The following is a 72,089-nucleotide window of genomic DNA, read 5'->3' as shown; positions in this document are numbered from 1 at the left end:
CAATGTTTGGAAAAATGAGAAGAAAATAGGACCTGCTTTTTGTAACAATAGCCAGAGGGAGGAATTCTTAACCTAATAAGGCAGAGAGGTGGGTATAAAAGAAAGATCTGTGCTTTATAGCCTCAGTGTTGAGGATTCTAAATGCAGAAATTTCTTCCATCAGGATCAATAACTGGTTTGTGACTTAGATAAATCTGAGAGTTATCTGAGATACACAGAGGTTAAGTGACTTGTTCAGGGTAAGCTACTCTCAAAGGTAGAGATCTAAATGCTGGTCATTCCAGCTTTAAGCTCTGCATATTATCCATTATATAATGTTTCCTCTAAAAAGCATTTGAAAAAAAGAAAAGAAACCTAGTTTTGATAAAACAAAAAATTCAAAACTTTTACATGAAAAAAATAAGGGATAAAATGTGAGATTGGAAAAAAAACTTTATGTTAAATGTTTCTGATAAAATCATATATCCAGGATATACATGACCAAGTTCCATTCCCCAATAGACAAATAATCAAATTTTATGAACAAACAGTTCAAAGGAAAAATTATAGCCTATTAACAACCATTTGAAAAATTGCTTCAAATCAATGGAATGAAAATGAAAATAACTCTTGAGATTTCACCTCAGAACCAATATATTGGTGAAAATTACAAAAGATAGAAATAATTATTGTTGGAAGAGTGTAGAAAGACAAGCACAGTCATACATCACTTGTGTAGCTAAGAACAGGTCCAATAATTTTGCATTATTCAAGACAAGTGATTATACTGCTCATCTTTTGATGCAAAAATCCTGCCATTGAACATATACTCTGAGGCCAAAGACAGAAGGAAAGGCCACATCCATACCAAAAATAGGCATAGCAAACCCTTTTGGGGACTAGAAAAGAACTGGAAATAAAGTGAGTGTCCATTAACCAGTAAAATGGCTGAGCAATTTGAATTAGCTAAATTATAATAGAATACCATGTAACCGTAAAAAATGATGACTCTAAAGAATTCAGAAATACATGGGAAGATGAATATAGAATGAAGCATATAGAAGCAAGGAAACTATACACAATAAGTATAATAATGTAAAAGAAAAAAAACACCAAAAAACTGAATAAATCACCTTCATACTTTCTCTCTTCTTATTCTCTGCAAAACCTCAATTTGGCTTCTGACTTTATTACTCTATTGAAACTGTTCTCTCCTAAATTGTCAATGAAGTCTTAATTGCCAAATCTGACAGCCTCTTTATAATCTCCTGTATTTTTCTTTTCCTTCTTTTTTTTTTTTGCTTTGTGGAGGGCAATTGGGGTTAAGTGACTTGCCCAAGGTCACACAGCTAGTAAGTGTTAAGTGTCTGAGGCTGAATCTGAACTGAACTCAGGTCCTCCTGACTCCGTGGCCGGCACTCTATTCTATTCACTGCGCCACCTAGCCGTTCCCTCTTTATAATCTCTATTCTTGTTCTCTATCTCAGTCAACACTGGGGGCAATACTTTCCTTCTAGATTCTGGGTTTGTAAGATATTGCTCTTTCTTGGTTTTCTTCCTATCTATCTGACCACTCCTGAATCACCTTTGCTAGATCATCATTAATGTCATAGCCATTTAATTATAGCTGTACCACCAGGCTCTCTTCTCTTCTTTATACTCTCTCACATGGTGATTTCATCAGTTCCCATGGTTTAATCATTATCTTTGTGCACTTGACTTCTAGATCTATACATCTAGCCTCATCTCACTCTATAGTTCTAGTCCTATATCACAAACTACTTAATGGGCATGTTAGATTGGATGTTCCATTAGGCATCTCAATCTAAACATATCCAAAACAGAACTGATCTTCACCCTCAAAAACAAAACAAAACCTCTTCTGAATTTTCCTGTTTCTGTAAAGGGTGCCACTATACTTCAGTTACCCAAATTTATAACCTTAGTTTCTTCAATTTTGTTCAGCCTAAATATCAATTACTTGACAATTCTTGTCACTTTTATTCCACATCTCTGACATTCCCTTTTCTCCCTCCACACAGTATATATTCTAGTCCAAACCAGTATAACCTCTCACTAGGACTGCTGTAATAGCTTCCTATTTTGTCTCCCTATATCATTTCTCCCTACTCCAATCCATTTTCCATTGTGCCACCAAAATAATTTTCCTAAAATGTAGTTCTAACCATTTCACCACTCTACCCAATACATTTCAGTGGCTCTAGGATCTTATATAAATTTCTATTTAAATCTCTTCACAAGCTGATTCAGTCGCTAGTATCTTTTCTTCACAAAACTACCTTGTATTCATTTTACAGATATTCTATATCTACTTAGATGTGTATATTGTCTCCCCTGAGAGAATGCAAGGCCTTTAAGAGCCAAGACTTGCTTTACTTGTGTTTCTATATTCCTAATGTTTAGCCTTATTCTTCATTTGAGCTGGAAAAGGAAATGGCAAATCACTCCAATATCTTAGTCAAAAAAAACAAACAAACAAACAAACAAAAACCCAAATGGGGTCACGAAGAATTGTACAGGACTGAAACAACTGAATAACAACAACAAAAATAATTAGCATGCTACCTGGTTTATTGCAGGTATTTAAACATACTTGTTGATCAATAATTTTCAATTTTTATCCTGTAACAGAGATTAGGTAATGTACCATTCTTTCTCTGTCATGGAGGACTGTGTGGTTGAATGTTGCATATGCTATTAAAGCAATAGTGTCAAAGAAGATCGCTGTATCCATTTTTTTTTTTTGTTATAAGGGAAGGTTCACTTGGGTGTTTATTGTGGTGTCCTATCAGGTTGGCTGGATATGGACTGTTTTCAAAAGCAGAATTATAGACTGCCAACAACTATGTGGGAAAAAAATGCTCCAAGTTACTAACAATAAAGAGAAATACATATTAGAACACCTCTGCATATTTTATTCCACACCCATGATAATGACAAAGATAATTTTTGTGAGCATCCAGATCTATGATTTCTTCAGTATTAATTTATCTAAGTCATTACCAATCAAATTTGGCAAATCTTCTGTAACTTTTATTAAGGAGTTCTCCAGGGGCACAGAGAGATTAAATGACTAGCTGATAGTCACAAAGTCACTATACATCAGAACTGGGACTTTAACCCAAATCTCCCTAACTCCAAGGCCTCTTGGCAAAGGTGATAAGAGCCATTAATGGAAGGCAAAGATAGGGAAATTAATGCACTACTATTGGAATCACGAACAGTCCAACCATTCCTGAAAACAATTTAGAACCCTGCAAGAAAGGTCATTAAGCTATGCAATACCCTTTGATCCCAGGTATCCCACTAACGAATATATACCTACAAGAAAGCAAAAAGAGAAGAAAGGCTCTATATATAACAAAACTTCAAAGCAGTACCTTCTCTGGTAGCAATTGGAAACAAGCAGGTACCCATTGATTAGGGAATAGCTATTCATAGCTAGTATGTGAATGTAATATATTATTATACTGAAAGAAATGATAAACATAAAGAATTCAGAGAAACATGAGGAAACCTAATGAAACGATGCAAAGTAAAGTAGAACTAGTCATGGTTATGACATGTATGACGAATGCAACCATGTAACAATGTAAATATATACATATATGACTAATGTTAAGAGCACTAAAAGGAAGCAAAACATAAAATGACTATTGACTATTGACTAATCTTGTTCCCAGGTAACAGATACGAAACAAACTTCATCCTTTCAGTAGAATGGCAGTGGACTGCAGATGTAGTTACGGCATTAATTAGTTTTTGCTCAGCTGTTTTTGTTGCAAAGCAGGGCTCAATAAAGGAGCAAAACTAAAAATGACTAATGTAAAAATAAATGGAATAAAACTTATTTTATAAATAATAATTTTGTAGAGATGAGAAAGCAGGAATATATGTTAATAGTTGCTAATATTTGTGATTATTGGAGCTTGGATACATGAATATAGGGTTCTTAGCCACTCTTGTATTTGCACAATAAGAACATTTTCAGACTCAGTATTAAGTACCACAACTTCATTTAGTAAATGATGTGAACTATATTTTTGTTCAGGAAACTCTGATTGTGAACATGCACATCTTGCAAGTCTATGGGTTAAGAAGAGGCCCCAGGAAAGTCAGAACCAAAGGCTGTGTTTCCCCTTCTGGGAACTGAGGGGAATCTGTTCAGTAATAAACAATTCCATCAGGCTAGGGGATGCCTAATCCAACTGATTCTGGTGGTTTCTGAACTCTTTTCCACCTTTACAAACACAGGGCTCTAATATTTCAGCCTCATTACTCTTGCTTTAAGTCACTGAGATTTTGGCATTTAAAATAAAACTTCCTCCCCTTGTAAAAAGAGAAGTACACAGAATCATTCCTGAGACAGAGATATGCAACAGTTCTATTTATTGGCAGATCTCTCCACTCAACTTAGGTGTTAGAACATGAGAATCTACAAAAATTAAAGTTTACAATCACTGTGCATACCTTTTCTAAAATGGTAACATGAGCAGCCATTACATAGCACATCTTTCTTCAAGGCAAGGACTTAAAAGCATTACTTTTATTTATTTATTTATTTGCCTCTCTTCTGTATCTATCTATCTATATCTATTTTTTCTGTTGCTATGAAGATTTTTTTTTAAATCCCTGTTTCTCATAAAACCTTTTTCATGTCTCTCTTGACTATTAATTCAGTTGAATGCACAGTATATTACAGGAATTTTACTTTCCTGCTTTTCTATATAAAAAAAGACAGCTGTCAACAAGGGATAATTTCAGGGTTGCTATGTATCTACTCCCATTAGTTGTTTATGAAAAGGAAAGGAAGACCCTATGGATTGCATCTTGTCAGGTCTTTTTCCCATAAACAGGACAACCTTTTCCTTCTGGTCCTGGTTTCTAAGTTTAAAAAAAAAAATCCCCGAACTCATATACTGTGCTCATATACTTTTATACTCACCTAAGTTACATGGGGGGAAAATTATTCTTAAACACCAAAAAAGAAAGTACTTCTACATATAAAGCAAAATACAAAAAGATTCTCTATGAAATCAAGAATCACTCCACACCCTTGCTTTAAAAAAGAAAATATATATAAATTTTACATGTTACTTTCAAAACTGCCCTGCTTAACTGTGCTTTTCTGAATTTCTGTTCTCTTCTGTGAATTCAGAAAATTCAAATGGCCCCTTGTTTTGCATCATTATTGCTAACCCTCCCTTGTCCTCAATTCTCCATCCCAATTAAAAACCTAAAGAAACAAAAAAAAAAATTCTAACAAATAAGCAAAATCAAGCAAAATGAATCCACAGAGTAGCCACATTCAAAAAAATGTATGTCTTTTTCCTGCAATTTGTGTCTATCAACCCTCTGTCAAAAGTTGGGTAGTATGCTTCATCAAAGATCCTGTAGAAATGGTTGGTTATTGCAATGATTAAAATTCTTCAAACTTTCATATTTTAGTTTTTAGCTACTATTTTTCAAGAGTGGGAGAAGACAGCTCTCCTATCCACCACTGTCCAACAATCACTGGTCTGTCAGCCCTGAGAAAGAGGAACCATTTTTTGAAGAACTTTAAGAAATCATTTAGAGGCCGTAGTCAAATTGATGACAAAAAGAGATTGAGTGTCACTTTTTGGTGCTTAAATGGTTATGTGGCACTGATACCTTTTTTTTTAGGAGGTGGCTGGGTATTTGCAAGATTCAACAGTGATTTCCCTAGAAGATTATCAGGTTTTTCTTAATTACTTTTATCATTCAGTTTTTTTAATCCTCATTTTGTATGTATAAGATGGATAAATGACATATAGTTGCTTCTAAATGACAGCAGAACTGAGGTATTTACCCTGAGGCAACACAATAAAATATTACACATTGTTTAGTTTTATATTTCCTCTCCTAATCAATATCATTTCTTCACCAATTTAGAACCATTCTTGATTCTTCCATCTCTTACCTCCCTTATCAAATTGCAATTTTGTTAGTTTTTCCTCCCTAGCATCTCTCACACTGGTTTCATTCTCTGCAATAAGACCACCACCCTACTTCAGGCTCTCATCATCTCTCTCCTGGACTACCGCAATATTCTTCTTCTTGTTATTCCTGCTTGTAGTCTCTCTCCTCTCCAATTTATCTTCTGCACAAGTTGGCAAAACTGTCTACCTAAATAATTGCTAACCCTTATAGAATGTTTTAAGGCTTACAAAGCACTTTACACATATTATTTAATCCTTACAACAACCCTGAGGTGGGTACTATTATTTATCCCCATTTAACAGATGAGAAAACTGAAACTGAGACATTAAATGACTTGCTTATTAGGATCACACAGCTGGTGTCTGAGGCGTGATTTGAATTGAGGCCTTCTAGACTCCAAATCTAGTTACTTTACATACTATGCTACCTAGATATCACCACAGCCCAGGTCTGACTCTAACATTACTCTGCTAAAGAAGTTTCCATGGCTCCCTAATGTCTCCAAGCCAAAAATCAGATCTCTTACTCTAGCATTTAAAACCCGTAACTAGCTGGCTTCAAACTATTTTCAAGCCTTATTTCCCATTACTCCCCATGGTACCCAACTGGTACATCTGTAAATTTGCAGTCTTCCCTTCTCTCCACCCCCACCTCCTCCCCTTTGTTTGCAATGTGTACCCTCCTCACTAAACATCTTATAAAATGTTTCCTTCAAGGCTTAGTTCAGGCTCCACCTACCCCTTAAAAGATTTTTCTGATCTTCCTAATTTTTAATGCTCTGTTATATTTACATATCTGTGTATGTGTTGTAATCCCCAATAGAATGTAAGATCCTCAAATCAGCAATTATCTCATTTTTGTCTTTGTTTTCTCCATCATCTAGCTCAGTGCCTTGATTTTTAAAAAAATTGGTCCAGACCTGAGATTTCATTAATATAGGAAATTTCTGTTGAGGAAACTATCTCTACCAGTGGAGACTGGCAACTAGTCTACACCTTAGAGAGCTGCTAGGAAACTGAGGTCATATTTGTCTGGGGTAAGACTTGAACCTAGATTTTCTCTGAGGCCAGTCTTCTATCTACTATAGCAGTGGTGTCAAACTCAAACAGAAATGGAGGTCACTCAACTGTACATAAGGATTCCTCTGAGTTGCATATTGACTTAGAAAACCACATATTAACATTGTCTATGTTCTTGTATTTTTATTTATTTTGTTAAATATTTTCCGATTACATTTTAATTTGGTTTGGGCAACATTTATGAGGGTTGTGGTTTGCAGCCCAGTGTTTGACACCTCTGCAATACAGCACCTTGCCTTAACACAGTAAATGCTTAACTTTTTTAAAAGCTGAATTGAGAAGGTATACAGCCTGATAATGCCAGCCCAGGATCAATGCAACAAGTACAATGTCTGTAAAGAATGGAATTCTGTGAATTTTGAGGGTGGCCTGCGTATTGGGGAGAATTATTTTTGAGGTAATAGGATCACTACCTGTTATACTTGTTTATTTTCCCTTGATAGGGGGAAAGAGGAAAAAAAGATCTGGTCAAATGGTTATGTTGTAATATCAGTGAACATCAAAAACCTATCATTCAATCAACAAATTTCCTCTTTGGCTGAAAGTAAGCCTGAGATGGTTAAACAAAACAAAACCAGAATGAGGGGAATTCAGTACACTGGGTGACCAAATCCTCAAATCAGATGGAGGTGGTCTGGGAGAAGTCACACTAACATTGGTAGTTCCAGAATTGCTAGGAAGTCATTGAAAGTCCTGAACTTCAAGACTAGAACTGAGAGAAGTTAAGTGTGGTGAAAGAGCGGAATTTATGCTATTGAGGTGGCAAAGAAGCTGTGGTTTCATGATTTTTCTATGGGGATTTTCTGAGGTGAACAGATACTTATGGCAGAGAAGTCAGAGGAAGAGATTTTGTTAGACACTGATAGCAACATTGGCTATACAGTGCTTAGAGAACCTCAAAGTTCCATTGAGCTTTTAGCCATACCTTAAGCACATAAGACAAATTTGGGGTGTCCCTGAAACCAGGTGGCAGTTTTCATAAGAGTAAGGAGACCCTGCCCACTTGGAGCTGGAAGGGGAAGGAAAAGAGAACTACATTTTCCCCTGAAGTTCTCCAAAGAGGAATTAGTGTACTCAAGTAGGATTCTTCCTCAAGATGAGGGTATAAACTATGCTCAGAAATGAAACTGACCAAGCTTCCAAAAGGTTAGGGGTTAGTCATAAACCAAGGAGGTCTGAGGGAATCTTGCCTGTAATGTCCACTTATGGGGAAGAAATGGTAACTGAAGAGTTGCCTAGATACGGCAGTGAAACAGCTGGTTTCTAAACCCTGTTACCCTGCCTACCCTCCTTCTTCTCCCCCATTCCCCCCACCTAAGCCTATTGCCAAGAGTAGGTGGAGAAGCCCAGTATAATATGGACATGATGATCTAGATACATCCAAAGCCAGAAACCAAGATGCTGAGGCGGTCACAGCCCTGGTGGTCCTTGAGAATAGGTCCCTTAGAGATGGACAACCTACATGTTTCCCTAGTAGGAAGACTATGATTCTTGTTATATGCGTAGAAACAAGTCCTAAAAATAATGCAAAGTCCCAGAAAAGACATGACTGCCTCTATTGTTAGTCCACTAAAGGATGAGCAACTGCCATTTTTTTCTCCAGACCCAGAATTCTGGAAGAGGAAAATACATAAAGCTAAAAGTGTTACAATTAGAATTTTAAAAGAATTTTTTCCTTCCTAGTAGGAAGGTGAAAATAAATAGTCCACAGTAGTAAACTACTATTAAGATGGTAGTAAATGGCTACTAGATATGTCAAGAAATTCTCACAGGTGCCCTGTTAATGTTCTATCTAGCTCCAGTGATGACTCTACCTATCCTTACAGAGAAATTGAGGTACAACAGGGAAATGGAAGAAAGCTTGAACAATTCCTTAAAATGTTATTATATAGCTTTTAGAAGAGTGTGCCTAGACAATTAACTTTTAACTAATGTACAAGGTGGGGATGGAAGGAAGGCAGTATTTTCTTTTAGGTGTTCAATGTCTGATCACCTAGCAGCAACAATAGTGGTGTCTAATTGAAAGCAAAGAGGAAACCTATCACTAATTGTTGGGAAAAATTTTTTCTATCCAACATTTTCACCTTATTTTTCAATCTAAAAGACTCATATCTGAACAAAAGATTTTATTTGTGAGGATTACAAGTTCTAGAAGTGGTTCTGGAGAATCATAATCTTGGGAGTCAGTTAATGTAATGAACAGGGTTGTTTTGTGAACTTTGAGGGATCCTTTACAATGCCCAAATAGCAGACAACAAATACAATCCACATGGGTCCCATCCTCTGCAGCAACTCTCACCATATAGTTACCTGAACCAAAATGAAAGAGTCAAACTGTTAGTACCAACTATTGTTCAGTTGGTCAAATTGTCCTTTTCCACAACATTTAGCAAGTGTCCAACTGATGTGTTGTAAGGCAACTGCAGTATGGTAGCAGCAGCCAGTAGATATTCTTTGTATGTGTTGGGTCCTCTACTAGCTGTTATCCCACCTTAGGAAATTTCAGAAGCTTGACCACTCCAGTGGGAGGTGTGGGGTGCTGGGGTTTTTAACAGGAACAGTCAATTTGTCATTTCCCTGTTTCTATCTAGTTGTAAAATTGGAAGTACAGCAAAGCCCAGTTTCAGTTATAATTTTAAAATTCTCATTTTGGGGGTTACAGAATCAAGTATTTCAAGTACATGTCAAGAGAAAGAAATATTAACAGCTTCGACCCCTAATATCATTCAAATGGAAGTCTCTGTGGAACTTCCAATGTCACCCTCTCCCCCATACTCCCTCAGGAAGCACCCTGGAATCCTTCATGGTCCACCCTAAAAAATGGGCTTACCATAAAAATAAAAAAACCAAACACATTACTAACATTAAATTGAAAGTAAGGTTCAGATCATATAGATTTCCACCATCCAGTCTGGTTACCCCATGCCTCAGGGACTATGGAGTGAATAACTACTCCCTTGACTTCCAGTGGCGCCCCCTTAAAAAAGTAAAAACACATGACAACATACTACCTGATATCAACTGAATATTCCAAAGCCATTGATACAGCAACTTTTCATCAGAAACATAAGGTGACCCAGCCCTCTGCAGATGTGAGGGCCATTGGTTCATTTCTAACTCAGTAACATCCAAATATGTCCTAGATACAGTTAGGAGGGAGGGGTCTGAAAGAGGTGAGAAAGGAGGGTAAGTAACCAGAGAGCTGATTTATGGAAGGACCAGAGTTAGAGAAATAGGTCGTATGCACAGTGGAAGAAATCAAAGGCCAGGTTGTTAAGCACAATCCAGAAGGGCCAGAGGTAAAGGATGTGTATAAAGGTCTGTGTATCAAGGTAAGGAAGTCAGCAACAAGTTAACAGTCCAAGGGAGCAGACAATTAACAGTCCAAGGCCAAAGCAAGGGTCAGAAAAACTGAATAACGGCCAAAGGAAGAGCCTGAGGTCAAGCAAAGAATTCTCATAGTTTTTCAGTCTTAACGAGGCGGGCACCCCCCTGATCTTCTGGATCAGCTGGTCCCTGCTCACCTCCACTACCACCTGATTGGGAAGTTGCTGTTTCTGGACGACCAGGGACAGTATGTTCTATTTCCCATCTGTTCGCTGTCCTCCTTCCAATTCTCTCTGCAAATTCTCTTTGGAAACTATATCTTGGCTGGTTTTCATGCCAACCTCTCTGATGACCAACTGTTCTCTCTTCAACTGCTTTTTGCTGTCTAGTCTGGCGATATTGTTCATAATCTTCAGTCATCTTCTTCCGTAATGTTTTGCAAATGGCCTTGTATTCCGGGCCCTTATCACCCCTAGCTGCCATGTCTCTCCTCTTAGCAAGGAGATTGAGTGTTTCTTGGCTAAGGCGATTTCTGGGCTCTTTCGGTCTCTTCATTGTGATGATTTTTTTACATCGGTTAATCTTTTGTAGTAAATGCTGTTCATATTCAGAATCATAGTCTCTATTTCTGTTCATTTCCCAGTTTTGGGATTCCACAGTGTGTTGAAACAGTTCTTCTTCAAGCTGTTGTAATCGCACACAGTGCCTTCTTTTCATCTTCATCCTTTCTTCTAATTTGGTGTTTAATTTAACCTTTGCCCGAACCAGTCGATGATATGACTGCATGCAAACAACTGATTCAGAAATGACTGCCACATCTGTAACCAGCTGCTTCTTATCTGTTAAAATATAGTCAACTTCTTCTTTTACAACTTCATCTGGTGACCATGTCCAGCGCCTTCCTACTCTCTTCATGAAAAAAGTGTTCATGATATAGAGGTGTGAAGCTTCTGCATATTCTACAAGTCTTTGGCCTCTTTCATCTCTTGATCCAGAACCATATCTTCCAACACACTCTTCCCCTTCCTCTCCTGTGCCTACTTTTGCATTGAAGTCACCAAGTATCAAAGTATATGCTGATTCAATTTGGAGGATTTTATCAAGATCCTCATAAAATTTATTTACTTCTTCTTCCTCTGCTATGGATCTTGGTGCATAAGCAGCAATGATTTTCATGGTGGCATCTCGGCTGACCCTCATTGTAAGCACTGCGAGACGAGACGACCAAGTATACCACGAAATTATATTCCTTGTTGCCTTTGGGCCGACCATGAAACCCACCCCACCAACTCCTTCATTCCCCTCTCCAAGGAGAACCTGCCAACCATCCTTCCATTCAGATGAAACTTCTTTTTCACGTCTAGTTTCATTTATAGCAAGTATATCAATGTGTATGTTTTTTAGTTCCTCGAGCAGCGTGTCTACTAACTCATCAGTGGACAAGGAACCCACGTTGAAAGTCCCAATGGCTAAATCTATGTTTATATAGGGTCTCTTGGCCCCCTGGGGGCCTTTCTGCGCCTTTCCGCTTCCGCCTCGACCCCCGTCACTGCAGGAGGGGCCGTCATAAGGAGGGGGGCCATTTTGTATTTCTGCCCGTTTCATAGTTTTCCGCGGCCAAAAAAAAAAAAAAAGAGGGGGAGCACCCAGCAGGCTGACCTTCTGGTGACGAGCCTCTCCGCGCTCGGCTAGACTGGGCCTCCGACGGCAGACATACAGCGTTCAGACGCGTTCAGCAAGAAAGGAATACAAAAATATATCTTAATAATTATAATAGACGTCTAACTAACGCCCGAGGGGATGGGAAAGGCATAGGGAACACCATAAGACCAGGGGCTCAACCGTCGCCGGAAACTGCGAGTCGGGAAGATACACTACTGCGCAGGTGCATAAGCACTGGGAACGAGTCCCGCCCTCAGCTCGCACGCGCACTCGCGCCATGACGCAAGCGTGGGGAATGTGAGCCCGGGATGGCTGGAGCTCGGAGATCTCCACCTCCTTCAGTGTGTTTAGTTTCCGGGAGCCGGGGCCTGGGGGCCGGCCGTCGGGCGCGCCGCTGGCGTCATCACTGCGCGCTGCCACGTCTCCTCAGCTCAGTGGCAACCGGGACTGGTCACTGCTCACTGGACTGGAGCTGGGGTCTGGCCGCCGGTCGTTCAGAGACTGACTGGCCACCCCTTTTCGAATCTCTGTGAGGAGACGAGGGACAGCAGGCCTGGAGCGACGCGGTCGGGGCGGGGGAGGGAACCTGTCCGCCCGCCCCAGGGACAGCCCGTGAAACTACCACCGCCTTTTTGGGGAACCCGCCCCGCCGTCCAGGCCTCCATGCGTAAGTCCCGGGGCCGCTGGCCTGTCTCCGGGTCTGGCCGCCGGTCTCGTCTTCCTCCTGTTCTCTTCCCCTCTTACTCGTCAGGAAGAGGCATCGGCACAGCCTCCCTCCAGGCCCCTTTCCCTTCTCCTTTGTCCCTCTCTTCTGTCTCCTGCAGCTCAGAACCAGAAAATCCCCTTTATGAATGAGGGGACCCGAGTCCTTTAAACTCCTTCCTTCGCCTCATGTTTGTTAGTCCAACCAGACTAATGAGGCAGCCGACACGGGAGTTAGTTAAAAAGTCCGTTGTGACGTTTTGGAAACCTGAGTTTCTCAGATGCTTTGTGATGATTCTGGGGCACTAAAAACTGTGGCATGTGAAACTTGGCTTGCTAACCCTATCCGAGGGCCCATGGTGCAGTCAGTTTGATGGGAAACTTCATGTCTTTTCGTTGTGAATCTTCCCCTTTTTCCGGCAGACTTTTTAAGGGTTCAGTTTCATGCGATTTTGCAAGGTCTGTGTTGGGAAGGGCTTCAGTGACCATTGGGGGCCACAGTGGAAATCTAGTACCAGTATCCATACCAGGAAAAAAGACGGCCCCCCCCAACATACTGGACGAGGGATCATCCATCTTGTGCTTGCAGATCTCCAAGGAGAGGGAATTTAGTGTCTCCAGTTACACCTTATTCCACTTTTAAATACCTTTGATTATTAGGAAGTTTTTCTTCTTTACCTAGTAAGATTTTATTTTCAGTACTTTAACACCTTCATTTTGTACAGAAGCTATCTATCTAGCTCTTTTGGGGCTTTGGAACTCTTTGGCAGTCTGGTGAAGCCTGTGAGATTACTTGGAATAATGTTTTTACATAAGTAAATACATACATAAAACATACATACATATTACTTACATAAATTACATAAAATACGTAGGATTGCAAAAGAAAACTAATTATATAGAAATACAATTATCAAAATATTTTTTAAAAATTCATGGATCCTATATTAAGAAACCCCTACTACAGGGCATGAATAATTTCTCCTAAATTTGAATGTTAAGAAAGGTTCCCTAGAAGAGAATCACTAGGTCTGTATTGAAAGGGATTTTGGTGACCATTGAGGCCAACCCATACTTAGCAAAAAGTTCATCTATAATACACTGGACAAAGGTACATGCATCATTAAAAGGATTTTATATTTCTGTAACATCTAATTTTTGAAAGTACTTTCTCATCTAGTATATCATCTGATTCTCATGACAATCCTCTGTGAAAGGTCAAGTAAATAGAGCATAGGATTCTTATTTTCACAGAGAAAACTGAGTTACACTTAAGTGATTTTCCTGAAGTCTTATATCTGGTTAGTAGTGGAATGAGACTAGAATTTTTAATTCCTCATTCCAGACTGTTTCCAGTATATCACAAGGCCCCTTCATTATTTCAGTTGTTTGAAAATTAAAATGATATGGTTATTGTAGTATATCTTGTCATGTCAAATTGGATGTTGTATTTATGTTCTATCTAGCATTAAACACCTACTGTGTGCCAGGCACTATGCTGTGATATAATACAAAAGTGAAAACAGCCCTTGTCCTAAAGGAGTGTACATTCTCTCAGAGTAGATATATGGATGTAAATTTGGACAAAATGTATACAAATTAAATAAAAGGAAATTTTGAGAGAAGGCACTGGTAGGGGGTGAGGGGTGGGAGGGTGGAAATCAAGAGAAGCTTCATGTAGAAAGTGACCTTCAAGCTGAGTTTTGAGGGTAGGAAGCAGAGGTGAAAGAGTGTATTCCAGGCACGGATCTTGGCCTCTTTAAAAGCACAGAGCAGAAAGGTAGGAATGTTCTGTTTGAGGAACATCAAGATAACCACTTTTGTTGGACAAAAGAATGCTTGAAGGAGAGTAATGTACATGAGGTTGGACACAGATAGTGAAGGTCTTTACATGCCAAACAGAGGGTTTAGGTTTGATCCTAGAGGTAATAAATAGGAAGCTACTGAAGTTTATTGAGCAGAGAGATAACATGGTCATTAGACCTTTGCTTTAGGAAAAAATTCCTTTGGCAGTTGTGTGTAGCAGTGATGTCAAATTCAAATAAAAATGAGGGCCATTCACTTGTACATAAAGATTCCTGTGGCTACATTTTGACTTAGTTTTAAAATGTAATATATATTTTTAAATTTTGTTAAATATTTCCTAGTTACATTTTAATCTGGTATGGCAGCACTTGGGAATGTTATGGAAGTAGTGTTGTGGACTGCACACCTGGCATGTTTGATACCTCTGGCATGGAGGATGGGATGGAGAGGAGAGAGATTTGAGGCAGGGAGACTAACTTGGAAGTTATTGAAGTGTCCAGGTGAAAGTTGATAAAGGCCTGAACCAGTGGTGATCAGGTTAATAGAGAAAAGGGGATGATTGAAAGAGATATTGTAGATATAGAATTAACTAGACTTAGTAATTGATTGGATATTTAGGGTGAAGAAGTTTGAGGAGTTGAGAATGCCTCTGAAATTGCATTCCTGAATGACTGAAAGGTTGATGTGCCATTGACAAAAACTGGGAAATTGGGAATAGGAACAAGTGGGTTTTAGGGGTGATGAGTTGTACTTTGGACTGTTGAATTTGAGATGCCTGGGAGACATCCATTTTCAGATGTTCAGTTGGAGAGAGTCTAGGGCTGGAGATACGTATATGGATGGGTATCTCCATAAAGATGATAATTAAACTCTTGGGAGGAGATGAGGTCACAAAGAGAGAACCTGTAAAGAAAAAAGAGAACCTGTGACAAAGTCTTGAGGTATACCCACAGTATTGATGATCTAGGAAATCGAGGAGTAATAATAGTTTGGAGTAAAACAAAGGGAGTAGTATCACACAGAAAAAAAAGACCCCAGAAAAGAGTATCCACAAGAAGGTGGTTGTCCATGTCAAATGTTGCAGAGGGGTCAGAAGAATGAGGATTGAGAAAAGGCTATCAGATTTGGTAGTTAATAGATCATAGATAGCTTTTGAGAGAGCGGTTTCAATTTGAGTGATGAGGTCAGAAACCAGATTACATAGGGTCCAGAATTTAAGTGACAGGATTGAAATTGGAGGCCTTAAGAGTAGATAGTTTTTTTCTGGTGTTTTGGCCCTGAAAGGAAGAGAGATACAAGAATAACTTTAGGGGATGGTAGGGTCAAATGTGAATTTTAGAGATTTTTTTTTTTTAAATAGGTGTATGTTCTTTAAAGAACGGAGGGGGACCTGAGTGTGTTTGTAGAGAGCAGAGAAGGATCCAGTAGATAAAGAGAGTTTGAAATTTAGATAGAGGGGATGATTATGATTGCAATCTCCTGGTTTAAATTGGAGGTTTTGGGAATTAAGGATACTTGTAGGATTAGTCTTAGTGAACTTTTTCTATGTACTTTTCATCCAAATACCACAACCAAAGTATTTTCATTTAACTTTGTAAAACATTTGTAAATTAGAAATAAACAATATTAATCATTTTACATTGAATAAAATGAGGCACAAAGATTTATTTAAGGTTTTTTAGAGAGCAGATTAGAACTTTGATATTCTGACTACTCTGAGGTCAAAAGGATAAAGATTGTTAATCCTTTCATTAGAAAAGTGATTCTTAAACTTTTTGGTCTCAGGACCCCTTTACACATTTAGAAATCATTGAGAACACTGTCCCCAAGAGCTCTTGTTTATGTGGGTATTGATATTTACTATATTCGAAATTAAAATGTGTTCGTATTACTATAAAAACAGTTTTGACCTTAGGGACCCTGAGAACTGCTATATTAGACTAACATAGCTAAAGAATACTGCAAATATTTGACTAACTTGTCTTTTTGTTTACTTTTACTTCTTTCTTTGTTGGGTTATTCCCAAGTAGTAAACTTGTATTTAAATATTTCTCCAGAGGTGGAACAGATTGGAAACTATTGACTGGGTCACAGCTACAGGTGGCACTGGAAACATTCTGGTTCCTGGACATGCCCGGTGGAAGGAGGGGCCCTAGTCGGCAACAGCTAAGCCGTTCAGCTTTACCTTCTCTACAGACTTTGGTTGGAGGAGGTTGTGGCAATGGAACAGGTCTAAGAAACAGGTAGGGGCAGAATGATGCTACTTTTTAATGTGATAGTATCAGAAGTCATCAGGCTGCAAAGAGGTATACCTCTTCAAAAATTATTCCTGAATCCCACTAAGTACTGTTTGAAAACTTGTGAATATTTTTAGAATGCCCTGAGTATAGCAAGATTGTAGCAGGGGAATGCCATAGTTAGAGATTAGGGGATATAGTACTGTATGTTTCTTGGTTAAAAAGAGTGTCCTACAATTCCAAAAGTCTCATAATGGAAAATACTATCTACATCCAGAGAAGAATCTATGGAGTCTGAATGCAGATCAAAGCAGAGTATTTTCTCTCTTTTTTTTCTTTCTTGTGGTTTTTCCCTTTTGTTCTGATTCTTCTCTCACAATGGACTAATGTGGAAGCATGTTTAATTTTAATATGATTATACATGTAGAGCTTATATTGCATGCCATCTTGTGGAGGGGGGAAATTTAGAACTCAAAGTCTTATAAAAGTGAATGTTGAAAACTAAGAATAAATAAAAGGGAAAAAAGTGTCCTAGTATCTAGGTGGTCCTTCTAGCTTTTTGACTATTTCATTGTAAGTTTGCATCTTCATTAGAAGGTGGAAAATTTAGGGGGGTAGGGATATTTTGCAAGGAATTGGAAAATGAAGTGATAGGTATTGACAGAAAGGAAGTTAAAAGTAATGACTAGCATGAGGTTCTGGGATTATAGGCTTCATTGCATTACATTGAAGTAAGAATTGCCCAAATTCTCCTTTACTTAGCAGTAAGTGAGTTTGAAATATTTTGTTTTAATGTTTGTATTCTAAAAGAATAAATGGTTTAATTTGTATTTGTAGGCTTAATTTATCCCTCCTCTTCATGGTTCTCAGTAGCATGATGATTAAGAATTAAGTATATTTTTAGCCACCTCATGAAGAGACTTGGGTGTATAGCAGTGGGTAGGGATTCTGTTCTAGCTTCTTTTTTCTGAGCTGTCATTTTTGTCACCTGAGCAGAGTTGCTACTTGCTTTGATTTAAACCAGCATTCTAATTCTAAAGCTTGAGTACCAATACTGTCATAACTCTTTTACTTTTATATTATATAAACCTTATACTTAAGTCAAACTAGTCTTTTTTATTATCTCCTAAGAATTCCCGAAACTTGTTTCATCCAAATTTTTTTTTTATATAACCTGAAATGTATTATTCTCTACTCTGTCCTTCTAAAAATTCTACATATTCTTCAGGAACCAGCTGAAATCCCAATATCCTTTTGTGAAGCCTTCCTTTGCCACTCCAGACAAAGATATCTCTCCCTCTGCCTTGTGAATTCTATTGATTTTGTATAAAACTGTTACTTAACTCCTTTATTAATTTTATTATATGTTCATATCTTATCTGTGTACTTAAAGTTTAAACTCCTAGTAGGCAAGTATTTTAATAGACTCTTACATTATTTTCTTAATATCTGCTATAATTTCTAAACACTTTTTATAAAAAAAAACAAAACCTTGAAAACCAACAAAATAAGAGCTGTTTTTAAACAATTTGAAGCTATAGATAAAGCTTTTGACTTTGCCCTAGGAAAACCCTGGATGGATATTATTTACTCTTTTGAATCATGTAGTACATAGTAAAAAATATGTTCTAGATATAAGCAGGGCATAAATCCATTTGTCCAGTCTGTTATGACTGTCTTTTTCAGAGAAAGGGCGTGTGGGATGTGTGTCTTAGAGCATTTGAGGGGATTTTATAATGAAAGTGGTAATCTTGTGGTTTGGGGATTTGTGTGTGGGGAAATTGTTATTAGTTAGTCTCCTCCTTTCTCTTCTCTCTTCTCCTTGCATATACTTAGTTTATTTTGTAATTAGATTCCTGACCCATGCCATATGCCCTCTAATTATTATCCTATCTCTTTTAATTTCCTTTACTTTTTTTTTTCTATCTCACTTCTTACTACATTTACCTATCTCAGTGCTGCTGCTTTAGCTGATCCCTCAGGATTATTATCCTTTTACGCCGAGGGAGTGTGAGGAGTTGAGAATGCCTATGAGGTAACATACCTTAATAACTAGAAGGTAGATGGTGCCATTGACAAAAACAATGAAGTTGGAATAGGAGGGGGTTTTAGGGAATAATGAGTTCTGCTTTGAACTGTTGAATTTGTGATACCTGTAAGACATTAATTTCCAAATGTTCTGTAAACAATTAGTTTACTAAACCAATTTCCTGGACCTTTTCGTCTATCATTTCCTTCTGTCTCTTTCAGGGCCAGCTATAGTGTTTTTGATCCTGTCCATTAGGAAAAAAAAAAACTGGGTTCTAGTTTCTGTGTATCACTAAAGTACAGAAAATTAGGGCAGCTAGGTGGCGCAGTGAATAGACCACCAGCTCTGGAGTCAGGAGGACCTGAGTTCAAATCTGGCAAGAGAGACAATTAACATTTACTAGCTGTGTGACGTTGGGCAAGTCACTTAATCCCAATTGCCCTGCATTCCCCCCTCCAAAAAAGACCAAAAAAAATAAAGTATAGAAAATTGTCATGTATGAATTCAGTAGCATTCTGTGTTTTGGAAAATTTAATGTTGCATGGTGAGTCTGAAATTGATCCCTCTTCTTTAGAGAAATCTTTCTGAAAATAGCATCCTTACATGACCAAAGCTTTTTCCCATATTCTACAAACAATCTTCAAGTCTTTGAAAATACTTCATGTTGTATAAACAACAGGAAACTTTGTTCTCCATATCTGTGTTCACATTCATAAAACCGGTTGGTTACTAACCAATGCTTAGCATAGATATCTGACTATAAGAAACAAGCAGGAGAAGCAGAATATTAGTCATAGAAATATTTGGTTATTTGCTCTTCCTGGGCAGCTAAAAATAGTATCAGTAATCATAGTCATAGACTTAGATCTAGTGTAGCCCTTGATTTTATAGACAAGAAAAACAGACCTCACTGGGATGTGAATCAAGTTGTACAAAGTCTTTTGGGGAGTAGGTAGAAGAACTTCTTGCTATTTCTATAACAGGGGAGTATTTTCAGAGACTTAAAAGTTTATTCATAGGACATGGGGAAAAGCCATGATTGTATGAAGAAAGTATCTTCCAAGAGGCTTTTACAGAAAAGGCATCAGTTTTAGAATCAACCATCCTTGACTAAAATTTTTAAACTAGAATGCTGTCACATCGTACATGACAGCTTACTGTATCACTAGAGTCAGAGCTTAGCTTTTTCCTCACAGTAGGGTCCTGCTCCAGGGGTTTTCCTCACTCCCCCACAGGACACAAATTAGCACTTACAAAGCAGCTCCATTTTTTTTTTTTTTTTGGTAATTTTGCATCTCAGTCCAAGGTCTCCTTGCTTAGGTAGTTTTCTGAAATAGAAAGTCTGTTTTCCACTTAAGCTTTGAGATAAGGGGCTCCAGTCTATTGTGTATTAGATCATTAGGGTGAAAAATAGAGATATTTGGTACTCTTTGGACATTCTCATATTCAGTATCTCATTCTTGTTCTTCAGGTGTTAATCAGGTATAAACTTGTCTTTTTAGGGGCTAAAGATGATAGATCTTAAAAGGATGAAGGTGGAACAGGAAACACTGCCTGTTTGAGTCACCAGTGACCCACTTATAAAAGAAGATGAGAATGCTACACTCTTTTTGGATTGATGTACTTACAGGAATCATTCTGTTTTGATTGTCTTAGGGTGTCAGTGTAGACCCAAAAATAAATAGGGATCCTGATTACTTTCAAAAATGATATAGATTTTTTTTTGCAATAGGAAGCTAGTATCCAATTTGAGAGATATGACAAGATAACTATTTAGATTACAGTTAATGAATACAGGCATAAATGTTAAAACTGTGAATCTTTCATATATATGCTCTCCAGGACCTCTAGTTTCTTTATTAACATATCATATTATAATCCACAAAGCATGCAGTAATTATGTGATTCCAGCATAATACTCCTATCTTAGAGGTATTAGGTTACCCAGGTTACAACTGCAAAACAACAAAGGAAAATGTACAGCACAAAAGAAATGGCTTGAACCACAGGAAAGAAAATGACAAGGACTGTATTAGAATAGGGCCACACTGTAATAGGAGGTGTAGATATGTTGTCTACATACTACTGTTTATACTCAGTGCTTTGATTTTGGGGCTGTTTGTGAGAGAGGATGGGAAGCAGGGATTGAAAATGATTTTGTAAGAGATATGATCAAAAGAAATTCTGTCATGCTGGGAGATAGGAACCCCTTTCTTGAACCTAGTTCACCCAAAGTGATTAGATACTGAAGCAGTTGCTTGGGTGGGGGGGGAAGCCTCTGTCAGGGAAAAGAGCCTTAGTGTTTGATTCCTCAATATTTTTGAAATTGATGAACTTTAGCACAGCAGATTTCTTTTGATTTGTAATAGTGAGCAGACTGTCCCCTACCTCTCTTCTGTGTAGAGTGTGTCCTTGGCAGGAATACTCCAAATGGTGGTAGCAGCTGAAGATTAGAGATTTGTACCTCTTACATCCATGCCCTTATGCTCTGTCAAGGAATAGCGGCATTAGAATATGATTGCTACCCAGTAGTTAGTCTGTTGTGACTTCTGTAACTCCCTACTCCCTCACCCTCCCACCCTACTCCAGCTACCATATATATTATTAAATACACCCTTTATTTTCAAAGACAGGTGAAGGTAGAGATTTATACTTGGGAAAAGGTACTGGGCTACAGTGGGGAACTGTAGATAAATGACTAGGGGTCCATGTACTAAATTAACGACACAAGTATATTGGTAGCTACTTCAATCACTAAAATAATGCTTGCATCACAACCAAAGATATGTATTTGGAAGTTGTCTAGGAAATTTATACTTAACATTAATATTTGATTTTCATGCTTAATAAGTTATTGGTGTGTTAGATCATTCTAAGAGTAAAAGAATCAGGGAAGATCAGGTGGCTTGCTAAGGAAGTGGGTCAGAGAAGAGTGAAGAAGAGAAAATGGAAGTAGAATGAATAACAGAACACCAAGAAAGTAGGACAAAGTAGTAGACTAAATACAAGAATGTAAAAACATTGAATGAGAGGAGTTAAGAGAGCAGAGACAACTGAACCTGTGAACATTCACTTGAACCAGGTAGGTGGGCTGCTGGCTTGCGCACACACACACACACACGCGCGCGCGCACACGCACACACACACACATTCTGTGTATAGGGTAAAATAGATCATTTTAATACTCTGTCTCTACAAACTATGATACTCTTTTAAGTCCTTTAGCCTTTTTTATTGTCATTTAAATCTAATAAGGTCTTGAATTAATTATATTTATCCGTTTCAGGAATGGTAGTGCTGTTGGCCTTTCGGTCCCTCCTATCACAGCCTTAATCACTCCCGAGCCTGTTCGTCATTGCCAGATTCCAGACTTGCCTGTTGACGGGAGCCTGCTCTTTGAATTTCTCTTCTTCATCTACCTTCTAGTAGCTCTATTCATTCAGTATATCAACATCTACAAAACTGTGTGGTGGTATCCCTACAATCATCCTGCTTCTTGTACTTCCCTGGTGAGTCTTTATTGACCTTCAAGTTCAAATTCCTTGAGATCTTACTAGGTTCTTATATGGGTGTAAAAATTATGTGCTGCAAAAATATCTTTTCATTAAAATTTGCATTACTTGAAAGAATTGAATGACTTATAATCAAGTTGCTATTCCAAGAATTTTTTCTATTCATGTTTTGAAGGAATGAAAATACCTGGAAATATGTAAATTTATTATTATTCTGAATTCTGTAGCATGAATGCTTAGTTCCTACACCATCACAAGTATTTTTAGATAAAAATTATATTGTCTCAAAAGGTAGCATGGCGTTATGGATAGATAACGAGACTGTGAGTCAAGATGATCTGCATTCAAGTCCTGCCTCTGACACATACTAGCTGTGTGGCCTTTGCCAAGTCATTTAACTTCAGTTCTTTCAGACAGCTTTGGAAGTCTATCAATTTTAGAACAGTTGCTAGTCTTCATTATTATAGAGAGTTTCCTCTCTGAAATGTCCCTATACTGATGAAATCACAGGTCCAGAGTTTAAAAAAAAAAACCACCTCCTTAACCCCAAAAGTTTGTGGTAATTTAAATTATACTATATCAGACCTTTCAGCACAAAGAATTGGTGTGATAGTGTTTAGGTTCTTACTAGGATCATCCAGTGTTTCAGAAACTTTAATTACCAACCAATAAAAAATATTCAAGCTTCAGTTTTGGGAGTTGTTGAATTTGACTCTTCTGAGTATCATATTAAATTTAATAGAAACATAAGGGCTCTGTGTTTCTTAAATGGAGCAGGCTTCCAACTCAGTGTTACCTAGCCAGTTTGTCATGAATTTTGGTGCATTCAAAAGTTGGCTTTGTTGTGTAACACTTTACTGGATTTCTTCCCGACTCTCTGCTAATTGTTGACTAAGGGAGTGGAAGATGATGATAATCCTTGTGGAGAGAAAAATAAGAATATCTAGAAGATGGGTGCTTGTGTAAGGTACTAAGGCAAAGCAATGAGCATTTTTCTTATTAGTGCTTACTGTGTGCCAGGCACTGTGCTGAGCGTGGGTACTGCAGAAAACAAGCATTGAGGTACAGTGATAAATATTTTTAAAAACAAGTTCATGGTCTTGAGGTTAAGAACTCCTGCCATTGATTAATATGCTATTTTCAGGAAAGTTTGGATTAGTCTGTTTCACAATTAATATGTCCCACAATTAGTTAACTTATTGTAATTTTTGCTTCATGTGTTAGCTCTTCAACTAGATAAGATTGTAATTTTCTTACAGCCTGGGACTATGCCATATATTTTATATATTCATATATTCCATATTCTTTATAGCAGTAGTATCAAACTCAAATAGAAATGGAGACCACTTATCTACATAAGGATGCCTGTGGGCCATATTTAGACTTAAGTTTTAAAATTGTTGTATTATCTGTCTTTTCTTTTTTGTTGTTGTTGTTAAACATTTCCCAGTTACATTTTAATCTGGCTCAGGTTGCACTTGGGAGTGTTGTAGGGTATGTGTTTGACATTTCTGATTTACAGTACCCAGCAGAGGTGAGTGTGTAATAAGTACTCAGTAGTTACTTGTTGGTTGATTGAAATTTTCTTTGTCCTTATGATAACTCCCTTAAAAACTTTGCCGCCTTTGAGTTTTAAGACTCAGGAGGGAACTTTTCTACACAAACCATTGTGACTAGAATTTTTATTTTTAAATGTATGGTGACTAACTGCTGAATCTTCACTATTATCTTTGGCATGAATGTAATACAGTCCTGAAACCTCAAAGAAACCCACAGATACTGTCTTGAGATTCTTTTCTTGACATTGTACATCCTGAGCTTTTCTGTGATTTGGGAAATTGTCTTAAAATCACATATAGTATTTTTAAAACTCTGAGATTCCATCTCATCCTTTGCAAATTTGCAAAGATGACAAAAAAGGGCAGTATTCAATTGATGGGGTGGGGAGCTATACGAAAACAAGACTGGAGGGAGGACTGTGTCAGTGAAGCTGTGAACTGGACCAAACCTTCTGGATATCAGTTTGAAATTATTCAAGAAAACTGACAAAATCATCCATGCCATTTGACCCAGCAGTCCCACCCACAAGAAAATAGACTGAATGTGCTATAGTAATATTCTTTATGGAAGCAAAGAATTGGAAATGAAATGAGTGCCCATCATTGAAACAGTGGTATATAAATGTATTGGAATATTATTGTGCAGTAAGAAATAATGACTATGAAGATTCAGAGAAACATGGGAAGATTTGTATGATCTGTAAAATAAGAACAAAATAAGCAGAACCACAAGAACAATATATGCAGTGACTTCGGGGAGGTAAATGAAAAAAATCACCAACACAAGGCCGGACCTTGGGTAACTGGGGAAGCTAGTGAAGGGCCTAGCACATACATCATAAGACTTGTCTCCCCCTTCATTGCAGAGATCCAGGAGACTAGTGGGGCAGGATGTTGTAGACATTTTCAGAACTAGTCACTGTTTTTGATTAATTGATTTTCTTCGTCACAAGGGAAGGCTCAGTAATCTCAAGGGTAGGGGAAATGAGGGTCTCTGAAATGATTGTGATATAAAGACAAAAAAAATTTTTTTAAATTATATCTGCTGTGTCAGTTGATACTTATTTTGTTCCAGCTCTTATCACTGATGTTGATGGCAGGCAAGGCAGTGTGGTATACTCAAAAGAACAGTGGACTGAGTCAGGAGACCTATCTGTATCCTTGGGCAAATAACTTCACTGGCTCTGTGCCTCCATTTCTTTATGTCTAAAATGTCTTGGATCATGTGTATGATCCTATCCTATCCAGCTCTAAATGTCTATGGTCAAAATGCTTTCCCATTTTGTGAGTAAAAGCACTTAAGATTTTGTGAGTTTAATTAACATAATTCAATCCAGGGAGTGCCAGAGCTAGGTATAATATTTAAATCTTCTGACTGGAGTCGAGTAATCTATGCCCTAATGTTAGAATAAGGAGAGCTATGCCCTAAATACCAGAGGTATCAAACTCATAGCCCTCAAAGAGCCTGGAACTAGGTTGAAATGCAGTTAGAAAATATTTCACAAAATAAATAAGAATACATTACAATATAATGTTAATTCATGTTTTTCTAAGTCAGTATGAAGCCTGTAAGGATCTCTTTTTGACACCATTGTTCTAAACTGAACTTTTTATCATTTTTTTAATGACATGTCTAATTTATATTTAGTTCTTTGGTCAGTCAATAATTATTCATGAATTGTGGTTAATGTTTATATAGCACTTTAAGGTTTGCAAAATGTTTTATTCCCATAAACTCTGTATGGGGTATAGTGCCAAGTAGTATTCCATCTACAGACTGGGAGAGCTGAGACTTAGAGAGCTGAAGAACTTTGTTCAGGGCTATGCAGTTATTGTCATAGCTGGTTTTAAGCCATGTTTCTTGGTTCAAATACCACTACAGCACAGTATACTATACTTTAATTTTTACTATACTAATACTATAATTTTTATCCCTGACTGTAATGGTGCCCCTATAGAAAGTATAATTTTTGGATGACTTGAAGATCCTTCAGCTATTAGTGCAAATTTCTGTTCTCTGGAAACCAACATGTTCATAGTGGTTTTCAACTAAATGCAGTTTGTTTCTTTCTGATGCAAATGTTTGTCCTCTATAGAATTTTCATCTCATTGATTACCATCTGGCTGCATTCATCACAGTGATGCTAGCAAGGAGGCTTGTCTGGGCTCTCATCTCAGAGGTAATGGCTAATTTGCTATATTCTTTCTCTTGGAGGGCTCAATTTGAAGATCTTAAGGTTACTTGAAATGTCCAGATATAACTTATCTTTACCAAGATAAGACTTGTCATTACTCTTTTAAAAATGATTTTCTTGTTGCATGTTGCATAAAGGAAAAGTATTCTCTCCAAACATGTTAGAATAAGGAGAGCTTAGTTTCCTTACTTTTTCTTGCACTGTATTGGCTAATAGTTAATAGAAAGTTTCCTAAATCCCCTAATTATGAAGTTATAACTCATTTTGGAATGACATTGAGTTGGAATTGTTTATAGACTAAAAATTCCTTTGAAGTCTATTTGGAGAGTTTGATTAAAGAAATTTGCATTTTTTTAAAAGATTGACTTAATATTAAAATCATTTATCAACTTCAAACTTCGCATATAATTAGTCCTAAGGATTATAATCTCTATACATTTAAGTCTTTTAAAAAAAGTCATCCTCTAGGGATAAGTTTTTATTGTCTTTCAGAATGTATTGTCATTAGCTTGTTAGATTCTTACACCCTAGTCTGTTTGCCAGTCTTATAGCAGCCAGACCTGGGAATTCTTGACCTGAGAATTCTGCCTTAGTCCAATGAAGAATGCTCAACAGAACAAAAAGAACAGCTTGATCAGAGGACTCAGCCCTGAAAAATGATTCAGATCCTTGGTGTTAGCCCCAGTTTTTAGCTTTGTTTTAACAGGCAAGAATTAACTGAATATTTCAGGTAGTGTGTATTTTTCACATTTAAAAGATACTCTTTGGAGTCTTTTATTTTCTTCTCAGCTTTCTATATAAAGAGGAAAAATATTTTTCTTTCTAGATGCATTGAAAATTTATCCAGATTCTTCCCTTGGTAGGAGTTCAAGGGTATCACAGCTCCAGAAATTTGGATGTTTATAAAATGCTTTATATACGCATTTGCTAAACTGGTTGTGGAATTGTGTTGTCTAACCACCTTGGTTACTAAAGAGCTCAGAGTTAATGGATTTTCATTTAGAGTCAGAGTAATTAGTCTCAGCATTATAGAAAGTCTAAGAAAAATGATAGTCCTTGACATTTGTAGAGAGCCATTCTAACTTCAGAATCCTTGGAACAAGAAAATGGGCAAGTCATTCGATTTATTCTTTCATCTGGAAGACCCTGGAATAAATTATGTTTTAGAAGAGTGACTCTTTGCCTCTGCCCTGGCTTATGATCCTAAGCTGAGTTAGCTTTATGTGATTCATGTAAGAAGCTTGTGGAGAAAAGCACTGAATAACTACAAATGTTAATTTCTGTATTTACCTTGGAAAGAAAGTAAATAAATGCTTTTAGTTGATCTTTTAGTGACTGAAACATCTTGCACATGGGACTTGGGGGTACTTGTTATAAGAACATCCCTGTGCCATGGTATTCAACTTCACAATCTGTCTGGCAAGTGTGAACTCAACAGTGAAGATTTCTTTTTAGAACCCAGCTTAATAATTATCATATCCTAAAAGTAATTTAAGCCATCTGAAAGACAGGCTTTACCTCCTTAAGAAGCTTGGACTACTTCCTATATGGAAAGGAAATGAGATGGCCCAAGAAATCTTTTCATTGAGAGTTTAACCAAAGAAAAGCAAGTGGATTTATTCATACAGTTGCTGTTATTGACTGTGGCTTTTGCCCTACCATACATATTTCATATTGAAATGAAGACAGATGATGCATTGGAAAATATGGCTACTCTAAAAACTTTGGAAAATTGCTTTAGAAATGGAAAAATGTAAGAAGCCATGTTTATAAACACAGATGTGTATTATAATGGAAAAATACTGAACTCACAACCAAAACATATGGGTTTTAAGCACCAGCCCTTTCATTTATTAGGCGTGGTACTCTGGATATCGCACTTAACCTGTCTATGTCTGAAGTTTTCTCATCTGCAAAATGGAAATGTTAATGCTTGTAACATACCTGTTTCAGAGTAAGAGAATGTGTCTTATAAAAGTAATAGATAAAAGTGAGCAATTTTTATTAACAGTAATGATACTTGTAGATTGGCTTTTACATCTTTTTATGGGAAAATTTGCATAGCTAAAGTTAACCTAGCTGAAAGTTTTTGTGTTTGACTAACACAGAATGAAATGATAGTGGATGTCAGTAAGCATGATACCCAATGGGAATGTTTTCAATGAAGAGAAATTGTTTTATTCATCATTATCATTTTATTGCATCTTTATTCCTTCTTGCCTCATGCCAATTTCTGGGATGTTTGTTGCAACTTCAGAACTTTTGGTTTGCAGTTTCAGCATTTATTCAGCTGTTATTTTCCTTAGATACTTTTCCTGCCCTTGAAGATATGTTGCCACAGGTGGCAGTGATATTTCAGTGAACCAGATGCAAGGCAGATGTTTGCCTGTGGTCCAGATTATAACCATGTATTATTCATTACTTATTTATAAAAATGATGTAATTATTACATCAGTGGAACTTAAGTAAAATTATTTAATAAAGTAGATCATTCTCAAAGAGCAAACTTGTTTTGAAAAGTTAAGTCTGGATTCATTTAGGTCACCTTCCTCCCTGATCCTTCCTTAACTACCACCAGTCACAGATTGAGATAATCCTGGTTTTATCCCCAGACTTTTATTTTAATGTTGCTTTCTTACTCATCCTGAATCCTCTCTTAGAGTCAAACCCAAGTATGTTTTTTCAGGACTTACACCATTTTGACCTTAAAAGCCCTTTTGTTTTTCTGTACTGTTCACTCTGGATACTTCTGAGAAATTCATTCTTGTAGCTGCTTCCATTCACAGCCTGCAACTAAAGTAATTACCTGTGGACTTCAGTTCCATTCTCTCTCTGAGCTCCTCTTTCTTCACTTTTGTTTTGCAGAAGTAGCAAAAAGGCATCAATACACTAAGCACAGAAAGCCTAGATAACTTTCCACTTATGAGTAAAATATCCACTTGTCCTTCCCATTAGCTTCTTTTTCTTTTTTTTTTTTTTGGAGCGGGGAAGGCAGGGCAATTGGGGTTAAATGACTTGCCCATGGTCACATGGATAGTAAGTGTCACATGTCTGAGGCCAGATTTGAACTCAGGTCCTCCTGACTGCAGGCCGATGCTCTATTCACTGCACCACCTAGCCACCCCCTCATTAGCTTTTGAGGTGGTATATTCTCCAATTTAAAATTGACCTACACTAGCTCTTAGCAACTCCTATGAGCATTTTAGCAACCTGAAACTTTTACAAATTGCCCCAATATGAGAGTTCTTCAGAAATCTTTCTTAAAAGAACCTTTATCTTTGACACAGAACATCACCCTTTTTTCCCTTTAATTTCTTTAAAAAAAATTTTTTTTTAACTTTTTGGAAGGCAGTTGGGGTTAAGTGACTTGCCCAAGGTCCCATGGCTAGTTTTTGTGTTAAGTGTCTGAGGCCGAATTTGAACTCAGGACCTCCTGACTCCAGGGCCGGTGCTCTTTTTATTGTGCCACCTAGCCGCCCCTATAATCTTTTTTTTTTTTTTTTTTGCTTTTTGGAGGGGCAGTTGGGGTTAAAGTGACTTGCCCAAGGGTCACATGGCTAGGTTTGTGTTAAGTGTCTGAAGCCGGATTTTAATTCATGTCCTCCTGATTCCAGGGCCGGTGCTCTTATTCAGTGCTCCACCTAGCCACCCCTCCTTTAATTTCTTTAAAAAATTGTTAGTTGAGAGAGTACCAAAAACTTCATGTGCAAATTTTTAGTAGATGTTAATGCTAGTTTGCCTGCCTCTTGTTTCCTCTTTGTTTATTATCTATGTAACAGGGAGGATCTCTGCCCTGAGGAAGACCAGTCCTCTTTAAGGAGGTGCTGGAGCTAATAAAACCACCAACTCAGAGGCCATGCAGAGGTGAGTCCCATCCATTGGGCCCTGTTCTGCCACCTCCAAGCCCACCTTCTTCCTGCCAGGACTAAAATTCACTGGGCTGCTACCTCACTAATTAATAACAGCCAGCCCTGGGGACCTTGGAAATGGGGCTGAGTGGGTCCAATGGCTGAGGCTCCTCCTCCAGGGTTTTGGCTGAGTTGGTAAATAAGGCTGCATTGGAATGGGTATCGTCAAGGGGGCAGTATAAGACTGTACCTATTCGAAACAACTGAGCTTTATGCATCATTCTAGGCTTAAGTATTACATTATGATTTTATCATTATTGCTACTTAACATTTATTAAACTTCGGCCACATGAAGGATACTTAAAGGGAAGAACCCTGACCTCAAGACTTTACCCTAAAGAAATTTATATAAGAAAAGTACACACACTAGCATTTACTCACTCTGGGGCCAGGGGATAATGTTTGTTTCCAATGGCTTAATATGCAATCCACATCTCTAGATATTTCTTCTCCTTCCTCTTCCTTGCCCTAAGCTACTCAAGACCTGACTGGAGAGATTGGGAACACCTCTTGTGTTTCCTTTTTCTCTTTACATGTGCTTCTGATCTTCTTGTCATTTATGGGAGCAGACCACTGTCTCAGAAGTTATTATAGAGTCAATTTTCTCCTCTTCCATTCCCCTCAAGTAAATTCCTTGCTTACTTTTTTCCTCTCAAGCCTGTTTTGAAGAGGAATTTGGGAGCTACATAGTTCCAGGTTCAACAAATGTTTTCTCATTGCCTTAATTTAGCCATTAAGAATACTGGATTTAAGAAAAAAGGTTAGATTCCTATATCTGATTGTATATTCCCCTGTTTGCAAAACTTAAAAATCTAAACATATTTGTTTGTTTCCTTTTCGTTAGTTTAGAATCCTATTTTTAAAAAAAGAACCCATAATTGGTTGAAGCTTTAATGAGTTTTCTTTTTTTTTCTTTTGCTTGGAACATTGTTAAGCCCAGGTATCCTCCTCACTTTAACCATATTTGTTTTGGGCAAGATACCTTCTATTGTGTTCTCTACTTTATGAAATTTTATATCTGATGCTTCTAAATTTCCAGGCCTCTAAGGTGGGCGCAGCATCTGTGATTCACTACGTATTGCTCATAACAGCCCGTTTGGTGCTGCTTACCTTGTGTGGATGGGTGCTTTGTTGGACTCTGGTCAATCTCTTCCGAAGTCATTCAGTCCTCAATCTTCTTTTCCTTGGCTACCCGTGAGTAACACAGTCTTAACGTTTTATTATCAACCCTTGATGAAATAACATAGGGAGGAGTAAGGAAAGGGTAGAACTTAAATACTTAAAAAGAAAAAGCAACAGTTTGGAAAATAGAAAAGAAACGATATAATGTGCAAGTGACAGTAGAGGTCTTTTGATGAGTTCTGTTTGTCAGGTGCGAGCTGTTGGCTCCTCTTAGGAGGACAAGTACGAGGCTGTTAATGTGTAGAAGGAAGAATTGGTTTATAATTCTTTTTTAATCAGTTACTTGCTTAATAAAAATATTCTTCTTGACTTATGTAAAATAATCTAATGTCAGGATGTGTTGATTATTGATGTTGCTCCTTTATTAAATCATACAACTACAGTATAATTTTGATACTTCACTAGAAAGGACTTCAAGTGTCAGCAATAAAATATAGGCAGAAAGTTACACTTTTTTAAAATTAAATTTATTTTTTTGTTGTTTTTTGGAGAGGGGAGGGCAGAGCAGTTGGATTTAAGTGACTTGCCCAGCACCACAGGGCTAGTGTTAAGTGTCTGAGGTCAGATTTGAACTCAGGTCCTCCTGACTCCAGGGCCAGTGCTGTATTCACTGTACCACCTAGCTGCCCCTGAAAATGATACTTTTCAGTAACGGACTTCTTTGTATGGTTAGAATCATAGCCCTTTAGAGTAGGAAGGGCTCTTAGAAGTATGTAGTCTAATCCTCCTCATTATACATTTCAGGATACTGAGGCTTAGAGAGATCAAGTATATTCTACTGTATACATTAAATCATTTTGACTGTTTCTCCTTCAGAGGAGGAAGGGCAGGTTAGCTCTGGATAGTAGCATAAATTTTTTAATGGACACCCAGTTCAGAACAAAAGCTTAATCAGAAATTATCCTCTGGGTACCGTGTTTCCCCGATAATAAGACACTGTCTTATTATTATTATTATTATTTTTTTTGGAAAGAAAAACACCAGAGGGCTTATTTTCAGGGGAGGGCTTATGTTGTCCTGCCTCAGCTCTCCTCCGCAGCACTGCTCTCAATGGCGCCAGCAAGCAAATCACTGCAGAAGAACAGGATGACGCGCTCACTGCTGCAGCTCTGAATGGATGCAGCTCGGAGCGGGCGTGCATTTCACCTGGGGGGGGGACGGTGCATACAGAGGGTACCATAATGTAGCGTGTAGCGCAGGGGATCACCTTCACTACAGTAGCAATCTCAATAGGGCTTATTCTCGGGGGAGGGCTTATTTTAGAGGAATCTTACACAGTAAGGGGAGGGCTTATTTTCGGGATAGGTCTTATTATCGGGGAAACACGGTATAAGGGATGATTTTCTATTTGGTGTCAATGATAGAATTAAAACTTCATTTTCAATTGGAAATTGGTAAGGGTAGCTAAGTGGCACAGTAGATAGAGTGCCAGGCTTCAAGTCAAGAAGACCCATCTTCCTGAGTTCAAAAATGCCTCAGACTTACTGGATGTTTAACCCTGGGCAAGTTACTTAACCCTGTTTGCCTCAGTTCCTCATCTGTAAAATGAGCTGGAGAAGGAAATGACAAACCCCTCCAGTAGCTTTGCAAAGAAAACCCCAAATGGGGTCGTGAAGAGTTGAACCTGACTGAAATGACTTAACAACAAGAACAATAAAGCTTAGTGTGATAATTTTTTTCCTTAAATAAGGATGTTTGATTTTGTGCCTATGTATTTCATGGCCAAAATTTATCTTCATATTTCCAGTTTAATTTTGCAGCTATATCAGAAAAGTGATGATTTGATTATTTTATTTTCTAAAGCCCATTTGGATAAAAGCTTGATGTTTTTAGAATGTGAATGAGATTTTATTCAATTGGGTAAATCAAAAATTATTTCTAGGATATTTTTGCCATGTACTATTAAGAAAAATCAGTGATAAAAATTATTGAAATCATATTATTTAATTAAAACAACAAATATTCCAGATATTTTTCTTCAACATGTAGTTATTAAGATAAAAATAAGGATATATTTTGAGTACAAATCTACATTATGCTTTATTCCTTTAAATATCAATTCACCAAACATAATCTATAAAAATAAACTATTTCAATTGGACCAATAAGAGAAACATAAAGTATACAGCTAATTTCCTCTTCCTCTTTATTCATAGACTAGAAAAGAAAGAGGAGCTTTCCTGCTTTTTCAATTCCCAAATGATTTCTCAATTTAGGATGAATTAGAGTGAAAGAAGAAAACATTCTTTCTACACCTGCAGAAGATATTGCTGCTAAAAGCTGGATTATCACTTCAGTAGTCTTTGAATCCAGGTGCTTAAGTGACTTCCAGTGTGATTTTATTTGAAATCTCATCAATACACATATTTCTGTAATGCTTTACCCCTGAGCCTAAAATTGATTATTGTTGGTATTACAGGGGGATGATTGCTTGCTGTGTCTATATGCCCATGTCATAACCTCTTTTTCATTGACATTCAAGGATTGTGAGAATATTGACAAGCAAAAAAAAAATGGGCTAGTGGCATTTCATGGATTGTTGACCGATTTTTAAAAAAGATTATAGAAGTATGTTTATTATATTTGATAAATTGAAAGTATAATCTTTATTATAAAGTCTTTGTCTTTAAAAATATCTTAAAACTTTCCACTACATAGACTTTATTAAAGATAGCATTTTAAGAAAACTTCTAGGAATCAGATTTACATTTTTAAAAAAATTAGGGCTTTTTATGTTCTTTGAATTTTGATCTACTTTGCACCAGGAGTATGGCTTCCATAGGAAGCTCATTTTTATGAAATGCCTGGGCAAAGAAAGGAGAAACGAAGTGAAAGTTAAAGAGGATTTGCTTTCCTCCATGCACATGAAATTGCCTTTCATGATGCAACATAAGGCATTAAATTCACTGGAGTAGTCATCTTTTAACAGCTACCTCTTATCCACAGTAGTACAATTAACCTTAGCAAATGGAATAAATTTTTGAGAAGTTTTAATACCATAATTATATTAATGACATTTCAGTTTAGATTGCCACATTTTAATTATAAAAATTTACTTTGGATACTAAGCTATAATTTGTTTGCTGCCTAAATTCATAATCACCAGGTCAACATGTGCTTTTAAGGGTTTCTCAGGGTATTTGTTAGATTGAATTATAAAGTTCAAAAAACTATGTTCCCAGCACTGTTCTAGATGGTAGAGAATGCAGAAGTATGAAGATATAGATCTTGTCTTTGAGGAGTTAAAAGTTTTGTTGGGGAAATGATACCCCTGAAAAAAACTAGATAAGAAGTAAATATATATATATATATATATATATATATATATGAGCAAGTATGAAGCAAGTATGATCAATAGTTCCAAAGAGTATAGTAACTTCTCTCAAGTTGGGTTGTTTGCAGCCAGCACATTAAAACAGGGAGAAATAGGGTATTCACTTATAGTTTTGGAAGGCAGACCCTAATTGAACTTTTGGTGTAGAATATGTTGTGCTTGCAGGAAAGAAGCAAGTAGAACTTGCTGTGGTGTGTAGTACAGCTTTGGGGATTGGATGTTTCCTGGTGTCTTTTGCTGTCTGTCTGCAGGTGTGTGTTCTCTGTCATGAGTGGTCCCCATATTCTTATGTGCCAGTCACTAAAGTAATTGGTGGTCAAGGTCACACTATTCAACTTCCTAAAGACTTAGACCTGGAAAATACCAAAGTGACTTGGCTTTGATGAATGTGTTGCAAATATTGAAGGCTGTTTCTTTAATAGCACCTTAGAAATGAATTCTTCTTGGGGCATCATCATTGTCAGACATCAGACCTTGTCAGGTATATAGACTAACTACTATGGCAAATCAGAGAAAAGAAAGATCCATCATGGGCCGGGGAGTAAGCCGAATCTCAAAAGAAGTTCAACATTTGGATTGATGGAGAGGAATAGGCAGAGTATCCCAAATGAGGGAAAGGACAATGTTGAATGGTAATGGACAATAAGGAAATCATCCTGACCATGGCAGAAAATGGTATAAAGTGATAGGAGACAAGATTAAACAGGTGAAAAGGACCCTGGATGTGATAGGTATAGGTAGTTGGGGTATAGAGGGCAATAGAGAATCAGTGTAGATTTGTAGATATTTTATGTGTAAAATGGGTACCAGAAGAGTGGAGTGAGGAAAGTAGTTTGGTATATAATGCTGGGGAAAGGTGATGAGAATCTAGATCATAATAGTGGTAGTGGGAATGGAGAACTACACATCTGAGAGACTTTACAAAGAAAAATCTTTCATAACTTGATAATGGGATGTAGGGAAAGGAAGAAAGAAATGGAAATGACTTACAGATTTGAAACTAGTGGATCTGGAAGAATGAGAAAATAGAAGTGGGTAATTGGTTTCTGGGAAGATAAGGTATTCAGTTTTAAGAATGTTGGATCAGAGGTGATTGTGATAGCCAGTCAGGATGACCTATAAACAGCTGAATGTGTGGGAAAAAGATGAAGTATCAAAACTTAGATTTGGGAGTCCTCAATCAGAATTGAAGAATGATGCCCTAAGAGCGAAAGAGCTCTTAAGGAAGTAAATGGAAGAAAGATGAAAAAGTAGAACACTAAGGACTGAGCATTGATATGTGCCTATAGTGAACAGAAGAGAGGAAGGAGCCATCAGAAATTATAGAGAAGCAGTTAGAGTTAGTCAAATATAACATTAGAGAAGCCAAAGGAAGAGAATTTAAGAAGAAAAAGTTAATCATGTGCGGCTTAGAAGTTAAGGCAGACAAAGACTGAGAAAAAATCATTATTTTTAGGTGGAAAGTCATTGGTAAATTTCATTGGGTCCACTGGGTGGTAGCCAGAGTTTAAAGTACTGAAGATATGGGGGCAGCAAGTATGGGACATTTATTGAAGAGGTTTGGCTAGGAACGAAAGAAAAACAGAATGATAGGAGGTGAGGGCATCGAGGTCAAGTGAAGGTTTTGTTTTTGGTTGTCTTTGTTTTGTTTTTAAGATAGGGGATACCTGTGCATGATTGGCAGAAAGTAAAAAACCAGTGCAAGGGCTGGGATACGGAAGAAGAGTCAGCTTTGGAGAGAAGGAACAATAGCTCTTGCTCTGAGGTATCAAGAGAGACTAAGAGGGTAGAAGTAGAGACAGATATTTTGAAGCAAAAAGTGGGTAAATATTACAGTATTCCTTTTCTGCAGTGCCTCATTTACTTTCATCTCAACATATTTCTGTTTCTGCATCTGTTCTCTCTTCCATCCTTTTAGTGTCAGAGGAAAAAGGAGGAAAAAGTCTCCCTTTTCTCTGAAGGTAACATGCTATAGTTTCCACTCCCTCCCCAAATCCTAAGAGACTTTCTTTCATATTCATTTTCCCCCCAGAATTTTCCATCGCTTTCTTCCTTTAAGCTCCTATCCTTTTGCCTTCAAATTATTATGAGCTACATTTATCTTAAAAAACCTAAAACCAACATCCCCTCTTGACCTTGCTACTCTTTCTTGAATGAGTAATCTTTTTCTTCTTCTTTTCCTTTACATTATTGTTTATGTTTCTGCTACTGCTGAAACTTATTTATGCAACGTCACTAATAGTCTTGACACCAAATCCAGAGACCCTTTCAGTTCTTGTTCTCCTTGAACTGTTTGTAGTATTTGCTACTGGTCACCAGTACTTGTAGAAACTCACCTACTTCTGTTTCCATGATACTGTACTTCTCTGATTCTCTTCCCCATTTCTTCTGTCTGCTTTATTGCCTCTCCTTTCTCTTTTTATTCCATTAACTAGAAAGTTTTCTAAGGTTCAGGTCTTAGCTTCTTTCTGCACTTCTTCCTCTGTACTCCACCAAAGTATATACATCTGCTCCAATTCATCTTTCCCTCTCCATTCTGACAGTCCCTATTCATGACTTAAGTCCTCACCATTTCACATCTGTTATACCTTCCTATCACTATTTCTCCCTTTCCTCTGTCCTGTATACTAAATAAATGTGTGTGTACATACATACATATATATATATATATACTTGTACACACATATATATCTCCATGAAAATGTCTTTAATATTGATTTATATGCAATATAGGTCCATATAAAACTGTCATATAGATTCTATATATTTTCAAAAAAATCATTCAAGTCAGAAACCTCTAATGAAATGAATTTTCTTGAATTGCCCTTATTTTTGTGCTGTAGCAGTGTTTGTTGATGTGAAATAATGATCATGTTTCATTTTAGTACCTAGGTCACCCAGGTTGTAACCTAATAAGCACACAGAGAAACACTTTGATTTTCTCATGCTACTAGAGAGTGAGTCAGTTAGTAGTGTGCTGTTGAGAATTTATGTACTTTCCTAAGCCACCTTACCAACAGAGAGGGCCTTAGGCATGGTGGAAATCTTGGGTTGTGTTCACTCTTTCCAATGGCGACTCATTCACAAGGGTTTTATTGGCGTGGTTGCAAGATCTTGTCTTGGGCATGTATCTGTGACCATGACTACTCATCTTCATTTTCACCTTGTTTCGCAGGTTTGGTGTTTATGTGCCCCTCTGCTGTTTCCATCAAGATAGTAGAGCACATCTTCTCCCAACGGACTATAACTATGTGGTTCAGCACCAGGTGGTGGAGGAAAGTTCCTCCACTATGGGTGGTTTGGCTAAATCCAAAGACTTCATCTCCTTGTTGCGAGAATCTCTGAAAGAACAATTTAATAATGCCACACCCATCCCCACTCACAGCTGTCCCTTGTCACCAGACCTCATCCGTAATGAGGTAGAATGTTTAAAAGCAGATTTCAACCACAGGATCAAGGAAGTCCTCTTCAATTCCCTCTTCAGTGCCTACTACGTTGCATTTCTGCCACTCTGTTTTGTGAAGGTAGTGGTTGTCTTGTTTTTGTGTATTTTCTAGATTTGTGTGTGCATTACACTCGGTATTTCTTGTTTAATTCCCCTTTTCTCTGTCTCCCCTTTGGCAGCCTGGATGGTGGAGTGCGGCTGCATCTGGAGTGCACTAGTACCGCTCCTGGTTGGTCGATAGGTATTTCCATATATGTGCTGCACCTGTGGGTGCCCCCTTCCTTGTTCATTAATTTCTCTGTGCCCCTGGAGAGAATAAAATCTATCCTGATAGCAGCATCGGTGTGTAGTAACTTCAGTCCAGGGTTTTACTGCAGCTCAAATGATTGCTCTTGGTCTTACTTTTTACATCAGGACTTACTTTGAGTTTAATCTAACCTTTATCCAATTGTCAACTCGCTCCACTGAAAAGGAAAATGGTGCTGGAAATACCTTGGGCAGTGTAGCTGCCTGCGTATTTTGGGACAGTTTAGTGCCTACCACTCATCCTGAAGCGGTTCTACAGCCAGAGTGAATTCATTCACAGGAAACACTCAGATGGAGTGCTTCTAGGAAGCAAGCACAATTTAAATGTAATTGTATCTCCCTAGTCCTAACCCAAACCACCAAAGAGTCAGGTTGAAGGATTTTGGAAGACTGTGTTCTTGAATTTTCTGCGCCGACAGCAGGGCAGCCAATGCATGATTTTTTCCAAGTGTGCAACATGTCTACAGGGCGTATATATACGTACCCAAGCCTGTCTCCTTTGTTCAGAAATGGATCATTTATCTTTCTTCTGATCTCTTCCAGAGTACCCAGTACTATGACATGCGCTGGTCATGTGAGCACCTCATTATGGTGTGGATTAATGCCTTTGTCATGCTCACCACACAGCTGCTACCATCTAAATACTGTGATTTGCTGCATAAATCAGCTGCTCACCTGGGCAAATGGCAGAAACTCGAACATGGGTCCTACAGCAATGCTCCACAACACATGTGAGTAGAATTGAGGAAGATACCACATACCACCTTTCTGCAAGCTGTCAATTACATTTATTTATTTATTTATTTATTTGCTTTGTGTACCATTCATATTCATAACTCCATACATTTAATTTTTCACTATTGTCCACATGGATGCTCATCTTATCACCTTAAACTGAACACAAGCAAAGATATTAACTCTTCATTCTACTTCAAACCCCCTCACTTCTTCCCTTTCAACTGCCTAGTTACTCTAGATAATGTTGTAACTTGCTTTCCAAGTTATTTTTCTTCTCCCAAATTCGGATGATTATCATACTTCTTTATTTCTTTCCATGGGGATCAAAGATTGATTCTGTACCTTCATTGCCATAGACCAATGTTTGATAGCTCTGAACTTAATTAACTAGTTATCACATCCAGGAAACTGTAATTTCTATTTTTGTGACCAGCCTTTTCTCCTTTGCTAATGAGGACATTGATTGGATATCTGCTTTCCCTGTTCCTTATTCTTTTTCACTTCCTTTTTTCCCAAATTCTAGTGACTCGACTGGCTTCCAACTCAGATTCAAACCATTTGTTGACTTCAGAGCCCTCTTTAAGTGTTCCATTGCTTTTACATCTTCTCATCTCCTGCTCTTCTGCACAATGTTTAGTCTTCTTGGAGCCAAGTTCTCTTTATTCCCTTTGAATACTCCCTTGCCTTCCATTATACCTTAAGACTGGACCATTCTACTGTATTCTTCTCCTTCAAAACATTACACAGATCCCATCATGTGTAGAAATCCTTTCCTGATTTAGTGGGACAGATTCAGGTAACCTTTACCCCCACCCAAAGTTCTCCCTTCAATTATCTGCCTTGATGTCTGATACAGATTAGCACAGGCCCTCAAGCCCAGGACCTGAAAGAAATTGGGCCAGGCTGAAAAGAAACCTGACTATGGGCAAAGGACAAATTTCAATAAAAATTGAAAATACAACCCACAGCACTAGTACTGTACTTCTGCAGGCTACTACTGATGGCACATGGCCATGAGGTGTATCATCACTATGATGCTGGTAAGTGTGAGTAGAGCCAATGGAAAATTTTCTGGAATGGGAAAATGTTAGGTTGTCAGTAGACTTTTTATTCCATAAACATATCCAAAAAGCTTACCTCACTCCTGACCTAGGTACCTAAGAATGTACCTGCTTATAAAATAAAAGGTGAGTTAATTTATATAATCAAAGCATACTCTGCAATTTTCAAACTTTACCCTACAAAACCAAATAGCTAATGGGAAACAGACTCATTCTTACTCAAATAAATTAATAAAAAACCAAAATCAAAGAACTTTAATAAAAATGAAAAAGTCTCTTTATCCTGCTGCATCATCTACAGCATGTTTTAGATGTTTGATATATGTATACCAATGATAGGGGAGGATATTATAATTTGTATGGTATGTCTGTCCACAAAAGTTATATACAAGCCCTGGCTCTGTACTTTCTTTCACAGTTGCTCTTGCTAGAATTTTCTTCTCTTGTAATTAGGTTCCTTTTAGTACCTTCAAAGAGATCTCATTCACTTGGGATTCAGGTGACAGCCCAGCCACTTGTATTAAAATTCTTAACCCACCAGTGTATCAAATATTTATCTTTGCTCAGTCTCCTAAACCATTTAATTGAATCTTCTAATCCCAAGAGTTATCAGTATCACTTTGCATCCTATTTCTTATTATGCTAAAGTTTAGTATAATAAACAATTTCTATTCTTTTCAACTTGACAAAGGGATTCTGTATTTCCAGAACCCAGGCAGATGGAGCCTTGAACACTTCTCTTTGTGAACACTTGTCACTTGCTACAGAAATGTAGCTATCCCTGCCAAAGAATATTAAACCTCTTGTTGTCTATGTGTTAATGGTAAATTTTTCCTCTCTAGATGGTCAGAAAGTACAATATGGCCTCAAGGTGTGCTGGTACGACATAGTCGCTGTTTGTATAGAGCTGTGGGGCCTTACAATGTAGCAGTGCCTTCAGATGTCTCCCATGCTCGTTTTTATGCAAGTATTTCTTATTCATTCTGCAACCTAAATTGGGGGTGGGTTGTATATGAGTATATGAGATGATATTGTATTAATTTGATTCTAATTCCGAACACTTGTTCCATAGAGGTATAAAGCAGATGTTTTCCAATTAAAATTTTAGCAAAACTGAGGAATTGTTTAGTTTTTTTAATTGTATTAGAATTTGTTGTATCTAATACTCTTAAGAACAAATGGGCCATTCCTAGGGTTTGGAGATCTTTTTCTTTCTCAGATTTTTGTTGTTGTTGCATAGAAGAAAGAACAATAATATTTGGGGAAAAGATTTTGATCTGTATATCCTTAAATATTAGCAACTCAAGTTTAAGTTATTAATTTACTGAGTAGTTATAACACAACAACTCAGCAAAGTCTGCAAAAGGTAGGGACATGATGTTAGGTTAGCCCACTTGAAAATCAAGAACTTGTCAGGGAACTGTGGACCAGATTATCCTTTCTTCTAGAAAGCAAAGGGGAGTTACAGTTGGGTAAGTCACTCAGCCCTCCTTCTACCCTTCCCTGAACCAAGTTCCCAGTTATATTGCATTTCACATCCCAGCCTGAGAAATTCTGATTCTTGGAGACAAATGGATTGCAAGAAGAAACATTCTGAGGTGAGAGTAAGGAACATTCTTAGTAGAATTGCCCTTGGTGAGGGTATATGTTCTGGATATTCTTTGCACAAAGTATGTATTTGATAAACATTTGTATAGATCAATGAAATGAAGACCATAGGAGGGGTGGATGATGTGAAAGGTACATCAGGGAGTTCAGAGGGAGGATTTATGTGAGAGCTGTTACCTTGCAAGGATGCTTCATTCCTTTCTGTGCTGGGAGTAGGGGTTTATCAAAAGCTCTTGTCTTAGAGCATTCCAGCTAGAGATTACAAGCCTGGCCTCAGAAAAAGGCTTTCATAGCTGTTATGATTTAGCCCTGAATAGATCATTCTAAATAAGTAAGATGAGGGCAATATTCTACAGCTAAATAAAGCAGATTATTTCCAAATAGAAAGTGTGATTTGTTTTAGCATACTTAGGGAAGTGTTTCCTGACTTGGGGACTGAAGGCCATTAATGGGTTAATAACAAAGGTTAAAATGGTGACTCTCGCTGTCCTCTTGAAAACTGCAATAAGCACATGTTTTTCTAAGATGTTCAAGTAGCAGAGTACTGAACATGCATTTTTGGACACTTTGTTCAGGAAAATCTTGATGACTTAGAGGGAGCTGGGAAATTACTACATCAATAATTCTCTGGGGTTGGCTCATTAAATTGTAGTGGTGTTTAGGTGCTAAGGCTCTATTATTTTTTAAGACAGCCTGCTTAATAGAATTAAATTTTTTTTCTCATATATATTTCCTTGGTTTGGTGTACAACCCCTGACAGTTTAAGGTCTTTCTCTTACCACTGGCTCCTGAGCTTCTTCTGTAAATCCATGTAATAGAAGGCAATGTGGAGTGACAGTTCATTTGAATTATGTCTTATCTTTCTAGCAAGAGGCTTCTGGCAGCTGATTGCCTTCAAAGGCTGCCTTTGAGGAATTAGGATTACCCTGGTCAAGCTCAGAAATCTACTTCACAGCAAGTTAGACCTTCTAATTTCCGTTTGAGAGAAGTCCCCTATACTCTCCCCTTTCCATGCCTACTCTAGTCTAAAATGACTTGTTAAGGCATATGTCTTCTCATCACCAATACTCACAGGCACAAAGCCCATAGTTTTTACTTTGTGATGAGAATGCTCTCTTACTGCTGTATCACTTAGACTAAATACTTGAAACCAGGAGGTTGGTGGGGGGAGAACTTGAAATCCTGTTTTATCTTCATTTCTCTCATCCTGGTTCTGTATATCCGTATTTTTTATTACCAGAAAATGTACCAGAAATGTATGGTGCAAGGGATCTAAGTCATGAGTAATTATAGGAAATAAAGAGAACAGTTAAATAAGGATTATATTAAATATGTATTATTTTTCCTTGAAATTGCCTAGAAAAAATGTGTTATGTAGGATTTTTACAAATTTCAATGAAAATATACATGTGGTGCTCTTTAGGATTTAATATACAGAGATGTAATCTCCCTAACATTCTCATGGGGAATTGCCTTAGGGGATGATTTTCTTTCTTTCTTCTTGAAGGTATTGAAATAAGATTTAACAAGGAAATTTATCCTACCAATATTTTGCCTGGGGAAAAAATCTCATAGGGTATTGATTTTCATATCAAGACCAGATTTAATCTATGAAAGTGCTTTAGAGCCAGGCCCGTGCCCAGCAACATTTTTTAGCATGTTCTCTGGTATTCCTAGAAATAGGAAATTAAAAATGCTTTAGTTGTCCTAAATAATAACCAGACATATGGTTATTATACATTTTGATAAAAATATTAAATTAGCATAATGTCATTAGAGAAACATTATTTCACTGAAGAGATTTTAGTCATTCTTTTATTATGTGTTTAATAAGCATTTGTATAGATAAATGAAATGAAGACCAGAGTAGAGATGGATGTTGTGAAAGGTACATCAGGAAATTCACCTTTGTCTTCCCAACTTTTTTTTTTACAGTTTCTCTTTCATCGTCCATTAAGGCTGTTAAATCTCCTCATTCTCATTGAGGGAAGTGTTGTCTGCTACCAACTTTATTCCCTGCTTCGATCAGAGAAATGGAATCACACACTTTCCATGGCCCTCATCCTCTTCTGCAACTACTACGTCTTATTTAAACTCCTCCGGGACCGAATAGTGTTAGGCAGAGCATATTCCTACCCGCTCAACAGTTACGAACTCAAGGCAAATTAAGCTGCTTGTCCAACAGTGAGGGAAAATCCAGATAAAAATATTTTCATACAGTTCTATTTTTTTTCTCGCAATGTTTATAAATATTTAAGATATTTTATATTTTGTATACTATGTGTTTTGAAAGGTGGGAAGGGTAAGGGCTATTAAATGTCTCCATAAACAAGGTGATGTGCTTTTTCCTGTGTTAATTGTTTCTGAGTATATGTATATGCAGGTTGTGAATATAGAGAAATGATTGTGAAATGAAGTGCATTGTTTGAAAGTCACATTTTGTGTTTTAAGTTGAGCAATGGCACTGCTATATTTGTCTATTTTCTCAATTCTTACATAGGGACTCCCTTTATCCAATATAAATAGAGCTTTTCCTTTTGTGGATTCTTTTCTTTCTTCTCTGTTGGTCAGCAGTGAAATCTGGAGAGAAGGATAGAGCGAGAGCCTTGAATAGATTGCTGAATCAAGACAGCAGTGAGAAAAATTCCTAGGACATGTTTCAGGTGCCCTATTCTACTATATTCATTTGAAATATGCTCTTGAATAAGCTTCTGACTTCTCTATCAGTCTTTTTAACCTCTTCTCATTCCCATAATTTTTCATCCCAGGTTATCCTTATGTCACTGTTTAGCCAATTGAAATATCCATCATAATCTTAAATTGATAGTGGGGGCTGGTTTGAATAATATTCAGCTTTTGTGAAAGACCTGTGGTATGGTATGGTAGAAAGAATGCTGGTCAGGGAATCTGGAAATCTGGGTTCAGTTCCTGGCTATGCTCTTTGTGACCTTGAGCAAATCATATTACTTGTTTCCTCATTTGTAAACTGGGGAGAGACTTTAGATGTTCACTAAGGGCTCTTTTCTATTTTCTGTGGTCTTTTTAGCTCTAAAAGCCTACAATTCCATATTCATTTATGTGAAACCTAAGTTTAGGTGTAGTGTCCAATATTCCATGGTGGAATAAGTTCCATGGTCACATTTACTATTATGGAGTGTGTTACTGCCCACTTTCTTCCTTTTCACTAATTAATTTGTTCATTAATGAGTATTTATAGAAAATCCTCTCTATACATCTTTTATTTGGTGCTATATAAGATAGAGAAATAAAAGAAACAACTCCCCCCACATCCCCCTTCAGAATTTACATTCCAGCTTTGGAGGTAAGACATCACAAAATGAGAAAAGTGAGGCACTGTATATTCAAGTGATGATAATGCTATGACGTGAGTGATCAGCGTGCAGTAGAGCTGATTGGAGAAAACATTAGCCTCTTAGAGAAAATGAATGATGAACCTGGGTTGGTAGACAAGTAATTGGAACCTAATTAATGAAGGAGAACTAATTTGAATTTCTTTACCTACTCATATTCATAATCACATTTATATCAACTTATCTCCACATTTTTTTTTTCCTGTTTGGACTAATATTTGTCATTCATGCCCTTTCTTCTCTTACATTTATATATATGTGGATGTGGATATGGTTCTACCAAATTGTTGATGATACATCAGATTTTTGTTCCATCTAAGCATGATCTCTGAATTGTTATTTAATCAGCCCAGAGCCTGCTTCAGAGTTAACATCTACATTTTTTTGGTGTTGCTGATAAGAACAGCCATGCTAGTTAGAGGATGATAGATTAGAAAATGCGCCCAAACAAAGAGAATGATTGGGCATGGAGAGAGAGACACACACACACAGACATTCTGTGTGTTTGTGTGTGTGTGTGTGTGTGTATGTGTGTGTGTGTGTGTGTGTGTGTAAAACAAGAATGTAACTTTATCACATATAGGAATTGTCAAGACTAAATGATACATCTATTCCCACATAGCTAACACCTGCAGTGAAAGAAAAACTTAATAGTTCATTGTGGTCTCATTTGTATCTCTTCCCAAAGATAATTATTAAAGTGGTTGTGTCTTATAGGGCCTTAGTGATTTTAAAACAATTTTTGTTTCATAGGTATGTTTGAATTTCACAGTTATTTTACATTAGGAAACTTTGCCCAAATATGCTAACTTTTGGTTAAGATAGAAGAACTAGAGTACTTAGTAGGTTGTGATGCAGTTTGACTGTGGGAAAGAAAATTGATGAATGAAGATGAGATAAGTTAGTGTCTGGCTCAGACTGAATCAGTTAAAAGACTGAGAAGGACAAAGAATGACTCAATACTTTGGGCACATTGTATATCACCAAATGTTCAACACGTATCTATGTCCACACTTTTGCTAGGTGCTCTGGGGGTACAGAAACATAGTTGGGGAGATAGGCTCCATGAGAGGTACGTGACTTTACCTTTTAGCTAGAATACTTAAAGGATTCATACCTTTGATACTTTTATATTTTAGTAAATGGTCTTTCTAAATTATTGTGACTGAAAAATATGTCACCCTCCCTGTCTAGTCCATCAGCAGACTGTACTGTCTGTAGCTTGGAAGGATCTGCTTACTGAAGCTTCCACTCTGGGCATGCATTTCAAAAAACAAGGGTCACTTCCTTGTGATGGATAAGACATTGGAATAGAACTTCATTGAATGTTTGGCCAACATAGAGTTCATAGATCCAATTGTCCCCTTTAAAGTAGTTATCTTGATTGGCTGTATCAAATTAGAATTAGAAGGAATCCAGAAATGTTTTAGGCAATGGCAATACCTTTGGAATTAGGAGGCCACTTAGTATGAATTATATTGTTGAGCTGGAATAGACATGCTCTGCAAAAAGAAGGAAAAAAAATTTGGAGTAGACTGGTGGGAGTCGAGGAAACTGAGGAAATGGATGAATATCACTTTTTTTTTTTTGCCACTTTTAGCTAGATGGAGTATACATTTGCCTTTTGTTGAAGAGTACCCCACCTCTAAGTCTTAACTGGCCAAGACCTTGAATTTCTATTAAAAATGCATTCCATTGAATCTTGGGTTTTCTGGAATTCTTCAAAAAAATATACATCCTCTATATTCCTCTGAATCTACTTTTATCAACTAACCTTAAAGAGATTAGCTAAAGGCAAAACTGAATAGGGTGGAGGGCATGAAGGAGAAAAATGACTCCTAGACAAACTTCATGGTTTCCCAAGTTTGCCCAAAGCCAACCTTGGTTGCTAAAGTAGAAATCTCGAGACTGATCATTCCATCTTAGAATTCATATCTAAGAAAGAAAGTCCAGGTAAAGTCTGACATGCAGCTTAGACTTTAAAAGAATAGATTTCAGAATGGAAGGATAAATAAGTTCCCATGACCTAAATTTCTGTGGAACACACACACACACACACACACACACTCTTGGTCACAGAAATGTGGAATCATGCTAGGTGTGCAATTGTTGAATGGTTGAACAAATTGGGGATGTGAATGTAATGGCATATGGTTGCAATGCAAGAAAGAATAAATATGAGGGATTTAGAGAAATTTGGAAAGACATATGAGTTGATACAAAGTGAAGAAAGCAGAGCCAAGAGAATATATGCAACTTACAATAGAAGATTGCTGATCTTGTCAAAATTCTAAAATATTATTAAAGAATGTATTTGTCAGCATTTAGAAAGAAAAATGTGATCGCTAAGAGCCAGCATGACTTCATCAAGACCATAGGTCAGAATGATATCATTTCCTTATTTTGATGTGGTTATTAAACTAGATTAGAGGAATGTTCTCTGTCTCTCTTACATTTAAGCAAAGTATTTGACAAAAGTTTCTCATGCTGTCGTAGATAAAGTGGAGAAGTGTGGCCTAGATGGCAGTATAGTTAAGTGTATTGGAACTGGTTAAATGAGTGGACCCAGAAAATTGTCCTTAATGAAGTGATCTCAGCGTCTGTGTGGGGAGAGATCTTTAGTGGAATGGCCCATGTTGGCCTGGTACTCAAAAAAAATAATGCCTGGCCAAAGGCATAGATACCATGCTTTTCAAATTTGTGGACAACACAAAGCTGTTAGGATGGCATACATTTTGGATGACAGGATCTAAAAATATCTCACTTAGCCAAAATGATAAACCTAATCATATAGGGCTACATAGAAAATTTTAGACTTGGGGGCAGCTAGGTGGCACAGTGAATAGAGCACCGCCCCTGGAGTCAGGAGGACCTGAATTCAAATCTGGCCTCAGACACAACACAAAAACTAGCTGAGTGACCTTGGGCAAGTCACTTAACCCCCATTGCCCTCAAAAAAAAAATAAAACCTTAGACTTGGGTTGAGAATTAGCTTCACAAAAATAGAATGGAGGAATATGGCTAGGTGTTGTATAAAAAAGATTTGGGGGTTTGAGTGGACTACAAGGTAAATGAGTCAAATGACACGACAGCCAAAAACCTAATACAGTTCAGATCCATTAAGAAGTATAATGTTAGGGGCAGCCAGGTGGCTCAGCGAGTAAGAGCATTGGCTCCAGTGTTGAGATGACCTGGGGATCAAATCTGGGCTCAGATACTTAGCACCATACCCAGAAATAACTGGCCATGTAACCTTGAGCAAGTTACTTAACCCCGATTGCTTAAAAAAAAAAAAGTATAATGTTCAGGGGCAGCTAGGTGGCACAGTGAATAGAACACTGGCCCTGGAGTTAGGAGGACCTGAGTTTAAATATGGCCTCAGACACTTAATACTTACGAGCTGTGTGACCTTGGGCAAGTCACTTAACTTCAATTGCCCCTCAAAAAAAAAAGAAAAATGTATATAATCTCTGTGGTTTCTTCAGCTCTAAAAACCCAATCTTAAGAATGTTCAACCTGGAAGAAGTGATAGTCCCACTATGTTTTTATCTGGAATATTGTGCTTAGTTCTAGTTATCACATTATAGGAAGGACATTGAAAAACTAGGTTTTGCAGTGGGTAAACAGGATGGTAACTATTGCCTATGCTATAGGAAGACTGAAGAAACAGGATATTTAACCTTGAGGGGAATGGGGACAGATATAATAGCCGTCTTTGAATATTTGAAGGTCTGATCATAGGAAAAGGGATAAGATTTTTATTGCTTCACTCTAGAGAACAAGATTAGGATCAGTGGGTGGGACAAAGGAAAAACTTCCTGACAGTTAACTGGGTTGCCCTAGGAGATAGTGTATCCATTTTCACTGGAAGTCTTTAAGCAGAAGCTGTATGGCCATATAAGCATGAGGGATTTACTTGGTTCCCGAGTAGTAGGTATTGCCACATTCAAGGTTCATCCACTTAGAACTGGAGGTGCTAGATGGTCCTTAGATGTAGACAATAACATCTCCCCCCAGTCCCTTGCATGTGCATTCCAACCGTCTTATTTTAAGGTTAGTATGTGAACCTCCACAAAAGTTATATTGCAGTGGTTCATTATAGTGTGGAGGTACCTCTGGGTGGCTCATGCCAGAAGAACACAAGCTCTGGTAGGTCTAATCAAGATGGGCCAGCTTCTAGTGCAGACATAATATAACTCATCTGAGGACCAATTTTGCTAAGTTTGAAGAGGTTTATCACTAGGTTGGCCACAGGGTGATTAATGTTTTATTTTGCTACAGCAACTCTCAAAGACTATCTACCAAATTAGGTTTACTATCTAGGTTTGTCAAGAGAGTAGCCATACTGCTGAAATCATACATCTTTGGTGAGACATTAGTTTTAAAACGATTTAGCAACCCTTTTGTTCCCAACTCTACCCACAAAGGCTGACTAATTTCTGGTCTAGAAACCTCTTCTCCTGAGGGAGTTCAGGGCTTGACTTGGACACAAATCATTCACAATCTAGAATAACTTGGGAAAATTTAGTAATGTAGAAGTAGAGTCCAAAGGGGATTAGCTGGGCTTTAGCTGAGGCCTAGGATAGCCTAAAAGATAAGACTATACTTAGCTCTGGGCTCATGAAAAAGTGAAATTGAGCCCAAGTTCTCAAGAAGATTGCTAGTCTGGTAAAACACCGAAAGCTAGAATATTGTCCAAACACCTCCTAAAAATAGTCCTGGTTTTATTTATTTAATATAAACCTTAAAGGGATCATCCAGGACACACATTAGAAAAGGAGGGGAAGTGAACATTGGAACAAGTGTGAGAGATTACAAAAAGACAATCCCAGTGTTGGCACTGGCACCAATATGAGAAATTGTGGTGGCTCCTGAGTTATCTTTTGATAGTTGTAAAGTTATGCTTTTATAATAATTGGGGGACAGGATTTTTCTCTGGTAGAAGCTGTCATCAGACTTTCCCTAGTAAGTATATTTTCCTCTGGGTTTTGAGATTTTTCTAGACATCCATATTTTGAGAGATCATTCTTTGTCAGCATCAAAAAGGACTGCCTATCAAGGTGAATCTGGTCTGTGTTAATGCAGTTTCTTCAACTTTGTCAATCTAGAAGTTTGGCCCGAGAGGCAGTACATAGTGCTGTTATAATGTAAAGTCCCAACCCTATGTTAACCTGTCAATGGCCATTCCTTTGACCTCCATTTTTTTTTTCAATTAGGTCTCCCTCACACTAACTCACTTAGGCTGTAAGTGCTATAGCCATTCATGCACCTTGACTGGTAGGGGAGCTTTGACCTGTTCCATTTTCAACCTGGGCTAGTTCACTCCTCTTTAGCCAGGCCTAGTGACCCCTTGCTCCTGGGGGCTCACCATACTGGTGTCAGATTTACTGTAGACACCCAATTGGCTTAGCCCACTGCAGCTCAGAACTATAGAGCTTGTAGCCTCACCCTCCCCAGTAGCAGAGATTGCAAGCATGCATAATCAAACCCAGCCCTTCCACCTCCACTTTAAACACTGGACCTGAAAGTGGGTCCAAAACTAAGTATGATTTAGTGCAGAGTGAGAAGTGGCTTCTTCCTAATTACCACTAATTAGCTATGTGATCTTGAGCAAGCCACTTCTCCTGAGTTTGTTTCCCATCTGTAAAATGGGGGTGGGAGAGTAGGAATTAGACTTAGATGATCTCTAGGGACCTTTCTGTTCTAATACTCTGTGATCTAGTGCCAATAAATACAGTGCCATACCAACATTACCCTAGTGTCAACTCCAGCATAAAACTCCTGTGCCAATTTTATCAAGGCCAACACTACCCCATTCCCAATCCTCACCCCAACCCCAGAAATTACCATAAACAAAGCCCAAGCAATCCAAAATCATGACCCTGTGAATGGATAGGGGATACTCCTTTATTCTGTCATTGACATGACCAAGTTCTAATGAGCATCCCAATGTTTCCTCATGTTCATTTTCCCAGCACAAACGCTATACTTTAAAATATTTATTAGTATAAATTTTGGAAGCATAACAATTATCTTTAATTACACATTATATGTTTCTCTGTATAAGTTTAATGTAATATTTATTCATACATTTTATTTTAAATCAGAAAAAATATTTTGATTATACCTTGGAAAACAGGTTTGTGAATTTCAGCACACAACTGAAATCCTGTGGCTTTCAAATAGAAACCTTTGGAAAAGTGCTTCACCTTGCAAAATCATAAATGAGGAAGTACTATGGCGCTAAATTACTGCAAAGCCTTGTAACTCATTCAGTAACACATTCCAATACTATGGTGGTCCTCCCTATACTTACCCTCTCTCACTTTATTAGAAAAGTAACCCTCACTCACATTTCCCTTCTTACTATCAAGAAATACTGTTGTATGTGTGCCTGACACACTGGGATAATCCCCATTTATGTACTTTCTGAAATGATAGAGCTCCCAGCCAATCACTCCTCATCCCTAGACTGTCACCTCCATGTTTAGACAGTTGCTCACTTCCTTCTCTATCCCTTAATTGCTAAAATTGGGTTGTATTGAGCTAGGTGAGGGCTACTTATTGTTCTTTCTCAGACTAAAGATTGGTCTGCCCCATTTCTCCCCCAAACCTTAAAGTATCTGGAATTACCTTTCTGGGAACACATCACCCTAAGCTTCAAGGCATCATCTGAGAGACTAGGCCATAATACAGTACATGACTCATCTAGCTAGGTTGAGTCATACATCTAACCAAGATCTTCCACCCCAATTCCAGACATGTAAATCTGGTGTTCAGTAGTGTCCCTTCATGTAGGAGACTCCAAGACACATGTAGACATTCCTTGTTCCCTACTATCCCTCCCTCTTTACCCAATTTGGGCTAGCTTTTCTGATTCTGACATATAAGAAACAATAGAAATAAATATAATTATCTAACTTCAAGAACCTAAAATTCACCATTGAATAATATCACATGTGAACCTGCCCATTTTCAGATAAGAAGGTAGGATCTAGGGTCATTTAAAAACCATTTGAACCTTAGTTCTGACTTGAAATATGCAAAACAAATTCCTGCCTAACTAGAACTAGTTCATCAAAGCCATCAAAGGAAAACACTGAAAGCTGGAATATTGTCCAAACACCTCCTGCAAAATATTCCTGGATTTATTTATTTAATATAAACCTTAAAGGGACCATCCAGGACATATATTAGAAAAGGAGGGGAAGTGGACATTGGAGCAAGTGTGAGAGATTACAAAAAGACAATCCCCGTGTTGGCACTGGCACCAATAGAATGTTAAGAGGTTCTCAGCACATTGCATAGACTCTTTTATGGAGTATTTTCTCCATTGTCTGGAGAAAATGGAAAAAAAAATCATGCAGGATGAGAAGGCACAGATGGTTATCTAATCTGTTGACACTTCGTTTGGTATTAAATGGTCTCAAAATGGTACTCCAATTTTGGTGGGAACTACGCAGCCTTTGGACAATACCTATCTGTAAATGAGTAAGCATAGAGCGTAACATTACATAATCAACATTACATAATCTCTCCCAATCCCAGTTTCTGTATTCAGTGTTTCTAGTTCATAAATAAATCTTTTTTATAAATATTGATGAAACTGTGAGAATATCTTGTACATAGCAGGCACTTAAAATTTACCATTACTGCTGCTGGTTGGTGCTTGGATCTTTAATGTCCTTGGCAATATTTTGACTAAGAATTCACTATAGCTTATATCAGCCTTCCTTTCTATTCAAATGAATCAAACTAAAAGCCAAAACTTCAATTTCCAATTGAATTCTCCAGATAGATACCTTGAATCTAGTTTATTTTGACAGTAGGATCATCAGGTCTTGGCCTACACTGACTATTCTGTGACTAAAATCAACTCCTTCTCTACTTATGGCATACGTTTGAATGGGATAAAATTTTTATCAGTTGACTTCAGATGATTTGGGGAATTCCCCAAGGAACTGGTATTACCATTTTCTCTCTAGCATAAGACCAGATCTATAATGCTGCAGTGTCTTCCTACAACAGCCACACTGTGAAATGACCCAGCATCGTAACTTCCCCAGTCACAGATGGCCAGCCTTGACTTGCTTCTGCTCCCAGAGGATTTCAGTGCATGAACTAAGTGAATGAATGGGAAAACCCAACGTATTTTTCTTCACTGGACAATGACAGTAGATGGGACACTATTTACTCAGTGGTTTCAATGTGTTACAGTAAGTCTTGGAGGGGTTTACTTTACCATTTACCATTTATTGAAAGGATTTCTTTAGTACCAGACCTGCATATAAAGCAGTGCCTGAGAAAATCTTCGTTAAGTTTAGGGTCTATTTCTCCAGGAATCAAATAGAAGACTGAAGAAGGTATCACTCTTTTTTTGGGCAATGATTCATAGAAAACAGAATAAGTATCTCAAATTCTAGCAGAAGCATTCTGAAGAAAAGTCAGCATGGTACGCCTGTGCAATTTGACTGGCTTAAGAAGGACAGTAGAGAGAAGAAAGAATATCCCTGTCTGTCTCTAGACAAATTCCAATGTATATTTTGAGAATATCCACTTAGGATCTTGAATATAAGTCAAATTGAAGACATATGTGTATATAAGTATACACATGTCTGTATGTATGGTATGTATGTATATACACACATATGAAATCAAACATTGAGCAATGAAAATGTAGTCACTTATTAATAAGTAAGCCAATGATTTTTCAGTGTAATAGCAAAATAACAAAAACATACTCTAGTATGTTGTAATCAAGAATTCAAAATATTCACAATATATTTTAAATATCCCTTTACTGAGCTCAGAGGCTTCCTGACTCTGAAGCAAAATGCTGAAGCTCTCATCATTTATGCTCTAATTGTGTTTTAACGTGCAGTTCATATGGGAGAGCTGAAGGAAGAATGGTCCATACCAAGAGGAACTGATGAGAGCCTAGGAATTGAATTGTGTCTCATAAACTTATTTTTTTTGAAGGGTGGAAATATATCTTTGGCACCAGAAATTACTCCAACACTTGAAATTCTTGGACACCAAATTAATAATCTCACCCCAATTATTTTTAATTAATCTAACTCCAGAATAACATTATATGCCCATCAAACCCATTCCAACAGTCCAATTTTTAAGGAGATCATCTTGTCTTACTGCCTAAATATCTGCCTCCTCGGCTGTGCTTATTTACCATTTTTATTGCCCCTGCTAAGAATGCATCAAAACCAGCCAAAGATCATTAACCTCTTTGTTCAACCTGTCTCAATTCCGCTGATATGTAGGACTCTCTCCCAAACCAACTAACTCAATATCCCTACACAATGGCCTGTCAGATATCTCTAATTATGATACCAGTCCATAAAAAAAAAAATTCATGTTTACTTTTCTGGTAATTGGGGAAAAAGTGAAAGGCCACCAAGCCAGGACAGGGCAGCATCTCTGTCCAATTCTTCTTAGGTGACTGAACCTGGGCAGAGTATTAGATTTAGCCAGGATTTGACCTGAAAAGACGATGGGGAGGGCAGAGAGATGACAGGGTACTAGCAAAAGCATTGCCAATACGGACACATCTCCATTTGACCTTCAAAGTCAAAGTTTCAAAGGATTATTTATTCAAATTATTCAAAGGAAAGTTTCCTTTATTGGTCTAGCAGAGTAAATGAACTGGTATATAGGTTTATTTTGTCTTATGTGGGATTGAAGCTGGAGTGCTTTTTTTTCAAAAACCTAGCTCCATATCATGCTTGGATTTTTTTTCTTCCATCCAATAAGGAAGGAGGAACTGTTGGGGCTAGAGGAGTGTCAGGCTAGATTCTTAAGTATCTAGAGAAAGAATTCTAAGGAGCATGTATGAGCATGCAAATGAATGGAGAGAGGACTCTCTCAAATCTGTCCATGAGAACTGGGAAGGCAGGAAGAAAGGAGGTGATTTGTTGGCTAGACTTAAAATATATCTTCTATAGGGGTAGCTCTTACCTTGAGATAGATGGGGGGGGGGGGACTTGTTACTAGCCACTGTCTCCCCCCAAGAATCAGCCCTTTCAGGGAGGAGGGGATAAGGAGAAATCTATCTTCACTAGCTAAAAAGTACTGGCACCATCCCAGATTTTCTATACAGGCCATTTACATATTATAACATATTCTTTCATTGACATTTGAAAGAAGATTTGGAGGGAAGCAAAATAGCTCCAATTTAACACTGCAGTGCTCCCAAATAAAAAGAGCATCCATCATTATCATAGCCCTCAATGTCTTTCTCTGAGTTACTGGGAATGTGAATGAGAAAGGCAGGCAAATTCACACACTGCTAAATACAAATAAGAAAGTCTCTTTTTAATTGGTGTCAATCACAGGCGTTGTTATTGTGTGTTTTTATTTTCTATGCTGTACTTTTAGCCAGTGGCACCAGCTTGGTGGCATGCACAGATGTGAGACCTCCAAGGAAAGAGTGTATTTGTTAATCCACCTGCCTGAATTTCGAAGGGCACAGTAGGTTTATACTTCCAAATCTACTTTCTTTTCTGATAGTAGAATTTTATAAAGCATATTAGAAAAAGGTACTAAAGAAGCATGAGCTTTAAAAAGCATTAAATAATATGAAGGAAAGCAAGAAACCAGAAACCTCAGAAACAATGTCTTCTTATACAGGAAAAAAGATTTTTCTTGTTGCAAAGGGTATTATTATGACCAACTCTCAATAGTATTAGATAAAGATAGCATGGATGAATAAATGCAATTCACAAATAATTTCCAAATTGCGTTTTAGCCATCTCTCTTACTGAACATGTCTCCCCTTCAGCTATGAATAAGCAGGAAAATGGAATGATCTGAATTTCATCCCTTTGTTTGTCCACTTAGCACCCCAATCCTGTTGGTAAGTATTAATGAATACATGAATGGCCTCAAGAATAGCTAAAAAAGGGAAACAAAAGGCCTGGAAAATCCCAAAGCTGGCTAACTTTTCCCTGGAATAAAAGAGTTGGCCATAAAATAATACCTAGGCAAATCTTAACAGAGCCCTGTAGTCTTTTAAGACAGAGTAAAAGGTTCCAAGTAAAGGAGTGGTAGGTAAACTGATGTCATTCTATTTGCCTCCCACTTCTTCCATCCAGAATTACTGATCTTCTCTGGGGCTGGTAAAAGCAACTGGTTGAAGTCTCTAGTCTCTGGCCATTCTTAGGGATAGTCATTTTGTTCCTAAGTGTGACTCCTTCTGGGGTCATCCATGTGTTCTCAGCCAGCTCACCACAAATGAGACCAGAAGAAATTGTTTGGGTGGGACTTTTGATAGGGGAAAGTAAGACCCTGGAGTCTGAAGAGGAAGATGGGTGATCCATGATAGGGAAGGGAGGACTAAACAAGATTAGGCTTTGAGGTCTTCCTGGTCTTGACCTGTGGAAAGGTTTGGAAGCTCCAGATGACCGCTCAATTTTTGAAGAAAGTGGATTGTCTCCAGATGGTTCTGTTTCTGATATACGTTTTCTGCAGGGTACTGAAGCATCCTGGGAGGAGAGGAGGCAGGACACACTTGGATCTGGAGAAAGGGTGTGGTCATCAGACACAAAAGATGTGGAGTCCATCTGGATGGCATCATTGTTTCCCTTTCCTTCTTGGTTTGGGTTCTCCTCTCCAGATCTCCCTAAGGAAGGAGGTGAGTCATCCCTAGCAGACTTTGGAGATGTCCCACCAGTTGGGCTGGCCTCTGCTTTGGCCTTCTCTATAGGGGCAAGTACATCTTCCCCTGTGTTCTGAGCCTGGAGTGGCTGTGGAATCTGAGTGTACTGAACTTTAGGTGGTATGACAGGCACAGCCCTAGCTTGGCACATTTTGACCATGAAGGAAGTTCTCACTGCTGATACACTCACAGGGGCAGAATTACGGCGGCCTGTTAAGGCATGAGTGACCATATCTAGGTCCTGGGGACCACAGTGAACTCCCCAGGGGTCTGCTTTACTGTGAGGTGAGGTCATACAGATGGGAGACCATGGATAGTTGGGATCTTTCCTTTTAGCTTCTCCTTGGTCATACAGTTGGCTTCCAGGTGAGCTGAGTGAAATCACATTCTCAAACCTAAAGAAGTCATTTACAAGAGGCACACAGTCCAGGTTGAGGGAAGAGGGTCTGTTCTTCCCTTTAGGAGGCACACAGTCATTATTCTTTAGCTGTAACTTGGGGGAAGGAAGCAACTCACCTTTGGTAACTAGAGGCATTCCAGGGCTGGCCTTGTCCTGAACTCCGGATGGACGATTTTCCCTGACATTCTCAGATCCTAAGTCACAGCTACCTTGTTGATTCGTGGGCATTGAGGGCTCTGACTGAAGGTTTTCTTGATCTATTTTTGTTTCTTTCTCTGTAAAGCAGACAGGACTAGTTCTTACTGTTTTGGATTGTATGTCTCTCCCTGAATTCATGCCAAGGGCATCTTCTGTTCCCCCTGGCTCTGGGAGCTCTTTGGAATGTCCTGGTGCTTTCTTTTCCCATTCACCTTTTTCTCTGTTGGGTGGCAGCAGCTGTAAAGGGTCAAACGCCATTAATGATCCCAAACTGACACAGCTATTTGACGAAGGGAATGGATGAGTCCACTGGTTTCTCATGGTAGTTTCGCTGTCTAGGGAATGACTCTGAACGAAACTGGGTCTATGAGGGAGCCTCTTCTCTCTTCCTTTTTGAAGGAGGAGTTCTTGTGGGCGAGTTTCCTGAATATCTTTCAGTGTTGGGGAATGAAGAGGGCTTGTGACCCATTGGTGATCCTCCCAGGGCTCTACCATTTCTAAACTCTGTGGGGCCATGTCAGTGGAGGTGTCTTCTTCATCATAGTCAAAAGTTTCCTGCATTAGACTGGCTCTATCCCTCTCTCTACATGGCAAGACCCCAAATTCCCTAAGTGGGCCTTCTCCCCCTGAAGCCAATTTCTCTCTCTTCTCCTTGGGACTTTGCTTTTCCCCCTGTTCTGGAACAACTTCTTCTCTCTGATAGAAGCTGCTGGGGTCACTAGGACTGTCTACAGCCCGGGTCTGGTCTGAATGAGGATTTGTTCCCATAGCCTCTGAAGTTTCTGTTCTCTCAGGGCTATTTGTCACGGAGTCTTCTTTCTGAAGAGTTTGCTCTAGAGCTGGGGGAGGTGAATGTAGATTCCCTGAGCTGTCCATTAGGAGACTATCCTGTGGAGAAGCATAATCAAGTGGAATCATTTCCAGCATGGGAGTTTGTGCAGAGTCCCCCTGCTTATTCTGTTCAGACAACAGCTCGGTTGGCTGTTCGGTCCTCTGGTGACTGTGGAGTTGTTCTGGGTCTCCTCGGACTCCAGTTATGGGGATGATAGCACCCTCTGGAGGTGGGGCCAGGATGGTTTTATCTGTGGTCTCTTCCATGCTAACTGCAGACAGGCTGGAGTCATCAGAGAAGCCCCTTGCCCAAGGAGAAAGGAAGGTCTTTGGACTTGAAATAAGAATTGGCTGACTTGTGCTGATCTTTGGAGCAGCTGATGGTAGGGCCTGGAGCTCTTCCTCAGACTCAATGATCTTCAGCTCTTGTTGAATCTCAGGCCATATCAGGGCACTTGTAGAGTCATCTTCATCCTGAAATATATCACAAATTCCTTTATCGATTAGCAGGGCTTTTTCCCCAGTTCTTATATTCATGCATTTACTCATTCATTCATTCAGCAAACATTTATTGTACCCTTACTACATGCAAGACACTGGCTAGATACTGGGGTTACAAATACAAAAATTAAATAGTCTCTGTCCTCAAGGAGCTCACATTCTACAGGAAATTCACCAGGGCTTTCTATTGCAGGGGTCAGGGAAACTGAAATAATAGCTAGTTTGTGAACATACTCATGCTAGGTACATCCCTAGGTTCCTCCAAATAATGCTGTCATTAATAAATGGATGATGAATTTATAAACATATCTCACTTAAGTATAACTTATACCAAACAGGACCGCGACAACCAAAGTTTGGAATTCTAATTGCCCGAGGCTTTGACTTACTTTACTAGTCTGTCACTCCCCTGTCTTCCCTCATAATGTGGTCAAGATTCTAGCTTCTTTTCTTCCTATCCCTTACTCTACTCAACAAACATCAAAACCCAAAGGCTCATTTAGAATTGGGGAAATATCATTAGGATTTGGGAAAGTTTTCAACTTTTAAAAAATTTCCCTACCTCAAATCTTGGCCTACTCCCATTGAAAAATAATCTAGTGTAGAATTTCTGATATGTGTTTTCCTCGTTGTTCAGTCACTTTTAGTTGTGTCAGACTTTTTGTGATCCCATTGAGGATTTTCTTGGCAAAGGTATTAGAGTGGTTTGCCATTCCACCTAGATACCCTCTGTGTTTCCCAGCATTTCTCAAACACTCCTTCTAAATGCTTTCTGCCACTCGTGAAACACTTGTTACATACTTAGTTATTTGGGCTCATATATGCTTTGGAGGAAAGAATCCTTGGTAGAGTGAAAAGACTTGTTGGAATGGAGACAGATCTGGATTTGTTGGTTGATTTTTTAAAGTTCTGGCTGGGCACTAAGTAACTGTGTATTTTGAGGCAAGCCACTTAACCCTTCTGGGTCTGAGTTTTATAATTTGTAAAAAATTGTCATATGATCTCCATGGTCCCTTCTAGTCCTAGCTATTAAAATTTTTTCTAATTTCTTTTCCTGGGGGGGGGGGGGGCAGCTAGGTGGCGCAGTGAATAGAGCATCAGCCCTGGAGTCAGGAGGACCTGAGTTCAAATCCAGCCTCAGACACTTGATACACTTACTAGTCGTGTGACTTTGGGCAAGTCACTTAACCCCAATTGTCCTCCAAAAAACAAAAAAGTAAAAAAAAATTCTTTTCCCGGGGGTTTGTTTTTCATAATCTTAACTTTTTTTTGTTTTGATCTTAAATACCAAATAAAGTGCACAGTTTCATAGAGGAGATTTATACATGAAACTGAAAATCTCTCATGTGAATTTGTTTTTCTTTTTTTAAGTATATGAAAAATTCAACATGAAACTGCAACGCTGTTCTGATGTCTGGGATCACTTCTAGTCTTGAAGGAAATATTTTCAACTGGAGCAAGAACACTTTAGAAAATAGGGCAGGGGATGGGGCAGCTAGGTGGTGCAGTGAATAGAGCACCGGCCCTGGAGTCAGGAGGACCTGAGTTCAAATCCAACCTTAGACACTTGACACTTACTAGATGTGTGACCTTGGGCAAGTCACTTAACCCCAACTGCCCTGCCTTTCCCTCTCCAAAAAGAAAAAAAAAAAGAAAATGGGGCAGGGGGAAGAGGGTTCTCCAGGTTAGACTAGCTAGCCAGTTCTGCCAACTTACCATTTCTGAAAGGAACATAGCATCTTCCTTTTTGTTCCTGGAGCTCTCCTGCTGAGCACTGAGCTCACTCTGGTGGCTTTCACTGATCTTTGTGGCTCCCTCTGAATCCTGTCTCTTCTCTAGTGTGGTTGAAAATGGCAAGCTTGCTGAGATAGTAGAGATTTCTTTTTCTCTAGAGGGGGTACTGGGCTCTGGGGAATGATTACAGCTGCATTCCATTGCTCTCTCCTTTTCAGGTACTGGTTTGGAATCTTCCAGAGATTCAGATTTTATGGTTCTTAATTTCTGAGGTGCAGAAGCTGTGGTAGAAATAGAAATGAGTGATTAGTTAACCCAGTGATGAAATGACTTGTAAATTTCTTTCCCAAAAATCTCATGGCACAGGGATTGCTGGGAATATAGCTCTCCAGCCAATGGGAATTGAACAGTTGTCTCCAGTGTTTTCACTTTCTCTATTGTGATCAATTTGTGGTCCCTTTAGAATATCTATAGTTAAACAGTGAATCTCTGCTCATCTCTTTTCTTAAGACCCACTCTCAGAACCTTCAATAATGCTAGAGACGTTAGGGTAGTGACAGAGACTTGTCTCCTACAGTGGTCTTACACAGTGCCTTGTATAAAACAAGAGTCCAGGGGTGGCTAGGTAGCGCAGTAAGTAGAGCGTGGCCCCGGAGTCAGGAGGACCCGAGTTTGGTTTAGGCCTCAGACACTTAACACCCACACAAAAAAACTAGCCGTGTAACCTTGGGCAAGTTACTTAACCCTAATTGCCCTCCAAAAGGCAAAAAGAAAAAAAAAACAGTCCAAGAGTATATTTTGTCCACTGACTGATTTATTAATTCCTACATCTTTTCAGTCTGACAGCTATCTAGCTTGAGAGAAACTCATAAATTAGAGAAAAGAGGCAAACATATGTTCCCCATATATGAGGCAAGGAAATATTCCAAGATACCCTGGAACCTCATTTTATGAAATTAATGTGTCCAGAAAACTTGCATGTAAAACTATTTTTCTTATTAAACAGAAGAGAGGTATGTATATTAGTCTAGTTCTGGATCTAAATAGAAGTACAGCTATGCTAACCTATAATGTAACTACAGGGGTTATTAATAACATAAAAACCACCTGGGGAATACACACACACACACACACACAATACAAGGAGCTATCCCAGACTCATTTTGATTTTAGGAACTGAAACTCCAGTTGGGACTTCAATGCAGGAAATCAGCTCTCTTTAGAATGAAAGACAATTCAGAATGACCCGAAGCAGCTAAGGGTTATATGGTTTTATATTAAGGTAGACAAAAGCAGCTAAAATCTTAAAAAAAAAAATTGGGGGTAAGTACTCAGGTACTGGACTCAGGAATTTAGTCATTTTGTTTCTACTTCTATGTGGCTGTCTGCTCTCTGTATCTGTGCACATATTATTATTCCTCCAGTAGACTGAAAGCTCCTTGAAGGCAGGGACTATTTCATTTTTGTTCATACATAGCATTCAGCACAGTGCCTGGAAGAGAACAGGCACTGGATGAATACCTTTTTTTTTTTCAATTGTAAGGGGTTGGATTGGGACAGAGGCCTGGTTTAATCAAATTATAACAAGATAAATAGTCACTAGTTATGGGCAATCACCAAATCTTTTCATGCATCATCTTTCTCATTTGCAAAATCAAGATGATAATACTTGCACTCCCTTCTGGGGTATACTGGTAAGTATTTAACAACCAGATTATTTGTATTGGATTTGCCTAAAGCCACATAGTCTCTGTAGTTCTCATGCTGGGAACTCTGTGGTAGATGTCACTCTTCCTCCATGGATTCTATAGATTCTACACTCAAACAGGAAGTAACCTTGAATCAGTCTAATCAAAGTGTTGAAGATCTGAAAGTGTCCTTAGGGACTATCTAGTATGTGGCCCTCTAGGTCCTCAAGTGCAGCTCTTTAACTGAATCCAAGTTTGAACCTAGGGGACCTAACGGGTCACATGTGGCCTCAAGGCAACAGGTTCCCCCGGTGCCCCAATCATTTCTAGTCCAACTTCCTCACTGTTATAATGACATTGATTGAAGGAGGACATTTTGGGAGCTCTTAATATCACCAATTTTTCTGTTCATGCTTGGTAACTCAATGATACCTTACCATTGGGTTTTACAGAATTCTGTATCCTTCTCTCACACATGAAATCTAAGAGGAAGTAGATGAGAATTTTAAGCTGGAGACCTTGAGTGACATAGTAGTCAGAAAGCTAGCCTCAAAGCCAGGAAGACTGTATTCAGATCACACAACAAAATGAGGGTGACAATAATAAATGGGCTGCCTACAGGGGGTCCGATGGTCAATGTTTAACAATTAGCTCTTACACACACACACACACACACACACACACACACACACACACACAATATACTTTCAAGTTTAATCTGCATTACTCATATTTTCTCCATCACTTTCTTAAGACTAGAAATCAATAAAGCAATTTAGCAAGCCAAAATCAAATGGTTGTGTGATCCTGGGCAAATCTCTTAACTTCTCAGGGCAACTCTCTAAGACAAGAAGTTGCAAAGAAGGTCCTGCCCTGCATTGGAAGGGGTAGTTTCCTCAACCAGGATTTCTCGATACCAATATAATTCCAGCTCCGGTCCCTATCCTTGGCAATTTTATCTAATACTTTTCCCTAGGCAAGTACTTTCAGGTATGGCTGCTGCCTTCCATGAAAAATGAAATTTTGAGTTTAAGATAGTTCCTGGAATGAGCCTGGAAATGTATAGTCAGGTTTGCAAAACAGGAAAGGATAAATGTTTTTATCCCTGAAGAACCTGCTTCCCAAGGCTTCTAGGAAACAAGCATCACCTAATAGTTGCTATTCTTGGCCTTGCTACTGTTTTCCAGCTAGGGCTCTCCCAGATGTATCTGATATGGCTCCTGTGTTCTTGTCCCTATATTACTGCAGCTAACTGCTTCCAAAAAACTACTGGAGGAATAGGGGGCCTTCTAAAACAGTGACCCTTCTCCCTTCCCCAATGCCAACTGAGAGAAAGAGAATCTGGCCACACTTTTAGGAATTACATTGGAAATAGAAGAGAGTGGTTATCAAAATGAAGAGATGCCTTCCATGAAATTTTACCTGCAGAAGCATCAGCTACAGGTGTCTTCTCCTCCTCAAACCCAGGCCAACCCCCACCCTCAGCCCCCTGGAAAGAAGATTCTTCTAGGCTGGAGAGTGACTGCATTTCCTTAGGAGGTGTTCTGCAAGGGGTGCTGTTGGTACTGATAACTGCTGATACCCGAAGAGGTACCGACACGGCAAAGGGCTCTGAGATGTTGAGGGCCTTCCGCTGGTGACGAGGTGAGGATTCCATCTGGAAAAGGCTGCTAGTGAAGACTGATTTGCTGGAGCTATCATTCGAGGTATAGAACATGGCAAGCATCTTCGGAGAGGCCTGGTCATTGTCTGGATCCTCCACAGCCCGAAATACCTTCAGCTGCTCTGGTGGTGGGCGGGCCTGGGGAGCCTTGCCACCCACTGCTGAGCCCCCCTCAGCTCCTGCTGGGCCTCCGTCCTGGCCCCATTCACCCTCTTGCTTGCTAAGGTCACAAGAGCTGCCAGTACTTGTCTGCAGTTTCATTGCTGGGATAAAAAATCCTCCAGTGGTGACAGTCCGATTGAAATGTCCTTTGGTTTCCTTCCCTAGAGAAGTCAGAACAAACACAGGGACAGTTTTATGACACCAAAACACACAAAAGTTCTTATTCATCCACATAAATACATACCCATTACTCAGGTATAATACCCTGGGACATAATTACCTGTTCATAAACACCCATGCAAGTTATAAAGAAAAACATCATGTATGGACTGATAACAGAATTCTGAGATGGATGTTGTCATATAACAGAGTTTACCCAAATTAAAAGAGAAAGAAACAGCAACAGTAAAACAGCTATAGTATATCAGGAAGAAGCAACCAATTTTAATGATACATCGGTCAAATATTGGCTGATCATCATTCAGTTTCCTTGTCTATGCCCAGGCATAAGAGATAATGCCATATTTAGCCATAAGAGGAGTTTTTAGAAGAAGCCAGCTGTCAAGGTTGCTCGGGTATACAAGCTGAAGAGGGTTGTGCTTTAATACCAAGACCAGAGGTATATGATGCAAAAATTTGCTTGGTCCTTTAAGAAATTCTTAAATTAAGGTCTTTTTAAAAGTAAGAGCTGTTAAGGAGAGGGTCTGTGGGGGAGAAGATGGCAAGGATGCAAGGAAGAGAATGATTTCTTATTCAAGCAAAGAAAATAGTAAAAGCAGAAGGGAATACCAGAGCCCCCTACGACTGATGAGGCAGTCTTCTGGGAATAGAGAAATCAACAAGACCAAGGTTCCAATTTTGCTACTGAAATGTACAGACTGTGACCCTGGTAAAATTATGTAACCCCTCAGGACCCCAGATAACTCTCTAAGAATATAAGTTCTAAGGCAGAAAATTATTGGAAAAATAGGGCTAATTGTGGGGTAAGAGGATGTGAGTTCAGATACTGCCTCTGATGATGGCATTAGGCAGATCACCTAACCTCTCTAAAAACAAGCTAAAATAGATCATCTCTGATGTCCCTTCTATGATCTGCGTTGGTAGAGGGAATTTCTTCATTGGGAGTTCTCTACAAAAAATGAAGTCACAGGTTTGGATTTACCAAGAATTTCATGAAGAGAGAGAGAGAGAAAGGGTTGGGGATTTTGAGGCTTCAAGAGGTGAACAGGGATGCCAGATTTGTTTCCTTCTTTCTTTCTTTCCATCCCTCTCTCAGCTAGAAATTTGAGCTAACCCAACTATGGAGTAAAAAGAAGACAGGGAAGAAACAGAGAATAAATGAAAGCTGGAACCTGACTGGCTCAGTGACCAGAAAGGGAAAAGAACTTTTTTAAGGGGAAGTGGTCTGGCAGCTCTAGTGGCTGCTACAGGGAATTTTGAAGCATAAAACTTGGAGAGCTGAAATGGAGTGGCCCCAGGGGCTTTTCAAACCCAGTCTAGAAAGTTGAGTGTAAAAATGACTGCGAGCCCTAAAAGCTGAGTCACTGAATATTCCCAACTGATTTTTTCTTTAAAAAAAATTATTCAAAAGGATTATCTTCCATTTTTGCATTTGTGTTCTTGTTATGCCTTCCCAGTTAACATTCCTTCATAAAAGCTAAGTGATATTAAAATTGGCTATTAAACTTATTAATGATAAGTTAATTAATATTAAAAAGAAAAATCAAAGGGATTATTTTCTTTAGTCTTCCTTAAAGGATATTTAATAAGGACACAGAAGAATTCGGAAAAGCATAGGAAGACTTACATAAAATGATTAGGAGGAAAAACGTAGGACCATGATAACAATATATCCAATGACTATAATAATGGAACTGGAACAAAAATGAAATGGCATTGAATGCTGTATAACTATAATGGCCACACTTGGTCCTCAAGAAGAGATAAGGAAATTTATCTCCCTCATTTTTTTCAGAGGTGGAAGACTATGGATATGGAATATTATATATTGTCTGACTTGCTTGAAAGATTAGTTTTGCTATACTGCTTTTCATTGTCATAAGAAATGGCCTATGTTGTATAGGAGGAAGGAGGTATATATACATACACACACAAATATATAAATAAGAGTGATGTTAAAACAACAAAATATACCACAAATTAATTTTAAAGATAGTTATTTATTATTATTTTTCAAATAAGTCTAGGAAATGTGTGGGTATAAAAGTAGGAATAAGTTTGAATAGACAGTTACCTTTTAAATCTTAGGGGCAAAAAAGGCATTGCAGCCCACCATTTATATAATACACCACTAACACCTGGTGGAAGCCAAAACTCCTCAACTCCAACACGTCATGGCAATTACTATTGCAGGTGCAATTGTGTTTTAACTTAGATACTAAGGGCAGCTAGATGGTGGATGGATAGAGTACTAGACCTGAAGCCATCAAGACCTGAGTTCAAATCTAACCTCAGACACTTACTAGCTGTGTGACCCTGGCCAAGTCATTTAACCCTGTTGGTCTCAGTTTGATCAGCTATAAAATGAACTGGAAAAGAAAATGGCAAACCACTCTAGGATCTCTGTCAAAATCAGGTCACAAAGAGGCAGAAATCACTGACAACTGATGAGTACTCATTGTCTTGTAATTCAATTAAATTTAAAAGGCATGTTTATAATGTACCTACTACATGCTGGGTAGAAGTTGAAAATGCTATATACATATATGTGTGTATGTATATATACATACACATACAAGCACATGTATAAGACATGCATACTATATAGGTATATATATCTTTTGTTAATATAAATTAATAATTTCTTGGTATATTGTTGATTTTAATATTGGACTTTATAAAGTGACATATCTAACTATACTTATTGTTATTATTATATATTTGTTGAATGGACATTAAAACCTTGGAGTCATCTTTGGCCCTTCCTCTCTCCTCATTTCTCATATTCAATCAGTTACCAAGTCCTACACATTCCACCTTGAGAATAACTGTCCATTTATTTCCACAATTCTACCTTTACTATGACCCACTCAAACTATTGTAACAAACTTCAAATGGATCTTCCCTCACCAGTATCTGCCCCCTTCACTCCATTCTTCATTATTCTTATAAGAAAGATTAACTTTTCTTATCCACATATCTAGTCTTATTATTTTTTTGCTCAAAAAATTTGAGTAACTCCTTATCTGTCTCTTATGTGCAGTTTACAGACATTTGTCAGGCATTCAAGGCTCCCTAGTACCTTTCTTACCTGATTTAATATTACTTCTCTCCCCACAAACTATGTCGTAGCCAAACTAGGCTACTGTGTGTCACTTAACACACACTATATTCTCCCACCTTTCCTTATGCTATTTCCTTTGCCTGGGATGTCCTCCATTTGAGCTGGGTGTAAAGACAAATGATAGCCCTAAAAGCTAAGTCACTGAATATTCCCAAATGAAATGGGGGGGGGGGGCGGGCAATTGGGGTTAAGTGACTTGCCCAAGGTCACACAGCTAGTTTTTGTGTTAAGGGTCTGAGACTGGATTTGAACTCAGGTCCTCCTGACTCCAGGGCCAGTTCTCTATTTACTGTGCCACCTAACTGCCCCCCATTAAAAAAAAAAATTATTCAAAAGAATTATATTCTGTTTTTGTATTTCTGTTCTTGTTATGCCTTCCTGGTTAATATTCCTTCATAAAAGCTAAGTGTTATTAAAATTAGTTGATATTAAAATTATTAACAATTACAATTAATAAGAAAAATCAAAGGGATTATCTTCTTTCTTTAGTCTTCCTTAAAAGATGTTTAATAAGGACACAGAATAATTCAGAAAAGCATAGAAATCAGAATTAAACCAGAAACAAGCTGATTAGACGGAAAAACATATAACCATGAAAATAGCATATTTAATGACTACAATAATGGAAAAGAGCAAAAATGAAATGGTACTGAATTCTTTGTAACCTTAACTTTCCCTATTTGCCTGAATTCCTGCCCATCCTTTAAAACCTCCTTTGTGAAGCCTTCTCTCATCCCTCTTCCCCACTAGTCACTAACAACTTTGCTTCTTAGAAGTCACAAAGCATTCTATTTTTCAAATGTCTATAACACTTGTCAGGTAAAAAAGTGCATTATAGTTTGTCATTTCCCCGGATTAGATTCTAAGCTCCATCAGCACATTTAAACTTCATATATAGGGCCTAATGTAGTGCTCACCAGACAGCAGATTTTTTTTTAATTATGAAGAAATAAATGGGTGGATGAATAAATATATACTTTTTTTTTTTGCTTCTCCTTACCCTTTACTGATTCCTATTTCTTCCCCTCCCCCTTTCTCCACCCCCAAAGATCCCCCATAATCAGTAAGTAGAATCACACTAAACAAATCAACATATTGTTCATGTCTGAAATTCTATGTCTCATTCTGTGGCTGAAGTCCATGACCCAAGAGGGTTCCTTTTTTCCATGCCACTCATATTAGACTCTCTTTGAACCAAGCTCATGCATGATGGAGAAGATCATTGCTCTCCAGATATGTTAGCCTTAATGATCTTAGTTTTTAGGGGACATGTCATAGAGCTCCTCTGAAAGGGCAGGCTGCTCTGTGCACCTCAGGACTTGTCCATACTGCCCCTTAAGTAAGAGCAGATCTGATTGGGCAAGAAATGGAGGCTTGCAAGTGTATGAATGCAGCAACCAACAGCTCAAAACGGTTGATTCAGATATCAATTATTAGGTCTCACCTTCTACTGGCAGAGAACAGAGGGAGTCCATGCTTTTGGCAGGTCGGATGGTGGCTTTTTCTATTAAAAAACAAACACCAGTATTAAAAAACCTTACAATATCATTAAAGAAATAGTATCCTAGAAGAAATAATCAAATTATAAATATGTAGTAAAAAAAATTTCATAAGACTTTTCCATGTAGTATTGAAAATTTACTAGCCCAGAAAATTTAATTATTAGATAATTACTGACGTTTCTCAATGGAGTCTCCTTTTATTTAATAATTATTCCCCCACTGTTAAAGTTCACTCATCTTATTTACAGAAGATATTATCAGGTTGTCAGGACTTATACTTATCTACATGCATTCCTACCAAGATTGGTGATGAGGTCTCAGAACCTACAGGAATTAAATTTCAGCGATGGGGAGTGGGCTTTGTTAGGTAAATGTAGAGACAACAATGAGAAATGACAGTTAACAATGAAGTTGCAGAAAAACTTTTTTAAAAATGCAAAGATAACTAAAAGGCACCTCAGCCCGAATCAATTTATCCTAAATACTTCAGCATATCCTGAGGCAATCTTTGTTTTAAAGCATAATACATAAATTGACATTCATAAGAATGACACAAATTCATCCAAAAAAAGACAATTATTTTCAATATGCTGTTGAACCAGGGAAGTACGCAATCTGTTTTAGAACATTTTCCATTTGAATTCATTAAAATAAATTTTGGTGCTTAAAGATATAAATGCTGAGATATCTGAAAGGCCTATCCCCCAAGTATTCCAAATAGCCAAGGTTTGTTTTTTTTATTTTTTTTATTTATTTTTTCTCCATTTGTATTGATATCTTTTGTTTTCCCATAATTTGCAAATATATTCCCCCTCCTCCTTTACCCAGAAAGCCGTCTCTCTAAGGCAATGGTTGTCAAACTTTTTGGTCTTAGGATACTCCCTTCACACTATTAAAAGTTATTGAGGATTTCACAAAGAGCTTTTATTTATATGGACTATATCTCTCAACATTTACCATATTGGAAATGAAAATGTCATGGTATTATTACAAAAATAATTTTGACTTCCAGAACCCCTCTGAAAAGGTGAGGCTGCCTGGATCATACTCTGAGAACTGTCGCTTTAAGGTTTCATCCAGAGTTAAATTTATGATCCCATGATCCTTTAAACAAAAAAAAGAAGGATTTTTTTTAAAAGGCAATTCAGCAAAACTAGTCAGCATTTGCCGAATTTGACCACACATGCATTCTTTCCACACAGAACTTCTCTTTAAAAAACTAATAGCACTGAAATGGTATGGCTATAAAATCTTAAAACAGTTTAAACAGTCACTATCACCATCTGTCCCTGACACTTTTGCACCTACCTTGTCTGGTCTAGCATTTCAGTTTTCAATATGTATTTACATATATCATTGTACCTGAACCTCAAAAACCATCATGAGGCAATAAAAATAGAAACAATAATAACTATTATTATTAGAGCAGATGTCTATGGAGCATTGTAAGTTTTACTAAATGCTTTAGAAACATTATTTCCAAAAAAACTCCTTGATATAGGCACTCCAGACTTTATTATTCTCATTTTACAGAATCTCAGAACAAAAGAAGTTAAGTGACTTTCTTAAGGTCACACAGCTAATAATAACTGATGGGGCAGGGAATAGAGCCCACTTCTTCAGATTCCTGGTCCAATGTACTTCTTACCATACTGAACTGCAGGTAGAATATGGTTACATTTAAAAATATCTTAACAACCTACATATAAACGTTCCATCAGAAAACATGACTACCTAAGTTCTTAGAGGTCTAATTATCTTGTAATGTTAAAAAAAAAAAAGGCAGGGAGGGGGGAGGGAGAAGAGGTGATAAAGGCAAACTTATAAAGATCAAATGAGACAAAGTTTTCACAAATCTCTCATTTGACAGGATACAAGTGAAACAAGGCTTTTATCTTCTAGATAGTTTGAGATCCAGCTAAGTCAGATCATCTTAAAAGCATGGCTTGAAAGAAAGACATCAAATAGATGAAATCTATTCATCAAATAGATAAATTCACCATTATCTATTTAATCAACTAGATGAAACAAATTTGCCAGCCTTTCCAGCATGATCTATTCTCCTCACTGCTATAATCAAACCACTACAAGTGGAAACTATCCTTTCACTGTTCCAGACACTAGGTGAGGAAGTGGAAACTGCACGTAATTTTGAGGAATGTGGAACAGAGGGATGGATATTGCCAAATCCACACACAAAAAAATTTGATAATGGAGGCAAGACAGACTTAAAATTATTTAAGGATCAATTTTCAAGATATTCCAGAGAAGAGGAAGATCCTAAAAGAATAGAAAAGATCTCAGATAGTATTATTGCAACAGAAAGATGCCTATGAAAAAAATCAGCAAATACCAATGTATATTTCTGTTTTCACATCACTATCCAATGTTTATGAGAACCTTCTCTTTATAAACTATATATGTATAAAACTGTATACCTCTTGATTGAGCAATACCACTACTAGGGCTATATACCAAAAAGATCTTTAAAAAGGAAAAAAGACCTACTTGTAAAAAAATTATTTATAGCAGCTCTTTCTGTGGTGGTAAAGAATTGGAAATTGAGGGGATGCCCCAATTGGGGAATGGCTGAACAAGTTGTGGTATATGAATGTAATGGAATACTATTGTGCAATAAGAATAATGAGCAGGAGGATTTCAGAAAAACCTGGGAGGACTTATATGAACTGATGCTGAATGAAGTGAGCAGAACTAGGAGACCACTGTACACAGTAACAGCAACTACAAATAACTTAACTATTCTCAGCAAGACAGAATCCAAGACGATTCCAAAGGACTCATGATGAAAATTGCTGTCCACATCCAGAGGAAAAAGTGAAGGAGTCTGAATGCAGACTGAAGCATAGTATTTTCATGTTTTTGTTTTTTGTTTTGGGGTCTGTGCGTGTATGTGCATATGTTTTAATTGATCTGTTTCTTTCATAACATGACTAATATGGAAATATGTTTTACATGGTTATCGATATATAACCTATATCAAATTGCTTACCATCTCACGGAGAATGGAGTTGAGGGAGGGAGGAATAACATTTGGATCTCAAAATTTTTAAAAATGAATGTTAAAAATCTGTCTTTAGGGGCGGCTAGGTGGCACAGTGAATACAGCAATGGCCCTGGAGTCAGGAGGATCTGAGTTCAAATCTGACTTCAGAGACTAAACACTTATTAGCTGTGTGACCTTGGGCAAGTCACTTAACCCCAATTGCCCTGCCCTCCTTCCTCCAAAAAAAAAAAAAGCAAAAAAAAAGTCTGTCTTTATAACTGGAAAATATGAAATACTATTTTAAAAAAAAGACATCTCCCAGATGAGAAAGAATGGTTAGATCCATGAGAAAACAGTGCATGATACTCTGCATGGAGCCAGAGTGAAGCATATTTTTCTGACAAGTCAC

General features: G+C 38.0%; 2 protein-coding genes across 3 annotated transcripts in view; one reads left to right on the top strand and one right to left on the bottom strand.

Moving 5' to 3' along the window:
* Positions 1 to 12,409: 12,409 nt before the first annotated feature.
* TMEM39A (transmembrane protein 39A) lies at positions 12,410 to 46,722 on the top strand. Of its 2 annotated transcripts, XM_069069975.1 has the most exons (9): positions 12,411 to 12,696; positions 16,595 to 16,780; positions 22,090 to 22,312; positions 25,971 to 26,054; positions 31,017 to 31,171; positions 37,669 to 38,017; positions 38,788 to 38,975; positions 40,886 to 41,006; positions 43,587 to 46,722. In XM_069069975.1, exons 2-9 carry the CDS (start codon positions 16,668 to 16,670, stop codon positions 43,818 to 43,820), a joined length of 1,467 nt encoding a protein of 488 aa, XP_068926076.1. In that variant the 5' UTR covers positions 12,411 to 12,696; positions 16,595 to 16,667; the 3' UTR covers positions 43,821 to 46,722. The 2 variants fall into 2 exon arrangements, with proteins under 2 accessions (XP_068926077.1, XP_068926076.1); XM_069069976.1 differs by lacking the exon at positions 25,971 to 26,054 and having other exon boundaries at positions 12,410 to 12,696.
* A 4,284-nt stretch (positions 46,723 to 51,006) lies between these two features.
* ARHGAP31 (Rho GTPase activating protein 31) overlaps positions 51,007 to 72,089 on the bottom strand; it is a 181,513-nt gene continuing 160,430 nt past the window's right edge. The window contains exons 9-12 of the mRNA XM_069069973.1: positions 68,619 to 68,678; positions 63,468 to 64,031; positions 60,340 to 60,638; positions 51,007 to 58,596 (exon numbers count right to left, since the gene is read on the bottom strand). Of these exons, the coding sequence (XP_068926074.1) occupies positions 56,098 to 58,596; positions 60,340 to 60,638; positions 63,468 to 64,031; positions 68,619 to 68,678 (3,422 nt within the window). The 3' untranslated portion in view covers positions 51,007 to 56,097. The remainder of the gene's footprint in view (positions 58,597 to 60,339; positions 60,639 to 63,467; positions 64,032 to 68,618; positions 68,679 to 72,089) is intronic.

The sequence above is a fragment of the Petaurus breviceps genome, unplaced genomic scaffold (genome assembly GCF_028583685.1).
Source record: "Petaurus breviceps papuanus isolate PSGF00001 unplaced genomic scaffold, PetGlider_PUasm1.0 90792, whole genome shotgun sequence".
NCBI classification, from domain to species: Eukaryota; Metazoa; Chordata; class Mammalia; order Diprotodontia; family Petauridae; genus Petaurus; species Petaurus breviceps.
This window is presented reverse-complemented; position numbering and strand designations above follow the sequence as displayed.

Coding starts and splice junctions, on each gene's coding strand:
- TMEM39A (XM_069069975.1), top strand. CDS start 16,668: ATGCCCGGTGGAAGGAGGGGCCCTAGTCGGCAACAGCTAAGCCGTTCA. Junction 26,055..31,016: donor TCTGGGCTCTCATCTCAGAG/GTAATGGCTAAT, acceptor CTAAATTTCCAG/GCCTCTAAGGTGGGCGCAGC. Junction 41,007..43,586: donor TCTCCCATGCTCGTTTTTAT/GCAAGTATTTCT, acceptor TTTTTTTTACAG/TTTCTCTTTCATCGTCCATT.